At 34.8% G+C, this 64,319-nt stretch overlaps 2 protein-coding genes across 2 annotated transcripts in view; both read left to right on the forward strand.

Moving 5' to 3' along the window:
* Window positions 1–9,809: 9,809 nt before the first annotated feature.
* ATP6V1B2 (ATPase H+ transporting V1 subunit B2) lies at window positions 9,810–41,070 on the forward strand. The gene is made up of 14 exons (XM_003758039.4): window positions 9,810–10,052; window positions 22,623–22,678; window positions 25,118–25,216; window positions 25,993–26,086; window positions 26,206–26,283; window positions 31,277–31,416; window positions 31,928–32,029; window positions 32,549–32,646; window positions 33,037–33,160; window positions 34,103–34,253; window positions 36,097–36,179; window positions 36,926–37,030; window positions 38,733–38,862; window positions 39,561–41,070. Exons 1-14 carry the CDS (start codon window positions 9,908–9,910, stop codon window positions 39,701–39,703), a joined length of 1,548 nt encoding a protein of 515 aa, XP_003758087.1. The 5' UTR covers window positions 9,810–9,907; the 3' UTR covers window positions 39,704–41,070.
* A 21,187-nt stretch (window positions 41,071–62,257) lies between these two features.
* LOC116421417 overlaps window positions 62,258–64,319 on the forward strand; it is a 16,408-nt gene continuing 14,346 nt past the window's right edge. The window contains exons 1-2 of the mRNA XM_031950825.1: window positions 62,258–62,613; window positions 63,412–63,491. Of these exons, the coding sequence (XP_031806685.1) occupies window positions 62,553–62,613; window positions 63,412–63,491 (141 nt within the window). The 5' untranslated portion in view covers window positions 62,258–62,552. The remainder of the gene's footprint in view (window positions 62,614–63,411; window positions 63,492–64,319) is intronic.

The following is a 64,319-nucleotide window of genomic DNA, read 5'->3' on the forward strand; positions in this document are numbered from 1 at the left end:
GAAAAACACTTTAGTTATTACTTTCCTAGAAATAAGCAGCAATTGAGAATCACCACAAATACAGTATTGTAGGAGGAGCAGCAAAAAGGAAGGAAGCTATAGTCAGAATACAGAAGGTCAGAGAAACTATTCCTAGAAATAATTTCACTTTTTTGGAAATCAACAACAGTACTTCTGCCTGCACAAAGGTAATAGTTCAAAGTCATAGTTGATGTTGTCCCCCAAATTGTTTATTTATCCCTTGTACCAATTCTCCCAAAGCATCTGAGATAGCTAGGTTATCCCTCAAGGCATTCTTTCATCTATATAGTCTTCAATTCTAACTTATGTTGGATAAAATCCCACAATTTTTTTTTCATGATTTTAGTCCATCAATTAAAATAAATATGGCGAAAAAAAAATAATTTGAATGTTGAGTCCAATTTGGCTTTGATAAAAATTAAAGTGCCCAAAGAGGGTGCCAACTAGGTTGTTGCTGTCATTGTCAGGGTCCATGATGCTGATTGAATTCTTCTTGTGCAGACAATGAAGGGGAAGGTAATCAGGATAAGATGAAGAAGGCCTGGCACTTGTAGTGCAAATAAAAGTTTGAAGCTCAGTGCAATAAGTCAATGCCAGGAACTGAAAAAATAAGTAAATGAATTGGGGGGGGGGGGGGAGCCAAAGATACAGAGCCCAAGACAGAAATTACTGAACAGGTTTGAGATGAGAGTTGGGAAATGCAAAAGTTTGGGTTTCAGGCTACAAGAGTTTAATATTGAAAAATAGCTAAGTGTTGTGTCCTGCTTTCTAGAGCCCCCATGCTGGGGTGATTAAAATATCCTGCTTTCTAGAGCCTCCAAGATGGGATGACAAAATTTACCATACTTTCTAGAGCCCCCTATGTTAGGGTGATTAAAATATACCATTCTAGTGGAGAAGTGATGAGGTGGGACTCCTGAGGATGGTGGAAAAATGGACTCCATTATTCCAGTTCTTTCCCCTTTTTATACCCCAATACTCTTATGTAAAGGGCTGAAACTCTGAGTTGATGCACTGGAATCAGATAACCAAGCACTTAAGGCTAATACCGATTGGACAATACTCTGTTAGCATATGTTTAGAAAATGGCCCTTCCCACGATTCTGTGTTGGCTCTATCTTTTGGTGTATACAGAGGATGTAGGATGGATTAGGGGGTGGAGTAAGACAAGCCAGAGTCACTTTGGTGATAGCTGAGAAGGGAGTTCATGGAGATCCTGCTTCCATCCCCTTCACTTTTACTCCTAAAGACCAAGAATAAAGACCAAGGACTTTTGCTTCTCCTGGCTCCAGCTGATTTTTAAGGCATCCAGGGGGGCTAACTTGGTCCTCACATTTGGTGCCCAATGTGTGGACCAAGGACCTAAGGGTGAGTATTTTAATAGACAAACAGGGAATTTACTTTGTTAAGGGCTAAACTAGTAACCTTTTCTAGCTGAAATGGGGCAGATATTAGGAAAAGATTCTTCCCCATCCCCAGCCCCACCCTCACCTCCGCCCTGAGGGGGCACTATAGAAAGCATATTTAAGTTGATCAAGGGACAAGGCTTACTTGTAACTTGGGAGCAGATCACTGGACTCGGGTATATTAGGATACACATCCCATTGATTCTTAAAGGGAGAAAATATAGGGCTAGATAATTGGAAACTAGTAGGATATCACCTATGTGAATACTACCATGATAAAGGTCCTGATTCAATTTCCAAGGAAACATTCTATATATATAACATTATGCAATTGGCTTTAAAGAATCCTGCAAATTATAGAAAAAAGAAAAGTTTTAAGAATAGCCAGATGAGGAAGTGTGAGAAAAAAGAGGAAGACAAAGGACAGATTAATAGCAATATGACCAGAAGGCATGAGGAATTAAGTGAGGTTGAAGGGTGTGGTGATTCTTGCTCTCACAGGGCAGCTTCAACCCAGCCTAAACCAGAGCAGGTTCTTGACACACACCATCAACTCCACCTTCCAGAATGGAGGGAGGAGGAGTAGTGGGAGGGGCAGGGATACCACCAGCACCTCCCCCACAGCAATCACCCCCTCCTATGACTAGATTGCAAAAGGCAGTACTTAAAGCCACAGAAGAAGGGCAGGGTAGAGCTCATTTGAAAATAGGAATGTATCCTGTGATTCAACAGTTTAACTCTTCGGATCAAGAAAGTAGAAGATATACTCCTTTTGATATAGAAATCCTCAAAGACCTGAAGTCTTGCACTCTTTATGGGGCTCCATCATCCTATGTTAAGATGTTATTAAAGAATTTGGCTTATGAAGTCTTAAGCCCTAGGGACTGGAAATCTATAGCAAGGACGTGCTTAGAACCTGGACAAAACTTGTTGTGGCTTTCTGAATATAGTGAGCTCTGTAGGATACAAGCCCAACAAAATAGTCATAGTGGAGTTAATAGTCCAATCACCTATGACCAACTAACAGGTGTAGGTTCTTATGCAGATATTTCGGTACAGATTAATTACCCCATAGCAGCATATGAGCAAATTGTTGCTGCTGCTATCAAAGCATGGGCTTTTTTCCCTGGTAAAAACAACAAGGGTGAAGCCTTCACAAAAATTGCACAAGGGCCAAATGAACCCTTTGCTGATTTTGTGGTATGTTTGCAGACAGCTGTCATATGAACTACTGGTGAAAATGCAGTAACAGAAATTGTGATAAGGCAACTTGCTAAAGAAAATGCTAATGAGGTTTGTAGAAGAATTATACTAGGACATTGTCAGCAGGTTCTCTCTAGGCTGAAGGATCTTATACCTCACCCAGACTTCCCCCACTGTCTATGATCCTCTACAGATAAGGAATACAATTTGAGAAAGAGGATCAGTGGACAAGAAGTGACTCATTGCACACTTATTCTGGATTTCCAGGAAAAATTATCTATAGCTTAAGTTAGGCTCATTTCTAGAAATGCTAAATAAAAAAGCTTCATATATAATGTAAGTTAAAATTATTCACTCACATGAAACAGAATAGCAAATTATTTTCTTTATACAAAAGACAAATATATATTCACAAAGACTTAATCATGGATCAATAACTTAGAGGTACTATCACATTCTAGTAGATTGATAGTAATTACATCAAAATGTGAAATTGCTGGATAAACTTTTCAGTTTTGACTCCTTAGTGTAACTTTGCCTGTGACTATGTCTGTGTCTCTGTCATCATTGAATCCATATTCTAAGTCTTTGTAACATAATTGGACTAGCCAGAGATTGGATTCCCCTGGTTGAGCCTTTGCTAAGAAGTCCTCTGAACTTGTCCTTTTGAGTGGTCATATTTTCCAGAAACACTAGACCCAGAATATATGAGGGTCTCCTCAATACAATCTGGACCTGACATAATGTGCTTTTTGCACATTAAGCTGGATTCATTATGTATTCTTGGGAGTCAAGAATGACACCAGTCACTGTACTAGATTAGGAAACTATGTGTGCACATGGAATCCTTGTAGATATATAGACCATTTTATCTTCCCAGTCTATATAAACGTCTTAAACTGTGGGTTGTGACCCCATCATGTAACTGTGGGGGTCACAAAAATTTGGCAACAGTAAAAGTTTTCTGAATGCAATAATCAAAAATTAATACAAAATCAAACATAATGAATCCAAGGTATTTCTGGCAGTGCTGACCCAGGTTGCAATAAAAAACTTCATTTCAGCCTTAGTTCTGAATATGTAACATCAACACTTTGTGCTATACATGCACAAAGCTGCCAGAAACATTCCAGCTCAGATTCCAGGCTGAGAGGCATAAAAATTTATTGGAAAAAAAAAAGGGGTCGAGAGTGGAAAAAGTTTAAGAAGTCTTGATCCAGCAATTCCCAAGGGAAAAGAATGCTCCTTTTGCCATTCTAATTATTCATTATTTCTCCTCCCCTACTATTCCCATCTAATTGGAGAGTTCTGTTTCTCCTCCTTTGTTTCTTGTAATTTCACAGATATGCAAATTTCTGTTTGGATCATGAACTTTGTACTTGCTTAGTGTTCTATATGAATGTTTATTTCTCTTGCAATAATCCTACTTTTTCATGTAAATTTTGCGAAGTTGTGGTTGCTTTTTGACATCTTTAAGAGCTTACTGTGACCTCCATTCTGTGATGAGGCATCACAGGAAGGTTTTTGCGGAATATGTGAAAATACAATACAATACAATACTATGTAATGTAATATAATATAATATAACATAACATATCTCTGTCTCTATTTCCCACTCTCTATTTCTGGGATTTTCTATGGCAGGAAACAAGAAAAAAGAGAAAGCCCCTAAGTTAGAGTTATTCCCAGATCAGTAGCTCTTTCTATTTTAGCAGTTAATCTCTTAGATTTTAACTTCTTCCCCTGATATTATCTTGGAACTAAGGGATTGCTGAATTATTCCAAAATTCCAAGTTTCTCAGCAAGTGTTCTTCAGCTAGAAGGATCTTAGTTGAATGCCCCAAATATATTTATTATCCAGCTACAGAAGTGCCTTTTAAAGCACAATGCATATTTAATGTAAAAAGGCAAGGCTCAAAGCAATGAGTGGAAATTGATGAGACTGATTTTGGTTCAATGTTAGGAAAAGTTTCCTAATAAAACTGTCTCAAAATGGAGAAGTTTTCTTTTCTTCTTATTAGAGGCTTTCAATAAAAAAAAAGCTGGAAGACTATTTGTCAATATTGTTGTTGCAAGTATCCTTGCATTGGATTATACTGCTTATGAGATCACTATTTATTATGAAGTATTGTGATTCTAGAGTCACACACAAACAATACATACATACACACGTGTCCTAGTAGGTTGACTTTCAAATGGTTACATTGTAATATGTTGGAGAATACTGGATCAGAGGCTTCAGGTTCTATTTCCAGCCCTGCCATTATTCAACAAATATGATATTCAACAAGTCACTTTCCTTCTCAAGATCTCAATTCCTAACTATAGTTAAGGTGTCTGGCAAGATAAGAGTATATCATGGACCAGTTTGGTAGTCTCATTAAGCTCAGAGATCCCATCTCAAAAAAATGTTTTTATATGCATAAAATAAGATTGTATTTTAAATCTATAGGATAATAAGGGAAATCAATTGTATTGAAATGTAATTAAGATATTGGGGGAGGAGAAAATTTACAAACCTGAGATTAAGAAATCCTGGATTAGATGATAATCATTTTTTTTTCTGGGTCTCAAGTTCCTCATCTTTATTTTTATTTTATTATAGCTTTTTATTTATAAGATATATGCATAGGTAATTTTTCAGCATTGACAGTTGTAAATCCTTTTGTTCTAACTTTTTCCCTCCTTCTCCCCCACCCCTTCCCCCAGATGGCAGGTTGACCAATACATGTTAAATATGTTAAAGTATAAGCTAAATACAATATATGTATATATGTCCAAACAGTTAATTTGCTGTATAAAAAGAGTCAGACTTTGAAATAGTGTACAATTAGCCTGTGAAAGAAATAAAAAATGCAAGTAGACAAAAATAGAGGGATTGGGAAATCTATATAGTGGTTCGTAGTGATCTCCCAGAGTTCTTTCGCTGGGTATAGCTGGTTCAATTCATTACTGTTCTATTGGAACTGATTTGGTTCATCTTCATTGTTGAAGAGGGCCACGTCCATCAGAAACGATCATCATATAGTATGTTGTTGAAGTATATAATGATCTCCTGGTCCTGCTCATTTCACTCAGCAGATGATAATCTTTAAAATGCCTTCCAGATATATTTAATGAATCTCTTATGTTGTTAATTTGTGGTTCAGGGATTCTTATTTCACAGGCAACTTGATGCCAGTTGGCGAGAGATCTGCAAACCAGATTTCTCCTTCTGTATTTATATTTCTGTGTCTAGAATTATGTAACCAGTAGGTATGGGGAACCCTCTGCTGTCAAAATTCTCAAGGACCCTACTGTTGTAGCATATAGCATGCTAGAAAACAACATTGGATTTAACCAGCATTTTTAGTCGTCACAAGGCCAAAGTAACAGGTTTAGGGTAAACAGAAAATGACAAGCACAATTTAAAAATTACTCAATAATATTTGCTCTGAAATTGATGATTTAAATAGAAATAAAATAATGCTTACGATATTTATAATGTGTTTTTGTAAATAGACCTTATTTCAAAGGCTGACAGTGACCATGTTGATCCATAATCCCCACCCAGAAGCTGAGACCAAATATTATTTAAATCTCCAGTTATGTAGTATGATATGTTGTCCTCAAGTTGTTTTTACATCTTGTTCTAATTTTGAACCACCTTTGCATCCACAGGGAAGATGCACATTAGTATCCAAAGCCCAGATGGATTTTGAACAGTTCTTCATTCGTCACTACTGTTAATACTCCAGCAAGGTTTTAAAGTGCCTATAAAATCATTCTGTTCTGTTCAAAAGCAGTTAGTATTTGGGAAGAAATGAAAACAGAAAAATTTTTGTGACTTAGGAGAAACTTCAACAAGTAATAATATTCCAGCATCCATTGCATTTATATACAAATTCTTTGGCCATAGCTTATATTAGTTAATATATTAGATGCATGCAATATAAGTTTATTTATGTTTTATCACTCCTATTCAAAAGCATGTTTTCTACTGACCAAGTTTTTCCAGAGAATGCAAAAAGTCTTAAGTGGACAATAAAAATTACTATAACCTTTTTTATTTCTTTCCATAAATTCTCTTGCTTTCCAGAAATATTTCTAAGAACCTCAGTATACCACATTTTTTCAGCGACATTGTATATTCACTTGAGATTGAGTCATTGGCAAGCTACTCAATGAGTCAGTGGCATAGATAGGAACAGATCAGTGTTCTGATCTGAATCTCATGCTTAGACTACATTCCTTATCCCACTTCTTTTCCTAGTCATCCCCTTTCTCATCATTTTTTTTTTTTTTTGGGTGGGGAGAATTATATAATGTTATATAATAACATATATTAATAATATAATAATGTTATATAATAACTTCTCAGTTATTTATTTATCTATTATTTAATAAATCAATGTTGAGAAAAGATAAAGGTATTTGGATTCTAGCATATATTTGATTTCCTCAGTATCACCAATGGGGAAAATGTCTTTATAATAGGCACTTGATAGGAAAAGATTTTCAAAAAATTAATAAAACTAATAATAATGGCTCATATTTAAATAGCAATTTGCAATTTATAAAGCACCTTCTTCTAAACAAATCAGTGTATAAGTACCTACATTTGAATAGAGGAAGACAACTGAGATTATGGAAGATTTAGGATCATAGTTTTAGAACTGAAAGGAACTTTAGGTGAACAGATTTGTTTCATTCTCATCATTTACATTTGAACAGACCTAGAGAGGGAAATAAGTTACATAAATCTCTTTTATATTGTGCTATTGCCTTCAAAGCTTTGTAGGAATCTTTGACACAGCTATATATCTTTCATGTCTGGTCATCAAGTTCTGTGTATTTTTCTCTCTGTAGATGCTAATCTTTCCTCTTCATTTATACTGACACCATACTAAGCAATTTTTTTTTTTCATTTTCTCAACAATGGATTACAGCAATTATGTCTTAGTTGATCTCACCAAACTCTAAGCTTTCTTCAATCCAATTTAACCTGTACCTCTTTACCAGAAAAATGCTTCTTAAACACTCTTTTTGTCCCATCATTTCTATATCCTAAAATCTATGATGGCTTTCTATTTCCTATACATAAAATTAAGCTCCTTTATCTAGCTTTGATTGCTCAAGAGTATTACAACTCCATCTACTATAACAACTTCTTACCATTCTTCAACATGTACTCTTTTATTTAATCAAACTGTCTTTTTTCACTGTACTCACAGTGCAAAGTTTCAAATTCGCTTTTTCATTCATGTATTTTCCTGTACCTCCAACATCCTTTCTTCTTATCTTCAACTACCTAAAACCTAAATATCATTTAATGAGAAATATATCACATCTCTCAGCCAAAGTATTCCCTAACTTCCCCATCCAATTTTCAGCTTTAATTTGTTGAATTTTCATCTGAACACATATAGCAATTAGAGTTTATTTAGTATTTTATTATTTACTGGCTTCTATATTTTAAATTTTTTTTTGTAGGTTAGTTTTATATCCTAACTAGATATTGAATAATGGAACAATGAGAACATTTTCTCTCTCTTAGAAAGTAACTATAAATTTAGAATATTGCCCATATTAAAATATCAGTGCGAGGTCTTAAGATTTAAAAATATATATATTTTAGTAGATCAGAATAATAATTTTAACATTCACATTTCTATTATGATATCTTTTATTTTCTCAACTAAGACTTCATTGCTTTTTATTTAATGCAATTCAGTTCAATACACATGTAAGATATTATGCTAGCCTTGAGTATACAAAGATAAAAAAATCACAATCACTGCTCTCAAAAAGCTTACATTCCATTTGGGGTAAAAATAACACATAAATATGTATATATATACATATTATATAAGTATATATGCATACATACATACATTACACACAAAAAAAGTAAGTGTGGGTGTATGTGTGTGTATAGATGGATGTCCATATTGATGGGAAGAATACTAACATTTGAGAAAATCAGAAAACAACCTCAAGAGAAAATAGAGAAGTAGAGGTGAAGAGGGAGATTTTTTTTTTTTTTTTTTTTTTTTTTTTTTTTTAGCAAAATATACAAAAGCAAGGAGGTAAAAGCTTATCAGTGATTTCTAATACAAATAATCCGGGCCTGATCCTAATGAAATACTGTGTGCAAAGCATCTTCTAGATGTATGTAGATATTATCTTTTTAAAAACCTAATTATTATATTAATGACATCTTTGAAAACTCCTTTCTACTTCTATTTTAAATGGCTTTCATTTAAAATGGCTTCCTTTCTTTCTTTTCTCTTTCCTTTCCCCCTCCGCTTCTTTCCTTTCTTTTCCTCTCCATTCCTTCTTTCTTTTCTTCTTCCTTTCTTTTGTTCCTTCCTTCTTTTCTTCCTTCTTTCCTTTCTCTCTCTACCTCCTTCCCTCCCTCCCTTCTTGCTTCCTTCCTTCCTTCCTTCCTTCCTTCCTTCTATTTATCTCCTTCCTTCTATTTATCTCCTTCCTTCCTTCCTTCCTCTATTTATCTTCCTTCCTTCCTTCCTTCCTTCCATTTATCTCCTTCCTTCCTTCCTTCTATTTATCTTCTTCCTTCCTTCCTTTCTTCCTTCCTTCCTTCCTTCCTTCCCTTCCATTTATCTCCTTCCTTCCTTCCTTCCTTCCTTCCTTCCATTTATCTCCTTCCTTCCTTCCTTCCATTTATCTCCTTCCTTCCTTCCTTCCTTCCTTCCTTCCTTCCTTCCTTCCTTCTATTTATCTCCTTCCTTCTATTTATCTCCTTCCTTCCTTCCTTCCTCTATTTATCTTCCTTCCTTCCTTCCTTCCTTCCATTTATCTCCTTCCTTCCTTCCTTCTATTTATCTTCTTCCTTCCTTCCTTCCTTCCTTCCTTCCTTCCTTCCTTCCTTCCATTTATCTCCTTTACTTTCCTCTCTCACTCCTTTCTTTTCTTCTGGTCTCCCCTCGGTTTTACCCTCCTCCCTCGTCTACATTCTGACTTCTCCGATTTTCCCCTCATTACTTTGTACCTTCCGTTTTCCTTGCCCTCGTCTTCCCCTTCCAGCCCAGCAAGCCCATCCCAGCACTCTGGCCAGCTCCCGCCGACCCCGCCCCTGAGTGTAGGCGTTAGGGGGCGGTGCTGAGAAACGGCGTGGGGGATGGAGCTAGAGAGAAGGCAAGAGAGAGGAAGGGAGCCAGGAAGGGAGGAAGTCGGGAGCGCGCGCGTAGACGAAACCGGGAGTGCGGACCTCCCGGCTATATCTGCGCCTGCGCAGTGGGATTCCTGGGGCCCGACGGGACGGAGGAGACAAGATGGCGGTGCGAGCGGTTCGGGGGATCGTGAACGGGTCCGCGCCCAATATGTCCAAGTCGTCCAAACCCGGCCTGGGGCCGCAGCCAGGGCCCCGGGAGCAGATGCTGGCCGCCAACCGAGACTACCTCTCTCAGCCCCGCCTCAGTGAGTACCTGACGGCAGGGAGCGCCGGCCCTTCTCCCCTCCCACCCCTCACCTGCCTGAGCTGTGGCGAAGGGACTCCATCTCTCCGTGCTCCCTGCGCCCCCCCCTGCGCTCAGAGGGAGCCCCGGGGTGCTCCCGCGGGGGCCGCCCTCCCCCTCCCCCTCCCCCGGTCTGTCAGCGCGGCCGGCCCAGGTTTTGGAGAGCAAAGGCGCTCTCCCCCCCAGCCTGACTCCCTCCTCCTCGTTCCCGGCGCCCTCCGCGCAGTCGGGGAGTCTCCCCTGCAGGGGGCGGCGGCCCCTGCTGTCAGCGCGCCCCTGCGCCTGTAGGGCTGTGCTTGGCCGTGTCGGGGCCGCAGACCTGCCCCCCACCTCGGGGCGCTGCGCTCTTGCTGCCATTCCTGGCGCGGCGAGGTGGGGACCGGAGAGCCGTGGGTGGGGGAGGGAAGCTGGGTCCCGAGGATGCTCCGCAGAACCTGGAAAGAGCCTCCGGGGCCTCTCACTCCGCGGTGACTTCTCTTTCCTCAGACAGTGCATTTGCCTGAAGTCCCTCAGCCCGACCGTGACAGAGCTGGGAGCAAGAGCTCCTTGCACTTGTGCGCCTCCCCCGCCTGCTCCTAGCAGGGCATTGGGTCTGATTGCAATTATCTGTAGCCTTTTCGCAGCCCGATCGTCTCAGTCCTTTCCTCATCCTCACCTCGTAGACGTAGAGGTTTATTTCCCATCATCTTTTTTTTTTTTTTTTTTGGGGGGGGGGGGGCGTGCTATGCGTTGGTCCACGCTGTTTCATTGCTGTCAGACAGGCCTTAATACACCATGTTAGGTGAACCAGTTCTCGTTGGGTGCAAGAGCCCAGTTTCCCAGTAACTACCGTGTTCTAGGATTGAAGATGAACCGACTGGACCGTGCTTAGGGTTGTTTGGCCATGCTTTTGTTCTTTATTGTGGTGTTTTTTTAAATCGGTGAGGTCGAATTTTTAAAATTTGCCATAATTACTAAAGGGGCTCTTGTCCTTGAGCGGTTCTTTGCATAGGCTGAAAACAACCAGAAGGGTTTTTGCCAGGGTTTTTCTCCTGTCTGACTAATCAGATCCTGATCACTTAGCATGTCATGTGACAGCACTGCAGAGTAACCAGGAATGAGAGCAAAGCTGGCTTCCTCCTCCGAGATAGGCCCTTTTCAGGGGAAGTCTCATTAAACCGAAAGCAGCTTTTGGAGCCCAATATTATCTAAAGTGAGGGATCCTTGACAAATGTTGCATTAATTTTTCCGTAGGTTTGGGAAATGCTTGAGAAGCTTTGTTCTTGTTCAATCATTTCATTTATTTTGGATTCTTAGTGTCCCCATTTGAGGTTTTCTTGACAAACACCAGAGTGGTTTGCATTTTCTTCTCCAGCTCATTTTACAGATGAGGAAACTGAGTCAAACAAGGTTAAGTGACTTGCCCAAGGTCACACAGCTAGTACGAGTCTGTGATATGAGAATCTACTATTATTCAATGCAATTTAACATTCACCTAGAGAATTGTTGCGTCTTCTGATGGAAAAGAACCTTTCCTTTTGAGTCAGGAAAACTGGTACTAATTAGCTATGTGTCTTAGGGCTACTCAGTTATACTTGCTGGCCCTCATGAGGGATTTGGACTAGACGTTTTCCAAAATCTGTTTTAGCTATGTAATTCTTTAAATAAACTATTTTTTTGGTTTCCCCCTCTTTTTGTCAACTTATTTCCAGGAGTGTTTGTAAGAAAAAAAAATGTGCATTAGTAAGGTAAAGTAGTTCCAAAGGAGGATTTGCAGTAATTTTTCAGTTTATACTTTGTTTTAAATATCTCCTTTAGATTCTTGAGAAGATTGAAACTTTTAACCAGAAATTATATATTGTAAATCTGGTCAGCTTTCAGAGCTTGAAATGTTGCATAAACACTATATTAGGAGCATTATCTAAACTTCATGGTCATAGGTCGTAAAACCATTTAAACCTCCTAATCCATTGGTTACAGAAATTAGAGCTGGAAAGGATTACAGAGACCTTCTTTCCCAACTTTCTCATTTTATGGATGTGGAAACTAAGGTTGAGTTTTGCTGAATTGTATTTTACTAGTTAGCCTCTAACTAATAGAAAATGAGCATACTTTGTTCTTTAGAAGTTTTAGTATAAATTTAGTTTCCCCTGGACTATCAGGAAAGCTTGAATGGATATCACATGTAGTTTAAAAATAATGCTAAAATAATTTTTTTAAAAATAGCTGCCATATTCTTAGTGCTAGTCACAAGCACTTTTGGAAACCTATTGAATTTTGAATTTTTCCATTTTAAATTTGATTAGTAATATCACCATAAGTGAAATTTGTAACAAATATTTGTTATGAGTATTTTCAAGTCCTTTCTCTGGGAGCCTCACTTTTGCAAATGGAAACTGATACCCAACCCTCTGGATTGTTGTGAGAAAAGTCATTTGTAAATCTTAAATTGATACAGAACTGATTTGATTCTTCTGATTATTACTGATAATTCTTAGTGGCTAAAGAAAGGGGATTCCTGATGATGATGACCAACCCTCTACTGCTTTTGAGATCTTTCTCTTAGAAGGTAATCAATGAAGAAATGATCAGCCAGAAATTAAGTGGAGTTACCAAACGAGTGAAGGATATGAACTTTCCCAGCTGAATAATATCTAGCGTTTTCAGGTTCAGGAAGCACTTTACAGATATTTGTTATTCTCTCTACTACTTGGGAAATAGCTGCCATTATTATTCTTATTTTTACTAATGAGGATGCCAAGGTAATCAGAGGTTAAGTGACTTGTCCTAGGTCATACTAATAGGAAATTTCTGAAGTTAGACCTGAACTCAGATCTTCCTGCTTACAGGTCCAATGCTTCACCCAGCAGTTTTTGTGCTTTGGTGAGATACCAATAACAATAAAAATAGTAGCTGATGTTTTATAGCAGTTACTATATGCCAGGTACTGTGTTAAGTCCTGTGCAATTATTATTTCATTTAATCCTCTCAGCAATCGTAGGTGCAATTATTATGCCCATTTTACAGAGGAGGAAACTGAGACAAAAAGAGATTAAGTGACCTGGCCAAAATTACACAGCTTGTATGTGTGTGAGGCTGTATTTGAACTCAGATCTTTCTGATTTCAGGCCCTGTACTTTCTCTTCTGTGCCACTTAGATGTGTACTAGCTGTGTTCTCTTATGCCACAGGAGAATTAGAACTTAATTATTTTAAGATCTTGAGTGATTTTGTAAGATGCATAAAGTTTGTGGTTCTTAAACATTTTGGAATAGATCAGTTTCTTTTACTGATCATAACCCAGAGTCAACTTTGTTAAAATTTAGAAATAACCAAAGCTTTACTTGCAAACTTTTAGAACCTTCACTCTTCTGCTGCTCTATTGTAGTCTTCCAGGTTTCCAATACTTTGGTATTTGATTCCCCTTTATTATAGAAAAGTTGTGAGATACATAATTGCCGTAGATATTGTTTGAATAATGAGTCTGAGGTGAAAAGGGTGGGTCTTATGTTGTGCAATTGCCGCAGAATTTCCCCCTTGAAAATTTCACAATCATTAAGTAGCTAGGGTATTGTTGGGAAAAATTCTTGCCCTGCCTAGGGTGGGGAAGTGGGAAAATGTCATCTGACCAAACTTTCTTGAGACTTTGAAAAAGGCTGGGTAAATTGTTCCTTGTTTAGATTTAAAAATGTAATAGTATGCCTCTTCCGGATTAGATCACTGAATATCTAAATTTTTATTTGTGCATTTTCTTATCTTGAATTCTTTAGGAACACAAGCTAAAAAGAACTTTTGAGGGTATCGGTTCTAACCCCATTATTTTGCAAATGAGGAAATTGAGGCCCAAAGAAATGAAAACAGATTTATATATATATATATTTATTATGTGTTTACTATGTGCCATGGTTAAGCTAAGCTCTGGGGATAAAAATAAAAAACCGAGCCTGCCTACCTTCAAGAAGCTTACATTCTAATGGGGGGAAGACAATGTGCAAGCAATAATATCTATTGGCTAACTTACAGACTGGATAAATTGGAAGTGAATTGTCCCTGGTTACATAAACAAAGCCAGGAAGGTCTGATTCCCGGTCCCATGTTCTTTCCACTCAAGTGGGCTACAGGAAATTTTCCTAAAATTTTTAGAGGGTAAAAAACGCCAACACTTTTTTTTTTTCCTGAGGCAGTTGGGGTTAAATGACTTGCCCGGGGTCACACAGCCAGGAAGTGTTAAGTATCTGAGTTAAGATTTGAACTTAGGTCCTCCTGACTTTAGGGCTTGCTCTATCCACTGCACCATGTAGATGCTCTATCCCAACACATTCTTGCTGAACATTTCTGAAGAAAGTTTCTTTTTTTTTCTTTTGGATGAGAAATGAATGGAAGTACTTACTTGTAAATAGGGTTTGCCTTCCTCTTCCCCCCTTTATGACATTAACTTTTAAGACAACATGGTAGTTGAAGTCTTTTCTTTGAGAAGTTATCATGTGGCAAAGAAGTGCTGGTTAAATATTGTTATAGGTTAAAATGTAGTGTTAGATCTCTTTCTCTACTCCGCTTGTTTAAATACATGACTATATGTCAGTGTTTCTACCTTTGGGATAGTATTATAGATTTAGATCTAAAACAGGGCTTAATGGGCCTTGGGAGACTTTTTACAGATAAGGAAACTAAGACCCAAGAGACTAAATGACTCTCCCATAGATAGTGTAACCATTCCAATAGCTAGCTTCATTCTCTTTGGAATAGAATGTAAGCCTACATGTTTCAAAACGAAGTGCAACATATTTAAGAAGGTGGTGGGAATAGAATTGTATGTGAACATTTCAGACTTTTCAATTTAGTTAATAGTGTTTGAGTTATTTTTAATTCACCAACAACTTAACTGCAGAGCATTCTTAATCATTTTAGCTTTAATATATTTTTTTTCATCTTAAAATTAAGCCTCTGAGAAAGCACTATTCTGATTTGAGACCATATTCAGACAATTGGTTTTAAAGAAAGAAAACATGAATAGTCCACAGGCACTTAAGTTCTTGAAGCCAAACCCTAAAGTTGAAAGCCAAATGATCTTTTTTTTTTTTTCCCCAGTTAGAAGCAAAGAAAAACATTTATTTATTTATCTATCTATTTATTTTTAAGGAGGGCAACATTTTGCTCTAGGGCACTGATTTTCAACCTAAAGAAGAGCCTTAGCTATAAACTCCAAATATTTTCAGTTCTTCTGCCCATTCATTCTTTTAACAAGTTTTAAGAACCTAAGTCTGAGTGGAGCAGGAACACACTGATTTATCCATTTTGATGCTTTATTTTTATTCTTTTCAAGTTTATTATGTAGTAAAAGTAGTCATGAACAGGAAAAATGTCAATATACTTTACTTTCTCCCACGATTGTATTTTGTCAAAAATATTGGACTTCCCTCCCTTTTTTTCCCCCCAAATTCAAAACAGGTGCTAGGTCTAGCCTCTGTGAGTTATTTTAGCACCCACTTGAGTCAATCCAGAGATTTGCAAATTGTCAGATTATTCTGTTGCCCATAGAGTACTGGGACTGATTACTATATATTTGGAAAACAAATCCTTTTTATAATGATAAAATTTATATTTCAGTGAACAGTTCTGCAACTGAATTAAATACAATAAAAACTACTGATTTGGGAATATTTTTCTTAGTGATTTAAGTTCATTAATTTTTTTCTTCTGACTGAATCTGTGATTTCATCAGTTGATGGACTTCTCACTATGGAATTTCTAATATTACTGCATATCAGTTCTTGTTCTGCAATCTTATGAGTTGCCTGGAACATTGAGAGGTTAAGCAAATTTCCCAGGATCATTACATAACCAGTATTTTTTTTTAGAGGTGGTATTTGAACCTAGCTCTTTCTAACTTCAAGGTCAGCACTCTACCCACTATATCGTGCTGCCTTTTTAAGTTCATAAGAAAATGCAATTTAAAAAATCTGAAACATTGAAATAGCATGAATATTCTACAAATAAAAGTCTCACTATTTTCTCAACAGTTTCATACTCGAGCCATTATAAATAAACATGCCTTTTTTTTTCTGAGGCAATTGGGGTTAAGTGACTTGCTCAGGGTCACACACCCAGGAAGTGTTAAGCGTCTAAGGTCAGATTTGAACTTAGGTCCTCCTGACTTCAGAGCTGGTGCTTAATAAGTCTGCTTTTTATGGACTTGTAGCACCAAATTTATTTAGGTATATCTGTACAATAAACCTTGCCAAATAAGCAGCAAGTTTATAACAGGAAAAAACACTCCAGGGTGACATTGTCCAATGTAAAATGGAAGTAAGGGCTTAGAATTATAGTTGATAATTAATTAGATATGAGTAGTTAATTTGATGGGGAAAGTGGCTGATTGTGCATGATCATTGCAAACTTAATGTTATACTAAAGTACAAAGCGTAACTATAAAATAATGAGCCCAGATCAGAAGCTACTGGAAGCTCTGTTTGCCCTGAGATTCCTTTTGATGGACCAGTAATCCTTTCTTGTCTTCTGGAAACCTATTCATGTTCTCCATTTCCAGGAAATAACCATGACTCAATTTTTTTTTCTCCCATGGTCATACTGTTTTTCTTGTGACTGGCAAAACCTTGTGGGCTTTTTTTCTCAGCTGTTTCCTCTATTGACACAGATCAGATGAGATGCCAAACATGAGATTCTGAAGCATTCTTTTTATAGTGTCTTTAAGAGGTAGGTCATTTTTTCTAAGAAAAATGAAATCATGAATAACAGATCTCTTCAAATCCTGAAAGAACTGATGATTGGTGTCATCTGTTTTTTTAAAAACATACAATTTGGGGGCAGCTAGACTGCGCAATGGATAGAGTGCTGGCCTAAAGTCAGGAGGACCTGAGTTCAAATCCAGCCTCAAACATTTAATACTGCCTAGCTGTATGACCTTGGGCAAGTCACTTAACCCCAGTTGTCTTAGCAAAAAAAAAAAAAAAAATACACACAAACACACACTATTTGGAAATCCTGATTTTGAATATCAGTTCTGCTTACTTATACCTTGTGTGACATTGAGCTTGATTTTAAAGATGACTGAGAAAGAAATTGTTACCTCTTAAAACGACTCTTTCCACTTTGGATTAGTTCCAGGTATATGCAGGTAAATGGATTTTCTGAAGGAAAAAAATATACCTCTTATTCTTCAAGTTTAATTTGCATTACTAACATTTTTTCCATCACTTTCTTAAGTCTTGAGTAATAATCAGCACAAACATTGGTTTGTAGTCTTCTCAGTTCTCAAAGGTATAAATGCTCACACAAAACATTTAACAGTCACATTATTAATAGCTCATTCCTGAATAACTTTAATTTAAAAGTTTTCCCATATATCAAATCTGAATTTGTGCGTACAACTTTGATCCTAACTGTCCTCAGTTTAACTCTGTAAAATGGGGAAGAGAAGCTTATTTTGGATTATTTAATCTCTAGAATCCCTTTGAGGCCTAACTTTAGATTGTGACTATCTCTAAAAGTTAGTTTAAGTGAAATGAGCTAAGGTCCTTGAAACTTATATGGCATACCAAAATTAGGCAAAATCTTAAACATTCCACTCTTGTTTTTTTCTAGCTACCTCAAAAAGCTGACTTTTAAAATGAGAGGAATATAGAAATAAAAAAAATAATAATAAAAGCTGGAATTTTTGGAGCAAAAAAAAAAAAAATAACTGTCACATAACAGCTTACTGCAAATTACTGCAAATATTTTATAGTTAAAGAAACCGAGCCTTAGAGAAGTGGTGAAATGATTTTGTTCTTAGTGACACAGATAACTATAGATCAGAGCTGAGATTTGAATTCAAATCATCCTACTTGGTATGCAATGTTTTTTTTTTTTTTCCCTAAGACAACTCACTCATTTAGAGTTCTGGTGAGTGAAATTTTTGAACATAGTTTTTGCACTATTTGTTATAGAAATAAAAAAAAAAAAATGTTGAAGATCTTCTAAAGAGAATGCAAGTTGCTTTCAAATTTTCATAATTTTCTTTATGTTCTAAGGGGAAACGGTAGGCCCTTTGTGATATACAAAGTTTACATGCACCATTCAGTTCAACAGGCATTCATTAAAGAATGATATTCTTTAATCTGGGGACTCAAAACTTAGTTCACACTTAATTGTGTAAGTTAAAGAGGGACAAGTAACTTGTATTTCCAGTCTCATACTCTTGCAAAATGAGAGTGATAATATCCTTAATATCTATTTTACTGGTAATTCTGAGATTCAAATAAGATAGAATATGTAAAAACTTAAAACTTTATAAATCTCAGAACATTGTCAACATAATCTGCTTATGTTTTTGCTGGGATTTTTTGAGAGTTAGCAGGTCTTGGGCCCTTTTCTACAAGAATGTTTACATGTACATATCTGTATGGATATTTGTATTTATACTTAAACTTTTTTTTTTCCTTCTCAGAGCAAGTACTATCTTAAAATACCTTCTGTTTGGAAGGTAGGAGTGAGCTCATCATAGTTGATAAGCTATATCAACCAAAGAGCATTCTGCTAAGAATAGCTGTTCTTGGAATACATATTTAAAATGGAAAATAGGTGTTGCCCTCAAACAACTTATATTCTAATGGCAGTGCAGTTTGTACATATTTGTATTTAGTGATGGGGGTTAGAACTGTGTGTCAGTGGTAGGTGCAACTCTCAAATAAGCACACTCCCTTTACTAATGCAGATCTGTCTCTACACCTTTCTGAAGAGAGTTGCTTAGAAGATAAAAGGGTTAAATGGTGTGTGTGTGTGTGTGTGTGTGTGTATGTAAATAATTTAAGGTAATTTTAGAAGAGAAGATACTGGGCTAACTGACTGGTAAAGGCTTTTCTAGGTTGGCTGTAAGTTTTAATAGGTAGAAATTAAGAGGGAAAGGATTCAAGGCAAGAGCAAATACAAAGGCATGGGATTAGGAAATGATGTGGAAGATGGGAGGAATAGCAAAGTGACCAGTTTGTAGCTGGACCATAATGGATGGAGTAGAGGATATTATGTAAGAAAGTTAGAAACAAGGACCAGAGTAAATGCCATTTCCCAGCTGTAAATCACATCTTACCTCTAATGTCCTCAAGAATTCAAATGCTGATGTTAAAATTTTTTGCTCCTACTGTTAAGACACTTTTATTTTTGCTTAGACTCTTCTTCCAAAATTTGTTCCTAGACTTAAGAGAACTTAAGCAAATGAGAAATTCCTAAGATGTTAATAGTTTCTTGTAAACTATTTCATGCCTTCTAGACCTTTTAAAATGTGTTTGTTTTAATTTTTCTGATTATGTAGCTTAATGCTGAAATTTGTATTTGTCAGAGATCTATAGTAAGAAACTTATGAAATTCTTTATATTTTTATTTTCCATTGTAGTTAGAGTTGCCAAGATTGGAGGATTTTTTTTTTTTAATTTCTTAAAATGAAAACCACTAATTTGAGTTATATTAAGAATATATATATTCTTAACAAGGCATAGCTGGAAAATGTCAGAATCGTGTTATAGAGTGAATGAATTAGTAAAAAGACATATTAAGTACTGCCATGTGCTAGAATCAGGGGTCCTCAAACTTTTTAAATAGGGGACCAGTTCATTGTCCCTCAGACTGTTGGAGGGAGTCCCCCGGACTATAGTAAAAACAAAAACTTTGTTTTGTGGGCCTTTAAATAAAGAAGCTAAACTGCATAGCCCTGGGTGAGGGGGATAAACATCCTCAGCTGCTGCATCTGGCCCGCTGGCCGGAGTTTGAGGACCCCTGTCTAGATTATGAGAATATAAAGTCTAAATGAGAAACACTCCCTTACCTCTAGAAGTTTACATTCTAAAGAGAGAACATTATACATTTAGGAGTGGGGATTTGGGGTGGGAGATTGATTTGGTTTAGGAAATTACAAGGGGTAAGTGGAGTTACTAGCAATTGTTTAGTTCCTTTCAGGAATAATAGTATGGATTTGATCTTTGTTCCCAGATCAAGAGGTGGTAATTAGAAGGGGAAAAGGGACTGATTATTGACTAGCTTTGGGACAGGGCAACATGGTGGGTATGGAGCAGCCTAGATATGGTGACTTGAGTTGCAAGGGGCCTCAGAAGTCACCTAGTCCAACTACCTGATTGGGAAATATTTCCTGGGGAAGCAGTCATCTGGTCTTCAAGACTTCTAATGATAGAATTTGCTTCCTCAGAAGGTAGGCTTTTTTCCTCCACTTTCAGCTAGTTGTAATTTTCCTTTAGAAGCCAAAATCTGCCCATCCATTGCTCCTTGGTTCTCTCTTCTGGGATCATAAAGTAGTCTGGTCAAATATCCATATTACAGCTCCAGATACTTGATTTCCATGTTATCATATTACCCTTAACTTAAGTGTTCTATACTTTGGGATAAATACCTTACTTCAAATTTCAGTATGGCACAATTTTAGTAACTTCATCATTTAGTAACATTCATCTTCCCCTCAGATGTACAAGTTAACTCCTTCCTAAAATGTAACCACTTAAACCTTCACACCAGATTCTAGATGTGAAGTGATCCCAGGGCAAGGACTGTTCTCTTAGTTCTTCAGATGAGAACTGTATTAAGGTAAAGATGCAAATGTTGTTTAAAGAAACTCAGGCTCTTTTCACTTCTCAATTTCAGTAGCAATTGTCAGTGGACATAAGAGACTTTTTCTCCTTCAATTCATTTCATGTAATTGATAGCATAATCTTAAATCATAAGTTTTAGCATGTCTCTGAGGCATCATGGTACTTTTTGCTGCTTTGGGAATCAAAGGTCTGAATTCAGATCCTGTCTCTGATTATTGTCTTGGGGGAAATCACAATTCTTCCTTTATACTTTTAATTCATGGTATGCTTCTGTACTTTGAATTGCCAAGATGAAAGGATTTTTTTAATCTCTGAAAATGAAAGCTGCTAACTTGTATTATACTAAGGATATGTTAATGGGATACAGTTAGAAAATATCAGAATCTTTGATCCTCGGTTTCCTCATTAGTAAACTGAAAGAGTTTAATCAAATGGCTTCTGAGAGCCCATTTAATTATGGATCTATAATCTTAGGATCTTAGTCAAAAAACTTTAATTGTCTCTTGGATAAATTACATCTTTTTAAGCTTTGGTATTTAAAGCCCATTTAATAACTGAATGATGACATTTCTATGTTAACATTTGCTGATGGATCTCCCTAAACATTTTTCGTAGTGGAGAAGATAAACCAATGGCTATGCCTGTTTTGTGCATTGAATATCCTTTTTTAGAAGGATATCTGTTGCCCACATTTTGGAGGAGATTCTAGACATGAATACTCAAGTATTATTTTAGACATTTTCCCCAGAATTATATTCTGGAATGGAGGCAGTCAGAGCCCCAGAATAAAATATAATCTTAGCCTACCATCTCCCTTGAAGGATTAGGCTCTTCCTAAATTAACTTAGCAAGACCCTTAACTTCCGTTAGCCTTAATCCATTGGAAAAAAAAAAATTGGCAAACTACTCTTTCCTAAAGGAATATTCATGGTCTGTTTGGTCCATGAGGTCCCAAAGAGTTGGACATGACTGGGTGACTGAACAGTTAACTATAACAGACCATATTTGGAGATGAGCCATATTTGAAAAGGAAAGGCCTTACTTAGTTCCCAGTCTGATTTATACCTACCTTTTTAGGCTTTTTATATATTAGTCACCTTTATAAATGCTTTGTTTCAGCCAAACTGGCCTACTTCTCTCGTGGAAATGATTCCTCTTACCTAAGTTTATTTATTTTTCTTCCTTTTTTTTTTTTTTGCTGAGGCAATTGGGGTTAAGTGACTTGCCCAGGGTCACACAGCCAGGAAGTGTGTTAAGTGTCTGAGACCAGATTTGAACTTTGGTTCTCCTGACTTCAGGGCTGATGCTCTATCCATTGCACCACCTAGTTGCCCCATCTTTAGCTTTCTTCAAGGCTTCTTTATAGTCTTTTAGTTGTTTATATATGATATATATGGACATGATAATTTCAGTGCTTTCTTTTTCCTCTTCAAATTATTTTGTCTGTATTTACTTTTTTTTTACATATATTCAGAATCCCTTCTTCAAGTAGATTGTAAACTCCTTGAAGGCAGGGGGGGACTGTTTTCTATTTACTCTTAATACCTAAGATGTAATAGATAGTTAATAAATGAATGTGTTGGGTACCACCAACTAGGACATAGTTTTGTTAATGTTCAGTGGTTTCAGTCATGTCCAATTCTTTGTGACCCCATTTGACATTTTCTTCACAGAGACAGTAGAGTGTTTCCCATTTCTGCTCTGGGACATAGTAAATAAATGTGAGATTGGATTAAAATGCAGCATTATCTCTACAGGTTTTTAATTCTATGGATTCATAGTGAACCTGAAGTCCATTAAAACTTTACTTAAGATTATTTTCACATCAACTGGTTGTATAGCCATGTTTTTGTCTCATAATTTCAAATGGTAGGGTTTCCCATTCCCTCTGTTTTTTGTTTGTTTTTTTATGTTATTGGATTCTGGTCTGCTGTAGTTAATTGTTACCGTTTTTCTTTTCAGCATACAAAACAGTATCAGGAGTCAACGGTCCTTTGGTAATCTTAGATCAAGTTAAGGTAAATATTGCTCTCTTTCTGATGCTTTTTTTGGTTTTTAAAGGAATTAAAAGGTATATTTAAATCCTAATTTGCACATTAAAAGAAATAAATGAATGATTTTGAACTGGTGGTTGACTTGTCTTTTTCTAAAGTGACTGTTTTTATATGCGTTGGGTAAGAGTAAGCTAATCATAAATTGGTATTTCATCCAAATACAGCTGTATATATCTTTATTAACCATTATTAGCTTCAGAAATAGAAAATAAATCTATAAAGTGTAATAAAAAAAACCTGAGTTAAACATTCTGTCTCAGATTGCAAAAATAAAATTTTATCAGGAAATGACTGAATAAATTGTGGTATATGAAGGTAATGGAATATTATTGTTCTATAAAAAATGATGAGCAAGCTGATTTTAGAAAGGCTTGGAAAGATTTACATGAACTGATGCTGAGCGAAATAAACAGAATCAGAAATATATTGTATACAGTAATAGCAAGAATGTGCAATGATCAACTATGAAAGACTTGGTTCTTAGTGCTTCAGTGATTCATGGCAATCCCAATAAATTTGAGATAGAAAACATCATCTGAATCCAGAAAAAGAACTATGGAGATTGAGTGTAAATCAACACGTTATGTCCATATCTTTTTTTCTGGTTTTTTTTTCTCTCATGATTTTTCCCTTTTGTTCATAGTTTTCTCTCCCAATATGATTCATAAAGAAATGTGTATTTTAGAAAGTTAATATATATGTATAACAAAAAAAAAATTTAAATGTTATCAGGGAAATGAGTCTATAAATTGCAATTCATATCTTTCTAGAAAGAGGAATGGAAAAGGGAGTTTGTCTTTTCAACTTTATTACTGAAGGTTATAAAGTTAAAAGATTATATTTAGCATTGGAAGAAACCTCAGATTCATTTGGCCTAATTTATTTTTACAAATGTGAAAACTGATGCCCAGAGAATTCCCCAAAGTGTGTTACCCATGTAGCTAATGATTTAACAGAATGTTGAATTCTGAGTCAAAGAACCATATTTTTTGTCAAGTCAGGTATACAAAGGCAATCATATTAAAATTTTTAGATCCATTCACATCTTTACAGACAAATGGAGCATGTATTGTTTAGTCATGCCCAACTCTTCTTGGCCCCATTTGTGGTTTTCTTGGGCAGAGATATTGTAGTGGTTTATCATTTCCTTCTCCAGCTTTTTTAAAGATGAGGAAACAGGCAAAAAGGGTAAAGTAATTTGAAGTAGGGTCACACAGCTAGTAAGTCTTGAGACTGGATTTAAACTCCATTCTTTCTAACTTAAGGCCCTATCCTCTAAACACTTTGTTAGCTAGTTGGCCCTCATTTCATTGAGGCAGATATTATTTACAAGCTTCAATCATTTTGTTGAAATACAGCTCTACAAAGTATTCATGTATAATATACAAATATTTTCTTTTAAGTTCTTATCTTTCAATTTAGGAACCAGAAATAAGGGCTTTAAAGGAACAGTTTTTGTAAGTGAACTTGTGTAATGGATCTCTTCTAGCTTCCTTAGTTTTGTTCCAAGGAGAGATAAATATGTGGGTATGATGTAAAAGATCTTTAACCTTTTGGGTAACTTGGTCTCTTTTAGCAGTGTCGTGAAGCCTATGAACCTCTTCTTGGATTATTTTTAAATGCATAAAATAAAATACATAGGATGAAAAAATAAAATAAATTGTTAATTTTTTTAAAAGTTTTAAAAGTCTAGGTTAAAATTCCATGGTAGATGGATTTCTTTTATGTACATCTATAAATGTGGATTATTGTGCCTTTATCATAGGTTTGAATATAAGCTTTGCGCATCTCTTTGCCACATATAATGACATAATTTCTAATAAGGAAAAATATAAGTTTATGGTAAAGAATTATGAAACTTAATTTTGGATAGAATTTATTTTATATAAGGCAGCTTTGAGGGGACAGTCTAGTTTCAAATCAGTATATAATACACATGATTTTTTATAGTATACTTCTTGGTGAGAAGAAACTAACTTTTATATATGTATGTATATATAACAAAAAAGAATTCCTTTGGAATGTTTGTCAGCATAGTATTTAAATTGTTTTTAAACTGGTATGATCACATTTTATATTTTAGCTTTTGTTTTCTTATAAATTCAATCATATTTGTATAGTTTAAGAACTCTAGTCATAAGTTAACGTTCCAAGATAACTGCCTCAGACACAATAAGCCATAATTCTTGTTAAAGAAGAAAGTGTCATTGGCTAGATATACAGATGAAATTTGACTCTTATTCATATGAGTATGTCTATGAATTTACCTTTGACAGGATTCTTAAGGTTTTAAATTGGTTGAGAACATGTAGTATTAAGTACGATATGTAGAAAACCTTCAGGAGCTTTAGAACTTAGGTTTTTTTTTTGTTTTAATTTTTAAACTTTATCTTTTCTTTTTAGTTTCCCAAATATGCTGAGATCGTCCTCTTAACGTTACCTGATGGCACAAAGAGAAGTGGTCAGGTTTTAGAAGTTAGTGGTAGCAAAGCAGTAGTTCAGGTAAGTAGCACTTACTAAAATTTGTCAATGGTGTTTTTTCTTCATATATCTTTGTAGTCAGTCAATTTAGTCATTTATTTTTGCTTATAATCATTTAAAAATCAGCTTGGAAAGAAAGGTACTAAAGGTTAGAAGTTGTCATTCTTCTGCTTTTGCCAAGAAACTGTCATCTGTAGTCTTATCTACTGTCCATTGGCTAGTAAAATACATTTTTTTCCAGGGAGGGAGTGGTGGTGCTGGTGGTGAGGGTGAGTGAAGAATGAACTGGATTATCACAAAGGGAGTTAGATAAAGTGTAGAGCTCATGAAGTTAATTTATGGGGACAGGGAGAAACTTATGGATAATTGAGAACATTGACCTGAGGAAAACTTTTTGGTATTCATGATACCTCTCTTTGAAAGAGCCTTACTTGAGAGTCTCTTTTGGGAAAGTGGGATTAAAACAGTAATAGAGAATGGAAATCATAGGCAGGCAGATTTCTGCTTAGTATATAGAAGAATTTTCAGATTGTTAGAACTGACCAAAATGTCTTGGACTGGTGAGGTTGCAGTTGTTACAGCACATTATATTACATAATTTTGTAAAACACTTTCATTAGCCAGAACCTTATGATATAGGTTATGCACTTAGTATTATTCCCATTTTTGCAGGAAACTGGCTCGCAATAAATTATTTTGCCTTATATCATAATTAATAATATAGATGGGACTCAAATGCGGATTTTAAAAAAAATCCATACTCTATTGCCTCTGTTATATCTCTTTTATTTTGGTAGGTTTTTGAAGGGACTTCAGGTATAGATGCCAAGAAGACTGCCTGTGAATTTACAGGAGATATTCTTCGAACGCCAGTGTCTGAAGATATGCTTGGTATGTAATAAATAGTATTTGTTATTTTGAGTTGAGCTATTTTTTCCTTATCAGAACTATGCTTTTCGAAACCAGATACCTTGTTCATGTAGCTATTTTATTACTCTTTTTTTATACAGGTCGAGTTTTCAATGGTTCTGGGAAACCTATTGACAGAGGCCCAGTTGTTCTAGCTGAAGACTTTCTTGACATTATGGGTAGGTATTAATTTTCAGGAAGTAGAATAAATTGACCTTTCAGGGAAGTTAGTGTTATAACTTTATCTCCTTGGGAATCTAAAGCTATAGCTATTTTGGTGACATTGGGGAAAATTCCACTCTCCATCCCCTCCAACATAAGATGCCCTTCACTGTAGTGATAAGGTGAATAAGGGCCCTCTTCTTTTCTTCCATCTTTAAAATAAGTTTTTTAGTAATGTTTTGTGTTTCTTCATCATTATTTCCCCCATCATCTTTTCCTGCTCCCCCTTTTTTTTTGATTTTGTTTAAGTGAGACAGATGCTTGCACAGAATAAACAGGCATAGATGAATTTCTGTCTGCATCAGTGACCTACAATATATCTCCCCTTCAAAAAAGATCTCCAGCTATTCCATATTTCACTATTTTAGTACTTTTATCCTTTTTCTCACGTTTACCACTTTGGTGTTTCCTTGAACTCCCTTTTCTCTCTTACCTTATGTATCTAATCAGTTTTCAAATCTTGTCATTTCTCTCTGACACATCTTATATCTCTTCCACTTCTTACTACTCACATAGCCAACTCTCAAATTCAAGTCATCTCTTCTACACTTGGGTGTTGCAGTTGCCTTATAATTAGGCTTCCTTTCTCAAGTATTTCCCCTTTATAATCCATCCAGCTACTAGTGATATTCCTAAGTCATAGGTCTGACCATGTTAAACAATTCCCTGTTTAATAAATTCCAATGATTTGGTTCCTTGTTGACACTAGGAACAAATATTATTTCAATTTTGTCTCTTTCTATTTTTATAATGTAATTGTTAATATAGTAATGCATATCTTATTCATAAACAAGTGAATATACAGCATTTTGGGTGCATGGTTGAATATTTTTTTTTATTGATCAGATGCATGTCAAAATCTTGGCCAGTGTTCTCGGTATATGAAATCACATGTGCAGAAGAGGAAAAAAATCTCTGTTGTTTTTTCCATAAGAAGCGTGAATTTAATTTTAATTTAATTCACTATGTGAGAACAGAAGACACTTAACTGAAATGTTTTTTAGAGATTTGCCCCCAAAACACTCTATGTAACATTCACAATTGATGTTTTTGAAATGAACATCATGGGTATTACAACCATAGTTTTGAAATCAGGAATATGTTCCTGTTTTAGCTTTTATTTCTCTCTCTCTCTCTTTTTTTTTTAATTTAATAGCCTTTTATTTACAGGATATATGCATGGGTAACTTTACAGCATTAACAATTGCCAAACCTCTTGTTCCAATTTTTCACCTCTTACCCCCCCACCCCCTCCCCTAGATGGCAGGATGACCAGTAGATGTTAAATATATTAAAATATAAATTAGATACACAATAAGTATACATGACCAAAACGTTATTTTGCTGTACAAAAAGAATCAGACTCTGAAATATTGTACAATTAGCTTGTGAAGGAAATCAAAAATGCAGGTGTGCATAAATATAGGGATTGGGAATTCAATGTAATGGTTTTTAGTCATCTCCCAGAGTTCTTTTTCTGGGCATAGCTGGTTCAGTTCATTACTGCTCCATTGGAAATGATTTGGTTCTCGTTGCTGAGAGCTTTTATTTTTCTCATGGGAATGGTTTAGTGCAACGAAATACATTTTGTTACACTATAAGGAACTGTGTTATGTTTTTTTTTTTTGTTAAGCTGAGTTGGAAAGCTAAAAGTGAACTGAAATGTAGAGGAAAATGTTCTGTGCAACTAAGATCTTACGGAATTTTTTTTTTTACTCTCTTGACAGTTGATTATCAACGTTTTTCTTTTTTTCCCCTTTTTAATTCTCTTTTTTTCCTTTTAATTTAATACTTTAGGGACAGTTACATGATATAGTGGATAGAGAACACTGGCCCTGAAATCAGGAGGACTTTGGTTCAAAGGGTATATAGACCTTTGGACATAGTTTCAAATTGCTTTAGAGAAGGATTATGAATAAATTACATTTCACTAGCAGTGCATTGGTCTCTCGATTTTCACCTATCTCTTTCAATATTTGTCATTTTCCTTTTCTGTCATATTAGCCAATCCTGATAGGTATGTGGCGTTAGGTCAAAGTCATTTTAATTTGCATAATTTCCTAATTAATAGTGATTTAGAGCATTTTTTATGACTATAAATAACTTTGATTACTTTGTCTGAAAACTGCTTGTTCATATCCTTTGACCATATATTAATTGAGGAATGGTTCTTCTATAATTTTGGCTCAGATATTTATATATTTGATAAGTGAAGTCTTTATCAGAGAAACTTCAACTGTAATTTTTTTTTTCACATTTATGATTACCATGTATTTCCCTCCATCCAGTTTTCCCCTGTAACCTACTCTCTCTTCTCACCTTGGCCATTGTCAAAAGTGTTTTGCTTCTGACTTTTACTTCCCTCAGTCCTCCCTCCCTTTTTTCAGTGTCCTTCACCGTCCCTCCTCACCCCCTTATAGTCTTCCCTTCCTACTTTCCTGTATGGTAAGACCCTATATGGATATAGATTTCTTTATCCAACTGAGTGTGTATATTATTTGCTCTTTGAGCCACTTCCGATGAGAATGGACTCCCCTTTTCTTCCACGTTCTCCTCCATTGTAAAATCTATTGATGCCTTTTTTATGTCAGATAATTTACCACATCCTGGCTCTTTATTTCCCCTTCTTCCAATGCCTTTCTCTATCTCACCCCTTAATTTTTATAATTTAGATAATTATTCCATCATATTCAGCTCACAACATGCCCTCTATGTTTACTTCTAACTGCCCTAATAAGAGAATTTTTAAGTGTCACAAATATCATTTTCTCATGTAGGAATGTAAACAGTTTAACCTTATTGGATCTCTTATGATTTCTCTTCTTTATATGCTTCTCGAGTATTGTGTTTGAAAGTCATATTTTCTATTCAGATCTTGTCTTTTCATCAGGAATGTTTGAAAGCCTCTTTTTTTCATTGAATTATCATTTTCCTCCCAAAGGATTATATTCAGTTTTTTTGTGTAGTTGATTCTTGGTTATAATTTTCTGGAATATCATATTTCAGGTCCTCTGATCCTTTAAGCTGCTAAATCCTGTGGTATCCTAACTGTGACTCCTCAATATTTGAATTGTTTTTTTCTGGTTACTTGAAATATTTTTTCTTTGACTTGGGAGCACTGGAATTTGGCTATAATTTTCCTGGGCATTTTCATTTTGGGATATCTTTCAGGTGGTGATTGGTGTGGAGTCTTTTTGATGACTATTTTACCATTTGGTTGTAGGATATCAGAGTAGTTTCCCTTGATAATTTCTTGAAAATGGTTTTCAGATAATTTGAAATTTTTTTCCCCCTGAGGCAATTTGGATTAAGTGACTGACTTGCCCAGGGTCACACATTTAGGAAGTATTAAATATGAGACCAGATTTGACTTCGGGTCCTCCTGACTTCAATTCTGGTCCTCTAACCATTGTACTACCTAGCTGCCCCTTAATCTGAAAATTTTTAAGCAATCTCTCTTGGATTTATCTCCCAGGTCACTTATTTTTCCAATGAGATACTTCATTTTCTTCTAACTTTTCATTCTTTTGATTTTGTTTTATTGTTTCTTGATGACTCATGTAATCATTAGTTTTCCACGTAGTGAATTTTATTTTTAAGGCATTTTCTTCAGTGAGCTTTTCTTTCTTTTCCATTTAGCAATTCTACTTTTTAAGAAATTCTTTTCTTCATTTAACTTTTGTAACTTTTTTTTCTGTTGGATCAATTCTGCTTTTTAAGGCATTCTTTTCTTCACTGGATTTTTGTGTCTTTTTTTTTTTTTTTTTTGAATCATTTGCCTTATTATGGTTTTTAAAGATGTTAGTCTATATTTTTTATGCCTTTATCAAGCTGTTGGTTCTTTTTTTCATGATTTTCCTGCAATCACTCTTTTGTATCTTCCTAATTTTTCCTCTGTCTTTCTTATTTCATTTTCAAAATCGTTTTTGAGCTCTTCCATGGCCATATACCAATTCATCAATATGTGTGTGTGTGTGTGTGTGTATTTTTTTTTTTTCTTTAGACTTTGCATGTAGCAATTTTGATTTTGTTTTCTTCTGCATTTGCGCTTTCATTTTTCTCTGTCACCATAGTAACTAACTATACTCTATTTATAGTCAGGATCTTTTTCAATTATTTGCTCATTTTTCCAGCCTATTTCTTGACTTAATTCTGTATTAAAACGGGACTCTGCTTCCAGTGTGGAAGGGCTACTGTCTCAAGCTTTAGGATTTTTGTGTAGCTGTTTCAGGGATAATTCTAAGCACCTATGAGTTTTCCATTCTTCTAAGATGGTATGATTTAGGGAGAGGTGTATTTATTGTTCTCCAGGCTTGTGATCTGGTTTGTGAGTGACCCCAAGCACTCTTTTCTGCTCAAAAACTGTGTCCAGGGTTCCAATTCCCCTGGAACCACTAGCTCTAGGTACTAGTGCTCCTTGTCTTGGTACTGAGACCCAGAACTTTGGCTTATATCCAGTTGTGATTAATTCCTGGTCTAGCAGAGGAACCCCTGTAATCTTCTGATCAGTTTTCTGACCTCCTTAAGGGCTGTGGGTAGAAAGGTCTAGTAATCACCACTGTTAATTACTGATTCATTCACCTCCAGATCTACTGCTGGTTTGCTGGAGTGTAGTATGCACTGGACTATGCTCCATTCTCACCTCAGTGGGACAGACCTTTCCTGCCAACCTCCCAAGTGTCTTGGGTTGGAAAATGGTTTCAGCCCATCCTTTTGTCATTCTGCTGCTTTAGGATTTGTTTTGAGGAAAATGGTTTCAGCCCATCCTTTTGTCATTCTGCTGCTTTAGGATTTGTTTTGAGGCATTATTTAAAGTTTTTTAGTGGAGTTTTGAGGAGATCTCAGGAGGTTTTTTGCCTTTTCTCCGTTATTTTGGCTTTGCCTTTTTGATTATTGACCTTTTTTTGAATATTATGGAGATAAGTTTTTTCTTTTATGTTTATTCAATAGGACAGCCAATCAACCCTCAGTGTCGAATCTACCCTGAGGAAATGATTCAAACGGGCATTTCAGCAATAGATGGCATGAACAGCATTGCTAGAGGGCAGAAAATTCCCATCTTTTCTGCTGCTGGCTTACCCCATAATGAGGTGAGTACTTAAATAACTTCCTGGCACCAGAATTGTATTAGGAAAAAAATTCTGGAAGTTTATTTTAATGAATAAGAGAAACATGATTTTTTTTTTTTAATGGCTTTTATTTTTTAAATTACCATATTGTGAAATCTATCCAAACTCTGCCTTAGTTTCAGTTCTGCTGTCTTATACATGAAGTATTTGTAGGTTGGCCAGTCTTAAGAAGAGGCTTACATAGGGCAGCTCGGTGGTGCAATGGATAGAGCACCAACCCTGAAGTCAGGAGGACCTGAGTTCAAATCTGACCTCAGACACTTAACACATCCTAGCTATGTGACCCTGGGCAAATCACTTAACCCCAGTTGCCTCAGGAAAAAAAAAGACCTACAATATCTTACTAGTTTTTAGGCCATCTAAAAGAAATTCTAATTGTCTAATATAGAATCTCAGAGGTTATAAATTATAATTATGTTATCTTACTATGTTAGGACAGTTTTCACCTTGATTTCTTTATAATAATAATTAGATCGCAGCTCAGATCTGTCGTCAGGCTGGTTTGGTGAAGAAATCCAAAGATGTCATGGACTATAGTGAAGAAAATTTTGCGATTGTGTTTGCTGCTATGGGTGTAAGTATAATTTCTAGTCTGTGGAAACATTTAAAGCTGTTGACTTTGGTTATTGAAATGGTGGACTAAACATCAAATTGACTCTGGAAGAAGTTACAAAATGATTCTTTTAGTAAAACTTGAAGTTTGCTGATATATTGAAGTATAGCCATAGCCTCTTACTACCATAGATTTTAGCATGTGGATTGTTTTGACTTTTTATTTGATTTAAAATGTCCATGAATAAAAATTTGAATTGACTGAAGTTAATTGTACCATGTTCTGCCATTTGCCCTAGGCACTGTGAGAAAAAAAAAAAAGGCTGACCTTTAGTGTTCAAAATTGCATGTGATCTATTCTTCAAAAAGCCAAGCCCTTGAAATAGAATGGCTATTTACTCCTTGTTGACCTTAAGAGAAAAATGTGTTACAGATATTTGAGTGAAATTGGAAAAAATCAGTTCACATTCAAATTGGACTTTACTTGGACATATTTCAAAAATTTTCATCTCCTAGTGCTAATGAAAATATAATTATTTAGGTAAACATGGAAACTGCTCGATTCTTCAAATCTGACTTTGAAGAAAATGGCTCAATGGATAATGTCTGTCTTTTTTTGAACTTAGCTAATGACCCAACGTAAGTAAAGACAACTATTTCTCTTTCTTTTATGCTTATTTGGAGACTCGGGTTCAATGCTAGAATATCCCTCTGCTTTCCAAGACTTAGGAGTCCAACCTCAGTTGCTTGGTTTCCGATCTCTTGATCTGAGAAGATAAGGATCATGGTGGCATTTAGCACATATTTGAATTGATCTATATGCAGAAAGTATACATAATGTCAAAAATTTACTTAGTTTATTCAGCAACTTAAAAATCACTTTATTTTGCCCTCAGTAATTTTTACTACATTTCTAAAATTTGTGTCTTTTTCAAATTAGAGTCTGTATAAGTTTGAACTTATCAAGTCTATATAGTTTGAACTTTTTAGCTTATGTTTTATATTTGAAGAACTTTTGTTCATTTTCAGCATTGAGCGTATTATCACTCCTCGTCTGGCTCTAACAACAGCAGAATTTCTGGCCTATCAATGTGAAAAGCATGTATTGGTCATTCTAACAGATATGAGTTCTTATGCTGAAGCTCTTCGAGAGGTAATTTTTTTTTAGTGTTGTTCTTCACTAAGTGTGATCATGCTAGTTACAGGAATGAGCAAAAGAAGTCTTTTTTTAAAATGATTCAGGAACTAATTATCAACTCTGAATTATATTGGCCTTTTGTGCCTTGTGTTTAAGTGCCTTTTTTTGGGGGGGAGGGGCCTTTTTCTTCATAAAGAACCTCCAATCAGAGAGTGAGGGTAAAAGAAAAGGATAAGGAGATAAAAACCAGTTAATATTGCTATTAATAAACCTTATTTGAGATGAGAGTTTAAACATATAAACATACATTTAATGCATTTCATTTTTGTATGTCTTGTTCCTTAGAGGAATTCTTAGTGTGTATGTGTCTGCCCGTGTGTGCCCATGTGTATGTGCTCTTTGTAGATAGTAAAGGAGCAATGTAGACCTGTCAAGAAGTCTTAGGATTAGAATATTTATTTTACTGTCACAGTTTAAATAAGACATTTAAAGAATATATTTAAATTCAAGTTTCTCACGACACTTCCCTATGACAAACAAAGTCAATTGTACTTTTTCAGAAGTAGATGTGTAATTAAATTTGTTTTTAGTACTTTCCTTTATTTTTTGCTGTTGATTGTAGAAGGGAGAAGATCATTGTGTATGCCTGTGTTCTCATGTTAGGTGACTTCCAAGGATATAGCCCTAAATCTTCATGTATCAGTATATTTTAGTTAAGGTGTAAAGTCTGAAATATTAAGTTATTATTATGTTGATTGAATTTCAGTGCTTGAAACTAGATTTTTGGTTTTCCCATTCGAAATAATTTGTGCTTATTTTGTAGAAAAAAAATTAAACAGGCAGTATTCCCTTTTTTTGAAATTTTTGCTGTTAAATAATCTATTGATGAATAGATTTTACCTTTTCAATAAAAGAGTTTCTTTTTTACAAATGTAAATTGTCTTGAATTGCTGATAGGTTTCAGCAGCCCGAGAAGAAGTTCCTGGTCGTCGTGGCTTCCCAGGCTATATGTATACAGACTTAGCTACAATATATGAACGAGCTGGTCGTGTGGAAGGCAGGAATGGTTCAATTACTCAGATCCCTATCCTCACTATGCCTAATGATGGTGAGTTTTTGTTTTTTAGTTATACCTATCTAATCTTTCTAGGATCTTGTATTTTGAAAAAGTCTCCGTCATACTGTTGAAGTTGATGGTTTTTATTTGCTAAGTTCTCAAGGTAGCTGAAAAATAGTCTTAGTTGAAATACTTTCATTTGTAAGTTATTTCCAACTATAAGTATCTTATTTGTAACAGGATGGGAGTTTATTTTAGACATTGATTTTTTTATTATCAGCAACAATACACCATGTATACTACCATAAACACAGACATATTAGGTAGAGAACTGGCTTCTGAATCAGAAAGAACTGGGTTCAAATTCCATTTCTGACATAGTACTGGATGTGTAACCCTGAGCAAGTCATTTCTTAGTGCATCTGTCCCTAGACAACTCCATTAAGATTAAAAATGAAAGATTTTCAATCTGCATTGAGAAAGGAAGTTCTTAACTAAACACATTTCCCTCCCATAAATGTATTAATCACACATATATAAATAAATACAAAGAGTGTTGAAATAGGAGTTGGGAAATCTTACTAACCTTGGCTCTTTTACTGACATAGTCACATGCCATTGGGTAAGTCATCTAACCTTTTAAAACCTGTACTCTCTTGTATCTCCCATACCCTCCCCTAGGTATGGGATGAGCTGTTAACCCTTAAAGTTTCATCTGTTGCTTATGATATTCTAAACAACAAATCTTTATCAAATGCCTCTGATACAGAGAACATTATACTTGATGCTGGTAAAGAAATATGCTACTGTTCCCCTAGTAATTAATGTGTATATATTATACCTGAAAGTTTTTTGTGTATATATTTTTGAGCTTCATAACAACACTGAAGTACGTTTACAAAGGAAACAAAAGCTGAACCACTTGCTTCATGGCTATACATCTAATCATTGTCAGAAGCAGGATTTGAATGCATGTATCCACTAGGTAACATACTGCCTTTAAGAAAAATTTTACTATTTTTATTTTTCCAATTGCATGTAAAAAATTTAAATTAAAAAAAATTTTGAGCCCTAAGTTTTTTCCCTCTTTTCCTTCCTTTCCCCTTATTGGGAATGCAAGCTTTTGTATATAGATTATATGCAGTTGTGCAAAAAATATTTACATATTAGTAATGTTGTGAAAGAAAACAAACTTAAAAAACAAGAAAAAGAAAGTTGGTTTTTGCACATTTGTAGGAATTTTTAAATTTAAATGAATACTTTTCAAGAAAGAAACTTGGTTCCTTGACAACTTCATTCCTTTTAACACAGTAATAGTTTATTTTTTAATTTCTTTATTTGTATTCAAATAGCTGTCATGATCTGGTATGTTTTGTCTATCTAGTTTTTAATTAGCAGAAGCATAAATGTAAGTAAAAAGATGGTAGTTGGCTTTTTCTTTATATTACCTTTTTTTTTTTTTTTTTTTTGCCAGAAGGCATTCTTTTCATAAACTTCAAGAACTTTCTATATCAGAAACAGTTTTACTTTTTAGAAACCAAATTATTGTGTTTCCTCTGAAAATCATACATTTAGTGAGGCAGTTATTTTTGAGTATATGTGATATTTCCAGTTAGAATTGATCCATTTTACAATGTCATCATATGTGGCTAACGAAACCTGCAGTGTTCCTAAAGTGTTATTATATTTTTAAGCTCATAAAAATCCCAAGATTTTTGGGATATCTTGTACTTAATGGAATGATCATGATCATACTCTACTGTAGCAGTGATTATTAATCTTACAAACTTAGTAAACAATTCTCATAGTTCAGATTGGCTCAGGAATTTGCTATTCTGATAAAAATTATTCATATTCAGTAAAGTAACCCTGAATTAACTATTTTTTTTGGCAGATATCACTCATCCTATTCCTGACTTGACTGGATATATTACTGAAGGACAAATCTATGTGGACAGGCAGCTACATAACAGACAGGTATATGAGAGACTATATAATATTCTGAAAAGTGCTTTCTACAATAGTAGTAACCAGTTGAATGACTTTGTGTCTGTCTGAAAAAAAAAATGCTTTGAGATCTCTTATAATGTAAATAATGCTCTATCTCTAATATGATTACAAATTATGCTCGTATGTGAGTAATTGTTGTAATCTGGAAACCGCACTGGTTTGGGGTCATAATTCCAATTCTTATCTGGTATTGGCCTCAGTAGGAATGACACTTGATACTTTTTAGGAGAAACATGATCATTGTCATCAAATATTTGAAAGTCTGATATGGAAGAAGGAATAGACTTAGGCTGTTATGGAAAAAATAGCAGAAATGGATAGAAAGTGAAAAGAGAATAATTTAGGCATGATATAAAAGGGAAATATTCCCAGTGTTAGAGCTATCCCAAAGTGGAATGGATGCTTCTTAAGTGTATAAGTACATATCAGTTCTTCTTGCATGTGTAATAGAACATCAAATTTGGCATTAGATGAACCATGTTTGAATTATCCAGCTTTGCTGTTTGCTAGCTCTATGATCCTTGGAAAGTTAATTAACCTCTCTGGGCCTTGACTTCCTTATCTTTAAAATGAGAGAGAGTTGAATTAGTTAATTTCTCTCCCTACTCTGAATCCTGGAATTTTTAACTATCAAAATGTTGTATCAGAGTATTCCAATCTTCTTAAAGTAAAGTTCTTAATTTCTTTCTCTTTTTCCTCTAATTCCACCCAAGATTTACCCACCTATTAATGTGTTGCCTTCCTTGTCCCGGTTAATGAAGTCTGCAATTGGAGAGGGTATGACTAGAAAAGATCATGCAGATGTATCTAATCAGCTGGTATGTATGTCCTTATACTTTTTGAATTTTTAAAAAATACACACCTTTTCCCTTTCTCTCATTTTCACCTCCCCTAAGTTCCATTAGTTATAGACTTTGAAATCAGAATTTTCCAGCTCCCTTAGATAAGTGGAAAGTAGGCTTTTTTATGGATAAGCACAGCAATAGCCTTTTTCTAAAGACGGTAGTTACCTTTTTCAGTTAAATATCACATTCTTTAATGTCCATGTCTAATATGACAGTAGTTTCTAAATCTTAAACCAAGCAACAAAACTGTTGTAAATTTTATTGGTAGTTTTATTACTATCCTAAAAAGCATTCAGTAAAATATTTCTTGGTACATTAAACAATAAACATTAGAAACACTGAAGAATATAATTTTATGTACTTATATATATTGTCTTGTTTAGACAGCCACATTAACAACGATTTACTTTTTTATCTAGGTTTAGAATACAATTTTCCCATAAAGACAGTCAAATAACTAATAGATGTGCATTATTGATAGGGTGTGGGAGAGACCCCTTGGGGCTTGCTCCATTATAAAATCTTTTTTTGAACCCAGACTTGGGAGTATAGATTCTGTATATTGAGACTCTCTTAAAATAAACACTGCTGAGATTTAAATGATTAAATATCTTTCTGCAACTCTAATGACAACAAAAGTGTTTCCTTGCATGTAGAATTCTATACATTTCTGAAACTAATAGTCTTAGAGTATGTATAAAGAGGTTAACCTTTTAAGTGAGACTGCTTTATGTTGAGTATTTTTGCATGCTTTAGTGTAAAGGGCTGAAACTCTTGAATTGATGCACTGAGGTCGAACAACCGAGCATTTAAGGCTAATTACGAATTGGACAATACTCTATAAGTATATGCTTGGAAAATGGCCCATCCCACTGTCTTGTGCTGGCTCGATAATTAGTGTATACAAAAAATTGTAGGAGGGACTAGGGGGTGTGGAGTAAGACTATCCAGGGTCACTTTTGGGTGGGAGACAAAGAAGGAAGGTCACAGAGATTCTGCTTCCATCCAATTCAGTCCTACCTATAAAGACCAAGGACTTTTGCTTATCCTGACCCCAGATGATTCTAAGGTATCCAGGGTGCTAATGCGGTCGTCACAGTTTAGTACATAAACCTTTTTGAATAATTCTTTTTTTAAAGTAACTTTTTATTTTCAAAATACCCGCAAAGATAGTTTTCAGCATTCATCCTTGCAAAACCTTGTTTCAAATTTTTCTCCCTCTTCCCCTCCAACCCTCTCTCCTAAACAATAAATAAACCCATATATGTTAAACACTTGCAATTCTTCTATATACACTTCAATATTTATCATGCTGCCTAAGAAAAATCAGATCAAAAAGGGGAAAAAATGAGAAAGAAAAAACAAAACCAAACAAAAAAGGTGAAAATACTATGTTGTGACCTGCATTTAGTCCCCACGGTCCTTTCTGGATGCATATGGCTTTCTACATCACAGGTCTATTGGAATTTTCCTGAATCCTCTCATTGTTGAAAAGAGCAATGTCCTTTTGGATAATTCTAAGCAAGACATATCTGGCATTAAACAGAATCTTTTATCAGGCTCCAGAATAGTTTCTTTAAATGATGATTTTATTAAAATTAGCCAGGCTAACTACTGTTAAAGGAAAATGATCTACTCTAAAAAAAATTTTTTTTTTTTGTTATGCTTTCCCTAGTACGCATGTTATGCTATTGGTAAGGATGTACAAGCCATGAAAGCAGTTGTTGGAGAAGAAGCTCTCACCTCAGATGATCTCCTTTATCTGGAATTTTTGCAGAAGTTTGAAAGGAACTTTATTGCTCAGGGTAAGATAAAAATGTTATACTTAAAAAGTTTATAGGAAATTTCATTAAGAATTCTGAAGATGTAGTTTGATTTAAAGAATGTAGTTGATTTGATTATATATCCCCCTTTTTACTTTTAGATATATTCTCTTGCTATTTAAGACTCTATTCTAGGTCTTAGCTCCTATGGAAGTTTTGTCTTACATTAATTCTCTCCTTTTTCTTTTCTTCCAGTTCTCATTTTGAAGAGGAGTTTAGTTATGTTCTCCCCCTCTACCTGGCACACTAATGGTCTTCTTCCACTCCAATGAGTGACCATCCCTTCTCTTTTAAACATCCCTATTTATCATGACTTTCACCTCCACTTCTCTACTAAACTGTATACCCTTGAAGATCTCTAGACTCTTGACAAAATTAATGGCCTTTTTTTCAAAAAATAAATAAATAAATGGATCTTTGTTTTATGCCTTAGTACTATGCATATAGTAGATACTCAGTAATAATAGATAGTTGTTGAGTGAATAGGGCAGGCTTTTTTTTCCCCTGAGGCATTAAGTGACTTGCACAGGGTCACACAGCTAGGAAGTGTTAAGTATCTGAAACCAGATTTGTACTCCTGACTTCAGGGCTAGTGCTCTATCCACTGTGCCACCTAGCTGTCCCAGGTAGGCATTTTTATAATGTAATTAATCATTTTCTCCCTTTACTCACTGTTTTAGGTCCTTATGAAAACCGTACTGTCTTTGAAACTTTGGACATTGGTTGGCAACTCCTTCGAATCTTCCCCAAAGAAATGTTGAAGAGAATCCCTCAAAGCACCCTGAGCGAATTTTACCCTCGAGACTCTTCAATAAAGCACTAGCTTCGACTTCATCTCTGTGAAATATTGGTTTTATTCTTCCCTCCCCCTCTCCTTCCTCCTTTGTGTTGGAGTTTACGTGTTACCCTGTAATTAAAACAAAGAATAGGTAACATATTGTGCCAGTGTTCCTGATGTTTTAAACTGATAATAGACTTTAAAATATTCTCTATTCCAAAAGCCTGTATCTTCAATGCTTTGTTAAAGTGGCTGCAGGGATTGAATTGAAGCTGTCTTTTATTGTGTTTGTACTTAATGGTGTAGTTATTCGTCTAATTACACCCTAATTATTTGGGTCTCCTGGACCTTATTTCTTTAAATTTCTTCAGGAGTGTGGCTAGATGAAGCTATAATGTCTTGGCCTCCAAATAAAGGTCAAACCTAAGTCTGTGCAAGTCTTTTAGGAATAGCCAAGAAGGATATATTTAATCCCCTTTACTTGAGAACATCTCTAGTCCTCCTGCATACCACTGTTCCCATGTTGTTGCCCAGAACAGATGGTACCTGCTTTTACGTGTTTTATGGACAGAACTAGCAAGGGAAGCCTTTTAACTCTGACTTTACTACATCTGTAATGAGGATGATCTACATATTGATCCCAGAGCATAGGCAACCCATTGGTCTTGATTCTGACTTTGGAGGGAGGAGAAACTCTTGGGTTTTGCTGCTACTCCTTCTAAGTTGGGTATAAAAACTTGCAACTTTTGCACAATTGGTATTTATCTGGTGACTGAGTTTCCTTCTTTGTCATGATGATCCTTATTAAGCCCCCATACAGAGGATTTGTAAGGTCCTACAATTATCTGTGTTGAAAAAAAAATTTGGAAAAGAGCTTAGGAACAAGCAAACACACTATCCATTCCACCTTGATAAATTAAGGCATGCTAGTGTTCTGACATGCTATCAGTGTTTAAATTTCAAGAATGTTTACCAAAAACTGAAAGCTTAAGGGAAAGAAAAGAAAATGCTGGAACGTGTAAATGAATATTTTGAATTAATATATAGAGCATTCTGTTGAAATCCTCTGTTTGGTCCTGCTTTCTGATCACTTTGGCCTCTGGGTTTATCCCGTGGCACAATTATTAACATTGAGATTCTTCAGGATTCTGATTTGCTCCTTTCTGATGTTATATCCCCTGCAGCTGTCTTCTATGCAGCTTTTCCGTTGTTTGGTCTCTTTGTGTTCTTTGTAACTTGGGTGCAAATTACAATTTCGTTTCTAGTGCATTCCATCCTAAAGTTGTGTAAAATCCTTTATTTTTCTTGGGATGGGAGAGGGTTGTTAGCATGAAAATATCAATGTAGAATATGTGACATCTGAATATTACAATATGAAAATAAATGTTAAATAAAATGGAAGTTGACTGAAAGTTATTTTATATCCTTTGTCTCACTTGAGAATTAATAGGTCACAATAACTGCAATATAAGAAGCTATTAAAATTCAAAGTTTTATGAGACTTAATTTTGAATATTAAAATCCATTATGACTTGCATAACTGCTATAAATACAGAAGCTGTTTTTTCCTTCCACAAAACTCCATTATTCATAATAACCTTTCAGTTTTCTAATTATATCAGAGGGAACCTTTTAGTAGACCCTAATCTCTTATATTCTATATTCTACTTTGGAGTTTGGTCCCTAGTTGATGTTAGTCCTTGGTTCACCTTCTTTCTAAGGTATTTATAAAGGAAGTATTTATAGATTGCTCCATTTTCAGGGTGGATAGAGGGAGCAGAAAGGGTGGGAAATAAGGGGAATAGTGGTATCTACAGTTTTTAGCTACATATGGTGAGGGGTGCTCTTTTGTAGGTCATTGGATGAATGAAAATTATTTTGCTCTATTGGAGCACTATCAATTGAACGTTACCACTTAAACATCAGACTACAAGTATGGGATTATTGCAGACCCTAGTGGTGTATGAGTATGAGTGGAGGTAGTTATTCTTAGTAATATCCTCCTCATAGACCATGCTGGATGTTAAACAGTTTCATTTAGATCTCCTGTATATACTGTGTAAGACTGTCTTAGAATTTGGGCAGTGAAATATACTATTGTATTTAGACTAATCAATACCGTGTATTAATTCATTGTGCAGCAGTTCCTTATTTTATTGGGAAAAAATGAAATTTCAATCATTTTAATTTCAAGACTATTTTCTGTCCTAACTAGGTTTAAGTGATTTTTTTTTTTTTTTTTTTTTTCTCTTCAAGGCTTTAATAAAGATGCTGTTCAAAGGACTTGTTAACTGGTGTTTGTTTTCAAGTGACTGTCAATCCAGTCTGCGCAACTAAGCAAAGGAAGACATTTTTCAGGCAATTCCTGGCATGTAAAGGCAGTTTAGTGCCATGATGATTTAGATAAATAAAACATTGCTAGTTTATGGAAATTTTAAACTCTACTATACTAGTGAATGGAAGCTTAATAAATCATAACTAGGTACATTACTTAATAAATCATGTTCTTTTGACTTCAAAAACAAAATTATTGTCATTCAGTTGAGGCAATCTAGCACAAATGGAAAAAGTCGGGGAAGAACTTGGCGGGGGGGTGGCTTTTCCAATCTCACTATATTATGTGATTTGGGTTCTTCTGTTGCTTAAGAGAAAGCTAACTCGAGGTGCTCATTGCTCCCTGCCTAGTACAACCTGTTTTTGAGGTGTGGGGCCTTGATCTTGCCACCTGCAGAATTACTATCCCTGTATTCAATGCTTCTAACTGTTGTTCAGAAGAAGGCAGCTGCTCCACCCATTGTAAGCAAACCTGGAATTTTGGAATTGGCACATGAGATCAGTGACTCAATTGATCAGGTGCTGCCTGATGACGGGTCCTGGAGACTTTTCCTTTGCTCTATTCTGTTTTTAAAAACAGTCTCTTGCCTAATGACTCAAAAGCATTTTGAAACAGGGCTTTCTCAGATCTTGTAGTTCAATTTAATATTAAGATTTTAATATTGGTCAAAATATTAGTAACAGATAGTTTTGAAAGGAAGAAATCCAAGCTGTCAGTAGGTATATGGAAAAAAATTACTAATAGTTAAGATGTCAAACATAAAGACTTCTGAGATTATTTCTTTGCCTTCATTACATTGGCAAAGATGACATAAAAGGAAAATGACATATTGGAAGGACTATGGGAAAAGAGGTACATTATTACAGAGCTATGATAAAACCATTTCTGGAAAATAATTTAGAAAATTACTCCAAAAGTCATTAAACTGCCATACATGTTTTTTATTTTATTTTTTTTTAAAGAAAATTCCTTTAGTATCTTTTGTCTCATCATTACAGTTATCCCCAGCATTCTTTCCCCTTCTCCCAGAGATAATAAATATCATTTTTTTAAAGACAAAAAAAGGGGAAATGGAAATCACAACTGAATCAATACATTAACAAGTCTGACATACAATTCATGTTCGGGCAGTGTCATCTCTTCATTTAAGTCATGCCTGATTTTTCTAATTTTGTTATATTCACTTTTTAAATTTAAAATTTTTAATCAATTTTTCTTTTTTTTTAATTTTCCTTAAATACTAACCAATTTAGTGTAAAAAATTTACTCATTTTTTAAGCCGAGTTCGAAATTCCCTTTCTCCTATCCTTTCTACCTCCTTGAGAAAGCAAGTATTTTGATTTTAAACATGTCCGTATTAGCCATGTTACAACAAAGCAATACAATTTTTAAAAATAAACTTAAATCTACATTCAAAATTCACCTGGAGTATTTTTGTCATGGGTCCTTTAGAATTTGATTATTGTCTTGACCAGAATAGCTAAGTCTTTCAAAGTTAGTCATATTTTTAATATTGCTGTTACTGTGTACAGTGTTGTCGTGGTTCTGCTTACTTCGTTTTGCAAAAAAATCAAATAAGACTTCGTAAGTTTTTCTGTAACTTTTTTTTAGCACAACAATATTTCATCATCATCATATATTGTGACTTGATCAGCCATTCTCCAACTGATGGGCATTCCCTAATTTTCCAATTCTTTGCCTTCAAAAAAATAGCTGTTATATTTTTGTACAAATAAGTTGTTTTCCCTTCTCTTTGATCTCTTTGGGTTACAGACCTAATAGTGGTATTGCTGGTCAAAGGGTATATGTGAATTTTTGTGCACAGTTCCAAATTGTTCTCCAGAATGGTTGGATTAGTTTACAATTCCACCAACAGTGCATTAGTGTTCCAATCTTTCCAAATTCTCTCCAGCACTTGTCACTTTCCTTTTCTGTCATGTTAGCGAATCTGGAGGGGTATGAATAAGATAGTATCTCAGGCAGAGTTGTTTTAATTTCTCTCATCCTAGGACTTTTTCATGTGACTTAATAGTTTTGTTTTCTTCTGAAAACTGTCTATTTGTGTCCTTTGACCATATATTTGTGAAATAAGACCTTTATCAGAGAAACTTGTTCTAAAATTTTTCTCAGTTAACTGTTTTCCTTCTAATTTTGGTTATATTTGTGTAAAACTTTTTAAGCACATATAATCTAAATTATTTTATTTCCAGTAATCTGTTTTTTGTTTGGTCATAAACTTCTTTTATGCATAGATCTGACAGGTGCATTTTTGCATACTCCCCAAATTTATTTATGATAATCATTCTTTTTGTCTACATCATCTATCCATTTTGACCTTATATTGTCATGTATTGTGAGATTTGGGTCTATGCCTAATTTCTGCCAAATTGCTTTCCAGTTTTCCTTGTCAAATGCTGAGTTCTTATCCCAAAAGTTTGGATTTGGGGGTTTATCAAACACTAGAGTACTATGATCATTTACTGCTATGGATTATATATCTAACTTATTCCATTAATTCACAATTTTTATTCCTTTTTTTATTATAACTTTTTATTGACAGAACATCTGCATGGGTAATTTTTTACATTATCCTTTGCACTCATTTCTGTTCCAACTTTTCCCTTCCCTCCCTTCACCCCCTCCCTTAGATGGCAAGCAGTCTTATACATGTTAAATGTGTTATAGTATATCATAGATACAATATATGTGTGCAGAACCAAACAGTTCTCTTTTACAGAAAGAATTGGATTCAGAAGGCAAAAATATCCTGGTATCTGATCTTTGTGGTATATTGCTATGATCTCCTTGTTAGTATTTTATTTAATTGTTGAATCTTTATTCATTAAAGAAATTGGTCTGTGGTTTTCTTTCTCTATTTTGGCTGTTCCTGGTTTAGATAACAGCACTCCATTTGAAACATAAAAGGAATTCAGTAGGACTCTTTTTTTACCTATTTTTAAAAATAGTTTATATGGCATTGGGATTAATTGTTCCTTAAATGTTTGGCAGAATTCACTTATGAATCCATCTGATTTGGGGGATTTTTTTCTTAGATTAATGATGGTTTGTTCAATTTATTTTTTTCAGACAAGATATTCTATTTCTTCTGTTAATTGGGATAATTTATATATTTTTTAAAATAAATATCCATTTTATTTAGATTATCCATTTAATTGGCAAATATTTGAGCAAGATAACTTCTAATAATTATTTTAATTTCCTTTTCATTGGTGGTGCATTCACTCTTTAATTTTTGATAATAGCAATTTGGCATTCTTTTTTAAAATCAAATTAACCAACAGTTTATTTACTTTTTTCTCATAATTTCAACTTCCAGTTTTATTTATTTTAATAGTTTTTTTCTTTTAATTTTATTAATCTTTCCTTTGATTTTCAGGATTTCCATTTTAGTGTTTAATTGAAGATTTTAATTTGTTTGTTTTTTTTTTAGTTAGGGTTTTTGTTTTTAGTTTTATGCTCAATCATTGATTTGCTTTTTCTCTCTTTTATATATTTACACATTTAGAGATATAAAATTTCCCCTATGTACTACTTTGGCTGTATCACACAAATATTGTAATAGTGTCCCACTATTGTCATTCTCATGAATGAAATTATTGATTGTTTCCATTTGTTCTTTGACTCACTTATTCTTTAGGATCAGACCAGTTCATTCCCAATTAACTTTTAATCTATGCTTCATGGTCCTTTATTAAATGTAATTTTTTTGCATTATAACGTGAAAAGGATGCATTTAACACTTTGCTTTTCTGTATTTGGTTGTAAGGTTTTTATGTCTTAATATAAGAGCCATATACAGTATGTATAAAAAATTTTCTATATCATTCAGTTTTTTCCAGAGGCCTATCATATCTAACTTTTCCAAGATTCTATTCCTCTCCTTAAAACTCTTGTTTATTTTAAGGTGAGATTTATCTAGCTCTGAGAGGGAAAAGTTAAGTTTCCCCCACCAGTATAGTTTTACTGTGTATTTCTTCCTGTAATTCATTTAACTTTTTCTTTGTGAATTAAGATGCCATATTTAGTATTGGAATGCATATTTAAAATTGGAGTGTATATATATTTAGTATTGATATTATATGTCATTATCTATGATTTCCATTAGTAAGCTATAGTTTTCCTGCTTATCCCTTTTAAATAAGATTATCTTTTTGTTTTTGCTTTTGCTTTCTCAGAGGTTGATTGTTATCTCTGCCTTTTTTGTTAATTTCAGCTGAAGTATAGCAGATTTTGTACCAATCCCTTATTTTAACTCTGTATCTCAGTTTCAGATTTTTTTTTTTTTTTGGTAAAAAAAATATTGTTTTTAAAATCTATTCTTCTATCTGCTTCCACTTTAAAGGAGGAGTTCATTTCACTCCCATTCGTGATCACTATGTATTTCTCTTCATCCCATTTTTTTGTTTCTTCTCTCTTTATTCTATCCCTCCTCTAAAGTCTATTTTACTTCTGCTCCCTTCGTTTTTTTTAAATCTCTTTTATCATTTTTCCTTTTCCTTATCTCTTATCCTTTTCATTAGCTTCCTCTTGCCCAATCCTAATTTTTAAAGAATTATTTTCTTCAATGAGGTTCTATATCTCTTTTTCCATTTGATCAATTTGATTTCTTTTGGGTGTTATTTTCTTCAGTATTTCTTTTGTGTGCCTCTTTTACCAAGCCATTGGTTTTCCAAAATTTCCTTCCTCTGCCTAATTTTTCTTATTTAATTTTGAAAAAAAAATTCTAACTCTTCCAAGAATTCTTGTTGAGTTTGTATTCATTCAGTTTTCCCTTGGAAGTCTTGCTTGTAGGTTCTTTAACTCCATTTTCTTCTTTGGAATTTGTGTTGTGATCTTCCCTATCATCATAGTAGCATTTAATGGTCTTGTTATTTTTATTGTTGTGTTTGCTCATTTTACTACCCTATTTATTGTGTGGGGGATCTGTCTCAAACTTCAGGCTTTTTTGTACTGCTGTTTTCAGTTCTGAGGATTGGAAGTTTTCAGTGCTTCCAAGTTGGTGTGATCTAGGGAGAGGTATGGTAATTGCTTTCTTGATCTTCATTCTCATTCTTACACTGAAAGGGCTCTTAGAATTGCAATTGATACTGCTCTTCTGGGATCTTCCTCCCTTGGGACTGAAAATGATATTGTTTTTATAAAGTCCCTGATCCCTTGAGGCCAAAAGTGATACTAGCCCTCAAGGTTTTCACTCCCCCGACTGGAAGTGCTGTCCCCATCCTTCCACTATAATACAGAAGTGGGTATAGGTAATGATCTTGCCAAACACCATCTGATCCTGTGTCTGGTGCTAGCACAGGGACACCCTCTAATCTCTTTCTGACCACTTGCCATGTCCCCTTACCATCTCAAAGCTGTTGCTGCTTCTGTCTGTACCACTGGTGTTTCAGTCATATGGACTCTGGGCCAATCTTCTATGCCATGTCACAGATCTTCCCTTCCAATGTCGTTGCTGTAGGCTGGAAGATGTCTCATGGTGACCCTTTGCTTGGCCACTCTTGAATTTGATTTGGTGGGTTTTTTTGTTTTTGTTTTTTAAAGTTGTTTGGAGGGGAATGTTGGGAGAGCTCAACTGTTTCTCTACATGGATTCACTCCTTATATTCACTTTTAAAAAATAAGTTTTTTGTTGAAGTTTCTTGTTTCCGTTTTTATTTTTATATCATCATAGTTAGCTCCAATATTTCTCCTAATTCACCTCCTGGAGAGTCATTCTAAAAATAAAATTTTTTAAAGAAAAAAAAAAAAATCAGAACATCTGAACAATCTATCAAAAAACTCTGAAAACATGTGCAATGTGTAATATCTATTTCTACCTCCATATTAAGGGATTTGAAATGTTTTCATTTCTCTTCATTCAACTTTTACTTGATCTTTATAATTTTCTTACATCCACTTAATTTTTTTGTTTTACACTGTTGGTGTGTGTGTGTATGTGTGTGCCTCTGCTCTTTGCATCAGTTTATATACCACAATTTACTTAACAGTACCCAATCTATGGACATCTATTTTGTTTTCAATTCTTTGCTATCATAAAAAATGCTGCTATAAATATTTTGATGTATATGAGGACGTTTTTGGGATAAAAGTGTAGTGATGGAGTCTGGTTCAAAGGATACATCAATTTTATGTATTTTGCACAATTCCAAATCACTTTCTAAAATAGTTTTACCATTTTGCAACTCTACCAACAATGTATTAATATTTTTATCATTCAACAATCCCTCCATCATCTACCCTCGCCATTTTGCTGATTTTAAGAGCATGAAATGAAACCTCAGGGTTGTTTTGATTTGTATTTCTTTCATTATTAATGATTTTGATCATTCTTTCATGTGACTGAATACTTTGTAATCGTTTTCTTTTTCTTTTTTCTTTTTCTTTTTCTTTTTCTTTCTTTTCTTTTTTTTTTTTTGCTGAAGCAATTGAGGTTAAATGATTTGCCCAGGGTCACACAGCCAGAAAGTGTTAAGTGTCTGAGACCAGATTTGAATTCAGGTCCCTCTGACTGGTACTCTAACTAGCTGCTCCGTAATTCTTTTGGGAACTATCTGCCAATAAATTTTTTGACCCAGCAAAACTAAAGCTATGCCTCAAAGAGATCAAAGAAAGAAGAGAAGAATTAATGTACAAAAAATATCATCTCTTTTTGCAGAGGCAAAGAACTGGAAAACAAATTGCACATCAACTGGGGAAATTTTCAATTATAAGAATTTTTTTATCTTCCTATCAATCATGTAAATACCTACAATATGATAAATGTTGGGGATATAGTTTCTATCTCATCCTTCCTCCCCTCACTGTCTCCTCTGTTTCTGTCTTTCTCCACAGACACACACACATTTATATGTAAATATTTATTTTTAACTCTATTGTATACTGATGTCTTTTAGCCTCAAAATAGAAAATGGTTGGCAAGTTCTCTTAAATTGGTAAATAAGCCACAAAATGAACTTATATATTGCCTTTCAAAGGAATTGGACTATTGGGGGCAGCTAATTGGTAGAATTGAACTATCAAACTATTAAATAGGAATGTGCTTCAAGGATTCAGGTGTTTCAGACTAAAAACTAGCATGCAACTAAAAATAAGTCGTCCATCACCGCTAGAGGGCAGCAAGTCTTTTTTTTTTTTTTTAATCACTAAGCATTTAAGTCAAAAGACTTTTTTTTTTTTTTTTTTTTTTTTTTTAACTTCAGTGTCCTCCTCTGAAGATGAATCCCAGTCTTCCCTGTTTCCATTGTAAGTTTCTAAGATTGGATTTTTTTCTTCTTCAGCTCATTTTTAAAAAATGAAAAGTATTAGTGTAAGCACTTCTAATTGTGGGGTGGAGGGTAGGAATGGATCTCTGCCATCACTTTAGCTCTCTCCATTGCCTTGAAACTCCAAACCAAGAACTTCCTTCTCCTGCAAGTGCCAGCAGCCAGCAGCATCCCTGCCCCACTGCCCCTGTACTCCAAGGATGCTGCTTCCTTTTCATCCATGGCTACATGGCAACAGCACAGTAGGTCCTGGCATTCCTGATCAGCTCAGGTTCCCTCAGTCTTTCAGGACTCAGAGCTGCTGTCTGGGAGGTGAAAGTTTCTGTGGTTCCTGCTGGGGCTCCAGCCAAACCCAGTACTACCCATGGAGCTAGGCTCACTTCACAACTGATTATTCGCAGCCTTAGGTCTTTCTTCAGATATTGGGTTGTGCCTGGAGGACCCCTGTTCTGTCCCAAATCTTCTTGGGTTTTTCACCAGTTTATGTTCACCGTGAGGTACGAATTTATTCTGTTTCTGGGGGAGAAACTTATCGAGCTTGAAATTCTGACCTACTCTTCCATCTTCCCAGAATCCTGTTCCCCAACTCTTTTAGTCAAATCTTTAATCATTTAATTAATCAATTGTCTAAATGAATATGTAATGATAATGCTGATATTCATGATCGTCATTATTGTTATTAAGGTGGGAAGGATCAAAAAGATGAGACAAGTAATCAAATCTGTTCTGGTCCAGGCTTTTTCCCCCACCTCCCTGCCACTTAATAGTATTCCCCCCCCCCCCCCCCCCCAATTACACGATAAGCTAGTTTCAACATTTATTTTTATAAGATGTTGAGTTTCAAATTTCTCTGATACCTCTTCCCCAAGAGAGCAAGCCAGCTGATATGGTATATGTTCAATCGTGTTAAACGTTTTCACATTAGTCATATTGTTAAAAAAAAAAAAAATAGAACAAAAGGGAAAACCCACAAGAAAAAAAAGTAACAGTGAAAATAATGTCTTAATCTGCATTCATCTAGTCTAGTTTTTGTCACTGAACTAGTTGTATGACTTTTGCCATGTTGCTTCACCTCAGTTTTTTCAGCCCTAAAATGAAGAATTGGACTTATAACTTTTAAGGCATCAGTTCTTAATTTTTTTAAAAAGTGATATGGATCCCTTTGGCAATTTGGTAAAGCTTATGGACCCCTTCTCAAGATAACATTTTCAAATATGTAAAATAAAATAAATAGGATTATAAAGGAAATCGATTATGTTTAAATATGCTGTTTTTCCCATCCAAGTTCATGAATTCCACCCCCCCCCCCCAAAAAAAACCCCACAATCTAGTAATATGAATAGACTGCTAGACGGACTCAGGAAGATCTGAATTCAAATCCAGTTTCACATGTACTGGCTATGTGATCTTGGCAAGTCAGTTAAACTTCCCTCAGCTTCGATTTCTTTATCTGTAAATTGGGATTAGTAAAAATTCTAATTTTTTAGCATTATTGTGAGGATTGATTGAGATAATACCTTTAATGTTTTGCAAATCTTATAATAGATGATAATGATGATGGTGGTAGTGATAATGATTATCTATAGACTGCATCCATGGACCACCCCCCCAAATTTAGAACCCTAACTCTAAGATCTCTTCTAATTTAAAAAATCCTATAATTGTTTGAAAGAAAGGTAATTTGTTTTAGTCTATTGAATTAATTCAACATTTATTAAACACAATGTTATGTACAAGCTACTTCCTGAACTATAATTAGACATGATCATACCAGTCCTTGATCTTGCTATCCCCCACAAATTTATTACTTTCATGTTTATGAACTCCAAAATTCATTTATTTGAACACAATCTCTTGTCATTCCACCTTTTTCTCTACTTTGTAATCCCCAAACCTATTCTTCATGCTCACTGAAACCTCCCATTCTTTTCCCTCTCTATTTTACAGGCTCTCTCCCCCACATTTCCTATAATTTTTTCCTTTCTTGACTTTGAATAAATGAATAAGGGCAGGCAGGTGGCTGAGTGAATAGAGTATAAGACTCAAAGTCAGAGAGACCTAAGATTGAATTTTGCCTCAAAATTTAAGTGGCTGTGTGACTTTAGGTAAAGCATTTAAACTCTTGTTGACTCAGTTTCTTCAATTTTAAAAGAAAGATTGGACTCTTTGACCTCTCAAGGTCTAACACTCTTCATTGTACACTTAGAAGTAAGGAAATGGTCTTTAAGATTCATTGGGTTCTTTTTTATGTATCTGTGGTGATTTTATTTCAGATGAAAGTTCTGAATTTGGTTACAATTGCTCTGAAACTCAGTTTGAGAAATTCTAATTCTAATAGACAGAGATATATCTGTCTTTATTTAATATGTATCTTCTTTGTGGTTTACAGTTTGCTGGAAATATTCAGTGGTCCTCAAACTACGGCCGTGGGCCAGATACAGCAGCTGAGGACGTTCATCCCCCTCACCCAGGGCTATGAAGTTTCTTTATTTAAAGGCCCACAAAAAAAAGTTTTTGTTTTTATTATAGTCCAGTCTTCCAACAGTCTGAGGGACTTCACTAACTGGCCCCTATTTAAAAAGTTTGAGGACCCCTGATTTAGATAATGAAATTGATTATATTATAATATTTGTGGAAAGAAAAGCGTGGAGAACCACAAACAAAATCTAGAGACTTAGATGGAGACTTGATAATGAATAAGTGGGTCAAAGAACAAATCTTAGAAACAATAGCTATATATAAAGAAAATGATAAAGATGAAACAGTATGTCAAAATTTCGGGGGGGGGGTGGAATCTTATCTTTACAATCATACATTAACAAAACAGAAAAAGAACAGATAAATGAATTGTATATTTTTTAAAATTTAAAAAAACCCCAATAAATGCGAAATAAGCACAAAAGACGAGCTATTAAAAATTAGAAGGGAAATAGATATTAGGAAAATAGTTCCATATAAATCATAAAACTAAAAGTTGGTCCTTTAAAAAGAATATTGATAAACTTCTAACTAATCTAATTAAAAAAAGAGCAGAAAAGTCAAATCAATAAAATGGCAAATAAATAAGGTGAAATCACATTAAAACAAGAAAAAATTAAAATAATCAATATCATGCACAGTTATAAGCTGACAAAGCTGAAAACACAAAATAGAAAAATATTTTAAAATATGGAATACTCAAACTATCAGAAGACGAGACAGATTTTAAATAATCTCATCTCAAAAGAAAAAAGAAAAAAAAAAGTTCCAATTATAAAGAGAAATACCAAAAGGGGGAAAAAAAATCTCTTGATTCTGGTAGACTTGTAAGAGAATTCTAATAGACTCAAAGAATAATACTTATACTTATTTATTCAAATTTATTCAAAAATTAGGAAAGAAAGCACTTTGCCAAAATCTTTTTAGGAGACAAATATAGTCCTAATACTTAAACCAGGGAAAAAGAAATCACAGAAAGAAAACTACAGGCCATATCACTAATAAAACATTGACTCAAATGATAAATGAAATCCTATCAAACAGATTACAGTGATTTTTCTAAGAAATTATTCATTATGATCAAATGAAATATAACAGATAAGCAACATTTGGAAAACAACATAATTGATTTAACAACAAAAACATAAAAACACATGATCATTTTAGTCAATGTAGGAAAAAATTTTTAACAAAGTAAAAAACTTTTTTTTTTCTGAGGTAGTTGGGGTTAAGTGACTTGCCAAGGGTTACACAGACAGGAAGTGTTAAGTGTCTAAGACCAGATTTGAACTCAGGTCTTCCTGACTTCAGGGCTGGTGAAAATATTCTTTAATGCTAAAAATTATACAAAGTATAGGCATAGAGGGATTTTTAAAAATTTTACCAAAAAAACATCCTTCTAAAAACTAAAAACAAGTATCATATGCAATTAGTGTACCCTAGAATTTTCCCCAGTCAACATAAGAGTGTAGAAAGGATGCCCACTTTCCTTATTATCATTTAATATAATTCTGGAAATGTCATTGATAGCAATAAAACTAGAAAAAAGGATTCAAGAAGTAGAGACAGGTAAAGAGTAAACAAAACTATCCTTGTTTGTTGATGATGTAATGGTTTGCTTGGAAAACCCCAGAAAAGCAGCAAAGATTGAGACAATTAATAGCTTCAGCAAAGTTTGAGTCCACAAAATAAGTCTTCAAAAAAAAATCAGTGTCATTTCTACATAAGAAAATACAAGAAGCTATGCTAGAAAGAGAAATCCCATTCCAAATAACTACAAAATACATAAAATGGAAATTAATCTCCCAAAGCATGCAACAATCTTCTATAGAGTCAATTACAATTTCTTAAAGAAATAAGAAACAACTTTAATAGCTTGAGGGATATCCAGTACTTAAGGTTTGGACACAACAATATAATAAAAGTGACAGTACTACCAAATTAATTTATGTTTTAATGCTCTACTAATCAAATCACCAAGAGGTTACTTTATAAAATTAGATAAAATAATAAAATTCATTTGAAAAAAACAACAGATCTAATACCAAGGGAAATGATGAAAAGAAGTAAAGATAAAGGGATAGTTGCATTTCAATGCTTCAAACTACATTACAAAACATCAGGCATCAAAACCATCCAATAATGTTTGAAGAATAAAGATATCGATGGGTCAGACTAGCCAGGGGAAATTTAATTACAAGAAAACTCAAAAACCCAATGCTTGACAAAATAGAAAACATAAATTACTTAAGGAAAACTCCCTATTTGATTTTTTAAAAAGTCTGCTAGGAAAACTGAAAATTTGTCTGGTACAAATTAAGGCAAGACATTCTGGGGGTGGAGGGAAACCAGGAAGCTCTTTGAGCTCTCCCAATTTCCCTCGAAAACCACATGAAACCAAGCCTCTGAACAGAGTCTGATGCAAAGAAATCACTCTCCAGCTTCCAAACGATTGGAAAAACTTCAAGAAAAGTCAATCTCATTGAGGTAAAAAGGGTATTCAGCCTAGGTCAGAAGGAGTGTAGGAAAGCCAGTGAGAGAATCTTAATCCTAGCAAATCATCAAGCAAAACCCTTGTCCTGGCTCAGCAGAAGAGCAGACCAGTGGGACAACCTCCAGTCCCAGCTCAGAAGGCAAATTCTTGGAAACCAGGTTGTTTTCCTGGAAAGAGCAGACAAAGGTACCCCCTGAAAACACAAAGGTCCTCTTTGCTCAAAGCCAAGGCTCAGAGCTGCACAATAAGCTTGTGACAGTGCCCCTTTTACTCCAGGGGCAGGGCTTGCCCATAAAAGTAAAAAAAAAAGAAGAAATACCAAAAGAAAAGGGGGGAAAAATGAACAAGAAACAGAAAAAGGACCTTGACCATAGGAAATTACTATGGTGACAGGGAAGACCAAAACACCAACTCAAAGGAGGACAAAATGTCCTCAGAGGACATCTCTCTTGATATGATATGAATTAGTCTGAAGCCCAAATTAGAGTTGCTCAAAAAAAAGACTTTAAAAGGCAAATAAGAAAGATAGAAAGAAAAATAAGAAAATAAATGAAATATAAGCAAGAGAGTCAACAGCTTGAAAAAGGAAGGCAATTTCTTAAAAAAAAAAAAATACAATTGGCCAAATGCAAAAAAAAAAAAAAAAAAAAAATCCACTGAAGAAAACACCACCTTCAAAAGTAAAATTAATCAAATGGACAAACAAAAACAAATAGTAGCTGAAGAAAAATCACACAATAAAAACTAAAATAAGACAAATGGAAGCTATGACTCTATGAGACAACAAAAATAAAACAAACTAAAAAGAATGAGAAAAATGGAAGAAAATGTAAAATACAGCTAACATGGAAAATAGATCCAGAAGAGACAATTTTAAAATTATTGGCCTACCTGAAGGCCATGACTAAAAAAGAGCCTGGATAGCACTCTTCAAAAGATTATCAAGGAAAACTGCCCCAAACATTTTAGAAACAGGGGGAAATAGTCACTGGAAGAATCAACTGATCACCTTCAGAAAGAGATCCCACAAGGAAAACTCTAAAGAACATGGTTATAAAACTCCAGAAGTACAATATCAAGGAAAAAATGTACTGCAAATTATAAGAATCAAAGAGGACTTGTGTTACTGGAGTCACCTGCTAGTGGCTGCTGGAGATCTAATTCTGAACAGCAGAATAGATCCCTTCATGTGAGAGGATGATGATGACACAAGGAGGCTGAGAGGCAATTGCATTCTCTGACCTCCCTCCTCTTCTCACTTGCCTCTAATTTATTTCATTCCCAATTCACAAGCAACATCTGCTTTACTAAAGGCTAATTTGCAATTCCTTCAAGTATGTTATAATTCACAGCTGTAGGGGCTTTCAGAGAATGAACCCACCCCTTCATGCTTAGACATGGTCCTTAACAGACTCGAATGAAGAGATATGAGCGGACATTCTCACTGTACCCTTTTGTGGAAGTGAGAGGTCCACAATGTTACATGCTGTACATAATTTTGGATTTTTTCAATATATTGTGATGATTTTTTTCCTCTCTAAAAAGTTATTTTATAGAATGGCTCTCTGAGAGAGGAAGGCAGAGGCATATATGCCATGCAGAATGATATAAGAAACAAAATATCAACAAAAACTAATATTAAAGAAGGAAAGAATGGAGAAAAAAGAGCCAGTATTTTGGTGTAACTTTTTTCTGTCTGAACTGTTCTCTCTGAGATGCCCTAGGATCAAGAACTCTCCTCTTTTATGTCCCAGTCTTTTCTTTGTTCCATGCTTGCTCCTGTATCTAGAATCCAGAAACTCAAAATCACTAACCCTATTCTGAGATAACTTTTCCCTTTTATGCAAATTGCATAAGACCTAACCCAGTCTTTAACATAATGGATTTGATTGATTCAAGGAGGTATGCAGGCCCTGTTGACACTCCTATAAGAAATGACAAAGAGGATGATTTCAGAAAAACCCAGAAAGATTTATATGAATTTATGCAAAGTAAGTGAAGAGAACCAGGAGAATAATCTGTACAGGAAGAGCAATAATGTGAAAGACAGTAAATTTTACAAATAATTGTGAAAGACTTAGTAATTCTGATCAATTCAATGATCCACCATAACTCCAATGGATTCATTTTACAAAATGCTAATCACCTCCAGATAGAAAACTGACAGACTCGGTGCAGATTGAAGTTTACTTTTTCTTGCTTTTCTTTCTTTTTTTTTTCAGAACATGAGTAACGTGGAAATTTGTTTTATATGACTTCATACTTATAATGGTTATCATTTCTTGCCTTCTCAATGAATGGGGAAAGAGTTAAAGGGAGAGGGAAACTTTGTAACTGAAAATAAAAATATTTTACACACACAATTTACAATAAAAAATTTACACACACAATATAACTTCTACCCATATCTGTGAGATACATGATCTGCTTCTATTCAATTTTTTAAAATTATATAATCTTTAATATTAAGATCCCATATTTATTTAAAATGTATTATGGAGTGTTGGTATAAAGTCTTGGCTTAATTTTTTTTTCCATTTCAGAGTACTTTCTTTAATGTATGTAATTAAATAATATATAATATTCACAAGTGCACATACATATGTGAATGCATATCTATGTATATATTTCTACATGTTACTATTTTGGTTATTTATTTTTAATGCACATTGCTTTATGAATCATCCTGGGAGAGAAAAATCAAAACAAAAAGGAAAAATCACGGGAGAGGCAAAAAAAACAAAAACAAAAAAAACAGAAAAAAGAAGTGAATATAGCATGTATTGATTTACTTTTATTCTCCATAGTTCATTTTCTGGAGGCAGATGGCATTTTTCTATCCAAAGTCTATTGAGATCACCTTGGATCACTGAACCACTGAAAAGAACAGAGCCTTTCACAGTTGATCATCGCACATTCTTGCTGTTATTGTGTATAATGTATTCCTGGTTGTTTTGCCCAAAATTAGCTTGTGTAAATCTTTCCAGATCTTTCTTAAATCTTGTTCATCATTTTTTATATAATAACAATAATATTCCATTACTTTCATATACCACGATTTATTCATTCATTCCCCAATTGGTGGGCATTTACTCATTTTCCAATTCTTTACCACCACAAAAAGAGTTGCTATGAATATTGCACATGTGGGTTCTTCTCCTCCTTTATGATTTTCTTGGGATACAGATCCAGTAGTAGCTGTTGGGTCAAAAGGTATGCACAGTTTGATAGTCCTTTGGGCACAGTTCCAGATTGAAATGACACTCAATTCTAATTATTTCATTCAATCAAAAAATTTCTTTCCTAGGTAAGTCTCCAGAATCAAAAAGGATGATTTCTTTCTTTTTAAAAATTCTTTTTATTTATTTCATTCATCATTTCCCAATTAACATGTAAAAATTCTTAAGAATTTTAAACAATTGAGATCCAAATTTTTTCCTTATCTCCCACTTCTGCCCCCTTCTTGAGAAGGCAAACAATTTGATTTTGATTTATTCATGTGCAGTAATGCAAAACATATCGTATTAATCATATTGTTAAAGAAAACACAAACAAAATAAAACTAAATATTTTTTTAAATTTAAAGGTATGCTTCAGTCTTCATAATTCATCAGTTCTCTCTGGAGATGTATAATATTTTTTTTTATCATGGATCCTTTGAAATTGTCGTGGATATCATTTTCTTGATCAGAGTATGTCTTTCACAGTGATCATACTTAAAATATTGGCATTACTGTGTTCAATGTTCTCCTAGGTGTGCTCATTTAATTTTGTGTAAGTTCATACAAACCTTCCCGGATTTTTCTGAAATCATACTGCTTATTATTTCTTATCGCACAATGACATTCTATAGACTGTAACTTGTCCAGCCATTCCCCAATTAATGGGTATCTCATCATTTTCCAGTTATTTGCCACTACAAAAAGAACTACTATAAATATTTTTGTGCATATAGTTCATTTTTCCTTTTTTTTTTTTTTCCTCTCTTTGGGTTTCGGACCTAGTAGTGGTATTGCTGGATCAAATGGTACACAGGACTTTATAGCTCTTAGGCATAGTTCCAAATTGTTTTCTAGAATGGCTGGACTAGTTTACAATTTCACCAACTGTATCTTAGTGCATGAATTTTTCCATATCCCCTTCAATATTTATCATTTTCCTTTCTATCACCATTACTCAGTCTGATAGATGTGAGATGGCATGTCAGGATTGCTTCAATTTGCATTTCTTTCATTATATGACTATTTCATATAACTATTGATACCTCTGATTTCTTCTTCTGAAAATCATTTGTTCATATCCTTTTTTTTGGGGGGGGAGGCAATTGGGGTTAAGTGACTTGCTCAGGGTCACATAGCTAGGAAGTGCTAAGTATCTAAGACTGGAGTTGAACTCAGATCCTACTAACTCCATGGCTGATACTCTATCCACTTCTCCATCTAGCTGCCTCTATATTCATATCTTTTAATCATTTATCAACTAACTTATTTTTATAAATTTGGCTTAGTTGACTATATATTTAAGAGATGAGACTTATTAGAGTAACTTGTGGCAAAAATTTCCCCCAGTTTCCTTCTAATTTTAGCTGCATTAGTTTTGTTTGTGCAAAAACTTCTTAATTTGATGTAATCAAAATTATCTATTTTATTTCCCATGATATTTCTTGTTTAGTCATAAACTTTTCCCTTATCTTAACAAGTACATTTTCCATATTTGCCTAATTTACTTATAATATCATACTTCACATTTAAATAATTTATACATTATAATAACTTGATCTCAGTATAGAGTGTAGTTGGTCAGGCATTTTTGCCATTGGTACATTAATAAGCATTTATTAAATACCAGCTATGTGCCAAGCACTGGAAATATAAATACAAAGGAATGCTATAATCCCTATCCTTGGAGAGGTTTCATCCCAATATAACATGTATACACATACAAATACATACATATCACATATATATGGAAAGAGACGGAAATTTTTTTAGGGGGCATTACTAGTGGATTCAAGGATCCAGCAAGGTTTGCTATAGAAAGTATCACTTGAGCTAAGTTTCAGAGGAAGCCAGAGATAAAAAGAAGTGGAGTTTAGGATAAAGTACATTTCAAGTAGGAGAACCCAGAAGAAGCTCAGTGTAGCTACACAACTGAATGTGAGCTGCTTACAGAGGAGCCATCTGAACTATCAAAAGTTGGTTGTTAATTTTTTTGTGTAAGCATTTACATATCAGAAATCACAGTACAAATCAACTTACTTATGTTTTATTGATTGTCTCTAACATAAGAAAGTGAAAGAGAAAATTTTAATAGTATAGATTAAAACCAAGAGAGCTGGTTGTTAAACATTTACTTACCAGTATACTGGTAGTGCATACGGAGTAAGGATGGAAAAGTATATTGGAGTGAGGCTGTGCTGTACTATTAAAGTCAAATAGATGAATTCCTATCTGCTCCTAAAGACAATTGGGAACTATTAGAATTTTATTGAGTAGGAAAATGAGATGGTCAGACATTGGCTTCAGGGAAATCATTTAGCAATTGATTGGACTCTGTGGAGATTCAAAGTATTCACTAATCCTTATTTCAGTGTTTTTATCAATCATTTCTGAACTGAAGGTGTCCTGAGATCCAGGGAAGCTGAAATCACTTCGGCATAAGGAATAATAAAAGCAAAGACGACAAAAAAAATGTCCCTTTCACTTTTAGAATGGAAGATTTTCACATAAGTCTGTTATACTAATAAGAGTGTATTAGAGCCAAATTTTCTATCTGAAATATATTCTGCTCGTTTCCTGGGCTCACTTCTACTTATTAAAATATCAGTGACATTCCATCATGAGAAGTTGCTGATCACACCTCACTTATCCCTGAGCTGTTAATGCTTTCCCCATCCTGAAATTGCTCTGTATTTATTCTTCTGTTGTTGTCGTCATTGTTTGTCCTTCCTTGAGGGTGATGTCTTGACTTCCAAGTGATTTGGATTTATGAGGGAGAGCTACACAAAGTCATCAGACTCATTCTCTTCTTTGGTCACTGGAATTCAATGGCAAGACAGATGATAAGGTAACTATATTCCTCAAAGGAACCTTAAAAGCCAGGCTTCTTTTTTTCATCTTGGTAATCTCAATGGCTGGCACATAGTAAGGTCTTACTAAATGCTTGTTGTGCTATGATATAACATGTTACATCATGTCATGTCATGAGATGTCACAGCATCTCATGTGATGGACACCAATTGGGTCTCTTCATCTGATGACAAGTCAGTCCCCAAATAGGTAACTGAATTCTTACTATGTACTTGGTCCTTTGCTAGGCACAGTAGAACATATCCAAAAAGAGCAAGGGAGGGTCCCTATTCTCTGGTGCTTCTTGAAAGGTCAGCCCACAATTAATTATGTTCTGAGATTTCTTTTTCCTCACCATGGATTCTGTTTAAGGTTCCCTTCACTGCTTCTAGTATAATAAGATTGCCACCTAGTTTTAAGTTTCATTTGATCTCAATGACTGTGATAAGGTGATATAACCTCTGGTTTTGATTCTTTTCTTTCTATCCCAACTATAACCCCATGTTAATAGAATGTAAGCTTCTCGAGGGCAAGGACCTTCATTGTAGTTTTGTTTTGTTTTCAAAATGAAATGTAACACAATGCTTGGAACATAATTGATCAATTAGTAAATGCCTCTTTATTAATTGATACTCTCTAGAGCAAAGCTTCTTGAACTATAGCTCATAAATGTGGGGGTCATGAAAAATTGGCAACGTAAAAGGTATCAAATATTCTGCTAAGAATTAATTCTTTATGTAAAAAAATAAGCACATCCATTTCATTAGTATGCAAATTTGCTTTCATCTTTAATAAATAATAAAATTATATATGTGTGTGTATGTATACACCAAAGAATTTTTTAAAATAAATTTCTTTATGATTTATTATTGATAAATGTTTGACCTATATACCTATTTTTGTACTTTGGGTGAAGTAAAAATTTCTCAGATGAAAAGAGGTCACGAGTAGAAAAAGTTTAAGAAGCCCTGCTCTAGAAAAGCATGTTGGCCAACTCGGTGGCACAGTAGATAGAGCACTGGCCTTGGAGTTAGAAAAATCTGAATTCAAAACTGACTTTAGGCATTCACTACCTATGTGACCCTTAGCAAGTTTGCCTCAGTTTCCTTATTTATAAAATAAGCTTAAGAAGGGAATGCTAAACCACTCCAGTATCTTTACCAAGAAAACCCTAAAAGAGATCACAAATAGACCAACAGGACTGAAAAACAACAGATAAGTATATATCCCTGAGAAAGTATATAGTATGAGGTTCAGGGACAACTCCTAATCTCTTTACTGTACATTTTAGGAGATCTCAACCTTTTTTCCAAGATGCTAAAGTTTTCACAGGCAAGACAAAGTGGTAATTATCCAATTTATCCATCCATTAAAACAATTATTAAATGTCTATTGTTTTAGAGAACTAAGTACAGAGTGAAGGGGGGATAGGGGATAGGCCAGTGAAGGTAGAACAGTCTTGGAATCCAGAAAACATAAACTGTAGTTTTTGCTTGTTAATTGCCTTAGTTTCTTAGCCTTTGACTTCTCACCTGGTATCCTGAACTATCCTTTTCTGAATTAAAGAGACAGGATTAGTCATCCTTGACCTACCTCAAGTTTTTGCCTTCTCATATTTTAAAGGATGATTGCTCACATCCTGACATCCACAGCAAACATCATAACCAATTATACAGTGTGTCCCAAAAATCTTGGGCAGTTTTAAGCTATTAAAATGATTGAAGCTATTAAGGCATTACAATTTACAACTGTGCCAAGACTTTTGGGGTATTCTGCATTTTATCCTTTGAAAAGCAATTCAAGCAATTCCCAGGTGTCCTGCGAGTTTGAATCACTCTGGTGAGGAGATTCAGGTGGGCTCAGTTTTCGAACATTGACTTCAGCATATTTGACTGCATACCCTTCCCACTACACCCCCACAGCCCCATCTCCTATCTCTATTTAAGGTTCCTGCTGGCCAAGGCTCCCATTGGAGGTTTTATTTCCCATTCTGCTCCTTCTCCATCTCTTCCTACATCCCCTCTTTCCAGCACCCCCCCACCTGTGTTTTTTTTCTTTCTTCTTTTGAGGGACCAAGAGACTGAACTCTAAAAGATCTAACAATCTTCTGTTGAGCGTGCTTTTATTTTCCATTTCTGACCAGATCCTTCTAGCTCTTCCTTAGAAATAAGGCAAGCTAGTGGACTAGAGAGAGCCCAGAAACGGTATCAGTGAATTAATTGGACTTAGAAGACAACATGTCATGCTGCAGATGGATTAGAAAAAACATATTTGACTGCTGCTGTTTAACTTTCCAAGGTTGTATATCTCTGATCTTTATTATGGTTTAGTGCATAGGCTGAGTATGTGGGAATATTTTCCCAGGTTGTCCCCTAGATAGAAGTAGTTTAGTTGGGGTATGGCCTCTTAGAAGACAGGTGCTTATCTTGTTAGACTAAACCTAAAGTTCTCTGGGAGCTTTTTCAAGGAGAGGGGGTGCTCTCTCCCTTCCCCATTCCTCCTTTCTAGCTAGCTGTGATGGGTTGAGGGCTCCTGTCCTCCCTTTAGCTTTGAGGCAAGCTGATGTCATGAAAAGACATATGAATTATGAAACACTCAAACCTGAAGTTAAATTCTCTTGATGAAGTTTAATAGCACAACTGTGGGCAAGTTATTTAATTTTGCTGACCTCAGAGTGTCTCTTATAAAATCTACAAAATGAGGGAGTTAGGCTAGATAAAATTTAAATTTCCTTCCAGCTCTAAAATGTTTTTTGTCTGTACTTTGACCTAAATTGTATTTCCACTTTCATCAGTTTGGGGATAAGGGACCAGAAATCCTCGCTAAAATGTTAAGCCATGTGTAGTCATGGATTGAATTTTAGATACTTGCCAAAAGAGAACTTCTTCAAAAAATGATGGCGTGTCTCCCATTTTTCTTTGGGCTCCTTTGGGGAAGAGTCTTCAGTTTGTTGTTCTAAGACTAGAAAACCTAAAGGGTAGGGTAGGGAAGAAAAGCTGCCTGTCAACTAGCATAGTGCTACTTCCCCTGTACATGTGAGAGAAACGTGTGTATGTGAGTGTTCCCTTCTCCAACTCTCCTCTGTCTCTTCTGCAGAAAAGGCTCCATCTATTGAGTCTCTGGACACAGTATCTGCCAGTGATGAGTTTGATTATGTAATCCCCTGTTTCAATGAGGTACAAGAAAACTGCCTGAGTGGGGAAGAGTCTTTTTTGGGGGGATTGGGTTCTGTCTCCAGAAACTCTCAAATGTAAGATGGGACAAAGTAAATAGGGATTCGTAGGGAGTGGGGAGGAGGAGGGAGCAGAAATTCAGTGCTTCTTTGATTCAGAGCTGCAAGACTCCAGAGTGACCACCAGATGGAAGCATTGTCTTGCAGCTGGTCAACCCAAGACTAGGGGTAGAAGGGAGAAGGAAAATAAATGGTGGCTCATTGGCTGGGTTAGAAGGCTGCTGATTTCTTGGTGATCCAGACTCCATCTGCTAAATATGAATCTGACTTCTCCTTCTCCATCCTCCAAAGCCAAAATGACCTCTCGGTTTTTGAAAGATACATTTACCTCACTGGGGGCTGGAGAAGTGGAAAGGAAATTGGAATTGCTTCCCTGATATATTATGAAATCTAGGAGTTTCCTGAAAAGCAAGGCTGACTCTAGGGGATTGTAAGGCCCTTTTAGAAGACTAAGGGGAGAAGGCAAAAAGACATCCCTGTTCTGCAGAGGAAATAGATGAAGATAAACACGTAATTCCAACTGTTGAGCTGAGGGATGGTGAGCTAGTATAAAGAATTCTTCCCCTTTGCCTTGGTGTTTTGAGATGAAAGAGACAGTATACACAAACTTATTTTATTCTTTTCTTGAGTTGGGTACTTTGCCTTTTGGAAAGGAGAGGCAAAACTGTAAGTATGTCTTTCTATTTTGTTGGGTTTTTCTTTCTAAAGCCTAACAGTTCTAATAGGAGAAAAGACTCGTGTGTTTCAATTCATTGGATCCTACTCTGATCTG

The sequence above is a fragment of the Sarcophilus harrisii genome, chromosome 2 (assembly GCF_902635505.1).
Source record: "Sarcophilus harrisii chromosome 2, mSarHar1.11, whole genome shotgun sequence".
NCBI classification, from domain to species: domain Eukaryota; kingdom Metazoa; phylum Chordata; class Mammalia; order Dasyuromorphia; family Dasyuridae; genus Sarcophilus; species Sarcophilus harrisii.

Coding starts and splice junctions, on each gene's coding strand:
- ATP6V1B2 (XM_003758039.4), top strand. CDS start 9,908: ATGGCGGTGCGAGCGGTTCGGGGGATCGTGAACGGGTCCGCGCCCAAT. Junction 31,417..31,927: donor CTGGCTTACCCCATAATGAG/GTGAGTACTTAA, acceptor AATAATAATTAG/ATCGCAGCTCAGATCTGTCG. Junction 38,863..39,560: donor AAGGAACTTTATTGCTCAGG/GTAAGATAAAAA, acceptor TCACTGTTTTAG/GTCCTTATGAAAACCGTACT.